The sequence below is a fragment of the Tiliqua scincoides genome, chromosome 3 (assembly GCF_035046505.1).
Source record: "Tiliqua scincoides isolate rTilSci1 chromosome 3, rTilSci1.hap2, whole genome shotgun sequence".
Classification (NCBI taxonomy): domain Eukaryota; kingdom Metazoa; phylum Chordata; class Lepidosauria; order Squamata; family Scincidae; genus Tiliqua; species Tiliqua scincoides.
In genome coordinates, this window is record NC_089823.1 from 34,413,515 (window position 1) to 34,474,462 (window position 60,948).

At 42.9% G+C, this 60,948-nt stretch overlaps 3 protein-coding genes across 6 annotated transcripts; 1 reads left to right on the forward strand and 2 right to left on the reverse strand.

The window, feature by feature from the left end:
- The first annotated feature begins 32,286 nt into the window (after nucleotides 1–32,286).
- On the forward strand, nucleotides 32,287–42,790 carry NEPRO (nucleolus and neural progenitor protein). 3 transcript variants are annotated; one of them, XM_066622053.1, is made up of 9 exons: nucleotides 32,287–32,401; nucleotides 34,353–34,507; nucleotides 34,819–34,895; nucleotides 36,258–36,392; nucleotides 38,010–38,087; nucleotides 38,476–38,825; nucleotides 39,780–39,847; nucleotides 41,146–41,375; nucleotides 42,338–42,790. In XM_066622053.1, the coding sequence occupies exons 1-9, from the start codon at nucleotides 32,299–32,301 to the stop codon at nucleotides 42,750–42,752; spliced, it is 1,611 nt and encodes a 536-aa protein (XP_066478150.1). In that variant the 5' UTR covers nucleotides 32,287–32,298; the 3' UTR covers nucleotides 42,753–42,790. The 3 variants fall into 3 exon arrangements, with proteins under 3 accessions (XP_066478150.1, XP_066478151.1, XP_066478152.1); XM_066622055.1 differs by lacking the exon at nucleotides 34,353–34,507 and having other exon boundaries at nucleotides 32,319–32,401; XM_066622054.1 differs by lacking the exons at nucleotides 36,258–36,392; nucleotides 38,010–38,087.
- Nucleotides 42,791–44,251: 1,461 nt separating this feature from the next.
- Nucleotides 44,252–47,575, reverse strand: TAF13 (TATA-box binding protein associated factor 13). 2 transcript variants are annotated; one of them, XM_066622057.1, is made up of 4 exons: nucleotides 47,444–47,575; nucleotides 46,068–46,146; nucleotides 45,301–45,398; nucleotides 44,252–44,593 (listed from the first exon to the last, which is right to left on the reverse strand). In XM_066622057.1, exons 1-4 carry the CDS (start codon nucleotides 47,468–47,470, stop codon nucleotides 44,423–44,425), a joined length of 375 nt encoding a protein of 124 aa, XP_066478154.1. In that variant the 5' UTR covers nucleotides 47,471–47,575; the 3' UTR covers nucleotides 44,252–44,422. The 2 variants fall into 2 exon arrangements, with proteins under 2 accessions (XP_066478154.1, XP_066478153.1); XM_066622056.1 differs by having other exon boundaries at nucleotides 45,301–45,446.
- Nucleotides 47,576–52,418: 4,843 nt separating this feature from the next.
- Nucleotides 52,419–60,692, reverse strand: GTPBP8 (GTP binding protein 8 (putative)). Its single transcript, XM_066620688.1, has 7 exons — nucleotides 60,571–60,692; nucleotides 58,154–58,586; nucleotides 56,802–56,900; nucleotides 55,970–56,100; nucleotides 54,896–54,995; nucleotides 53,131–53,249; nucleotides 52,419–53,017 (listed from the first exon to the last, which is right to left on the reverse strand). The coding sequence occupies exons 2-7, from the start codon at nucleotides 58,520–58,522 to the stop codon at nucleotides 52,939–52,941; spliced, it is 897 nt and encodes a 298-aa protein (XP_066476785.1). The 5' UTR covers nucleotides 58,523–58,586; nucleotides 60,571–60,692; the 3' UTR covers nucleotides 52,419–52,938.
- Between the last annotated feature and the right edge of the window lie 256 nt (nucleotides 60,693–60,948).

A 60,948-nucleotide genomic window follows, 5' to 3' on the forward strand; every position in this document is an offset into this window, starting at 1 on the left:
AATGGAAGGGATAAGGAAGGCAATACATGGGATGACCCAAGAGAAAAGAGAACAAGGCCAGCTTAGTTAATGGACTGCATCAAAATTAAATGGAGCTTTGCTTTTCTCTGTGATGCTTGAGGTTATGAGGCTTCTGTGCTAAAACAAACAAGACATATCCTGGGACCTAACCTCAAGAGAATCACTTCCTTTTGGTCTCCTAAAAATCAAGTCATTCTCTGACTTCCATTGCCTCATATGTACTGAATACAGAATTCCTTTACATGCTCGATGAGAGAATGCTCCCTTGGCAAGCCAGTTAAAAGTTTTCTTGCCCAAAGTCTTTCTTAAGTGGACACACGAAAGAGTCTTCTGGCACCTGAGAGAGCAACATGGGATAACAATACCGGGGAAAAAAGTCTAAGCTCTCCCCCTCATGTACATTGGCTCAAAGGTACACTGGGCCACCTGCAGCTGCTCTTTAAAAAAAAAGAAAAAAAAAAAGATGACCAAATTGTTCTGGAAGCCAAGAAGGGCAAAGAGTTTATTGTATATGATTGGAAGGTCATTTATTGGTCTGAACACCTTAACCAAATGTTTGTTGGCTGGGCTCCTGGATTTGCTTATTTGGGAGCTGTGAATGCTCTGCTGTGGTGATGGATGTTAACCATTCATCACAAGTTACTGATAGCCACAATTACTACATGATTACTAGAATAGGTGAATTTGCCCTGAATAGACTTGTGAAGAAGGCTAAGGTTAGCATGTGTGCCCCAGGATGAGAACAAGAGTCACTGCAGATGGCAGAGGTACAGAAAGTGCTTCTTCACTCCATGCCTAGTTAATCTATGGAATTCATTGCTGAAACATGTTATGATGGCCACTAGCTTAGGTGGCTTTAAGTCATTTCTGCCCAACATTGCATATATGCAACAGGGACCAAATGTGTACACCTGTGGGTTAGGCAAAAATGGGTTAAGAGAGAACTTAGAACCATTCATGGAAGAGGAGGACTCTTTCACTGGCTCCCAATAATGATGGCTATATGGATCCTCCATGTTCAGAGATAGTATGTCTCTGAATACCAGTTGCAGGGGAACAACAGCAGGAGAAGCTTTCCTTCTAGACCCACTTTGGGCTTCCTGGCAGCATCCTGATAGCCATGTTGGGAAGCCAGATTCTGATCTAGGTAGACCTTTGAGCTGATCCACCAGGGCTTTCTGTACAATCGTGTCTTGATTTGCATAAAGTGTTTTCTGCATGGTTGGGTTTTAATGATAGTATGTTCTGAAGATATGAGAAGAATCAAGGACGAGGTACACCCTATTGTATTCATAGTTCATGCTTCTAGAAATGCCTGCCTTGTTCTTCACTAGGTGGCTGGTTCCTTTCCAGATAGTTTGGATAGGGAAGTTTAATGAATCTGAGTTTGCTTAAGTCCCAGGTGGCAAGAAGAATTTACCCTGAGTGGAATGTTTATTACATTTCAGAAATTAGACCTAGGAAATACCTGCCAGGTCTTATAACAAATTCATGATGTTTGTTCTCCTGCTACATGTATACTTCAGGCAAGATCACTGTAATAGCATTCACTTTTTGTGAAGAAATCTTTGTTTTTAAATTTTTTTTCTCATTTCAAATATGCAAATATTTCCAATGTAGAGAATTCCAAAAAAAGCTCATAGTATTTAAATATAGCTGATGAAATCAATAAGCACACTTAATAAAGACTAGCTTTAGAATAGTCCTTACACTGTCCGCCCGCCCGCCCGTCCCCCCCGAGTCCTGTGGTGGTGCGAACATACTTTATGACACGTTTGCCATAGCAAGGGACTTGTGCAGCTTAAGGGCAACTTGGGATTGCGCTCTAAAACAGCGAATTGTCTACTAACATATGTTTTCCCATAATTTCATCAGTGCTTCCAGCAGCAAGCTATTAAGATCACTGGAAGTCTCTATTTTTAAGGAATTCCGTTGTTGCCGCGGCCATCTGTAAAGCGTCATGCAATATTAACACTTCTCTGTAATAATGAATGGCCCTGCTTCCACTCAAATTCTTGGCTTATGTGGTTTCCCACCATCTAATGATCTCAACTCACATAGCCATACATTCCTCTCTCCATTGGCCAGCTTGATTCTCCTGTCATCCAACACAGTCGCTTGTTGACAAACTCCAAGTGCCTTGTCTGTGTCTTGGAATGAAAGAGACCACTTAGATTTTAGTTTTTGTTTTATTTTTTATTTTTTTTTGTTGCAGAAACTTCCAGCAAGGGTCAAAACTCCCCAAGAATTGTCTGCCACTAATTCACTGGTGTCTCCCCATCATGGAATCCTAGCCATACATGGAGATCTGTGGAAAGAGCTTTGCTTGAGGGAATGAAAGGTCAAAACAAATGCAGGCTCCAGGAACAATTTTCCTCTCTTTTGCTGCTGCTGTTGCAGTTGCAAATTTAATAAACATCTTTCTGCTTGGCTGTTTGCACTGCCTCTGACAGAGTTTCCAAGTTCCAGACTGAGAGCTCAAGAGGATGGAGAAGGGCTGCCTGTTAGGTGATCCCTCCCAATTCTGTGTGTATACATATGTACTGCAGTGTTCTTTTTCCAAAGTGGAATCTTTTTCATCCTCTGCCAGACACTTTCTGGATGGAGATTTCTTTTTTTTCCATTCCTCCCCCACCCCAATGTAAACACAGTGCTGAAAACGATATGTATAAATAGGATTTAATGGGCTTTTTGACATTGTAGGAGACAAGGAAAAAAATGAGAGCATAATCCTGGTGCTTTTATTCAGCTCAGTTCTTGATTAACTGAAGTTAAAAAAAAATCCTAAAAAAATATTATTGCAAAAATTATTTTATTTTCTCGTTGCTTGGGGACCTCGCTTCATAAACTGACTTTTTAAGGCATCATTATCTACACAAACACATATGCACACCATTAAATAGATGCATGCTTACCTCTTTCATTTTTGCGTTTGTTGGAGGCGTTCAGAACTGTGGGAAGGAACAGGTAACTATCAGATTGCAACACCCCCAAGAGAAGAATGCTGACTTCTCCCTCAGTGAGGCCTCTGCCATAAATTCAAATAATCCAGTGAGAACTAATCATAACTACTTCTGTGAACCCTGACAGCCTTTGAGATCTTAGACAAGTTTGCTTTCAAGAATTATGAAGCTTAATGTATGTCGTGAACAAGCAATTTTTTCCTACCAAGACCCCTTCTGTCCCTGATTTTAAGAAGTAAACTTGGACAATACCTTTGGCAAAGGGATGCAGTGCTGACTGCAGGCAGCTAGTAGCACTTGGGCAGCACTGTACTCTGAGACCCTCATGACACCTCTACCCCCTCATGACTCAGTGGGCATTACCACTGCTATGAACACTGAGCATTTGGAGATTGATGTGGCCAGGTATAAGCATGGCCCTTTCCTGATAGGAGCATGGCTCCTCACGTTGATAGGCATAGCTTCTTGGCCTGATCTGGCCAACCATGGAGGCATGTTTTGGAAGCATAAAGTCACATCAGTAGAAAATATATTCTAACATCATTGTTATCCTTGGAAAGACCTGATTTGATAGCATGAGCTCACTGGAGGAGCTTTCATCCCAAACAAACAAACAAACAAACAAAGTCAGATTGCATAGGAGTCTATAGCTTGAGATAAGTGTCTAGACTGTGCCTACATATTTTGTGCCTGAAGTCTGTAGGGAAAGGGGAGGGGGAGTATCTTGTATTTTATGGTTTAAATAAAATACTGTAATAACCTCTGTTGAGGAAAACATGATTTGAACAACAGGAGGCAGCACAGAGTGGCATTGAGGAGCAACTCTTGAATATGTTGAAAATAGATGTTGCAGCTCTCCAGCCCTGAGGGTGCTGGCAGAGCTGTATGGGGTTCTTCTGGGAGAGCTCAAGATCAGCAATGAGACCTCATGTGGGCCTGTGAGATACAGACAGCTGGACTAGATGGGCCTTTGGCCTGATCCAGCAGAGTTCTTCTTATATTCTTAATACTGTGTGGTTATGGCACCTGAGGGGTTGGCTTTACCTCTGGACTTTGTTTTGGTAGTGACACTCTAGTGGTCCTCAACCTGTTACAAACTCATTCTACCAATATGAAATAAAATAAAGCACAAGCCCATCGGTCTGGAGATATTCTTTTTCAATCAGAGATACCTGGTGAAGGAAATATCTGTAGCCAGGGTGACAAATAAGAACTGATGGAACAATATGAGAACTGAGCAGGGGAAGAATGGTCTGATCACATGGCTGAGATGTATGGGGGGGAGGGGAAACCCTGAGTGGAATTCTGGCAATAAGAAAAGTCCCACTGTAAATGGCCAGTGTTGTTGCCTGCTATTCCTCACCCTCTCCAAAGATGGCTTTTGGTAAGATGTGAAACCCTTATCTCTTCCAATGAGTCTTGCCTGACTAGTTCCAGATTCAGATTGAGGATCCAGCCATATCTTGTTTGACCTTTAAATTTGTATCCCAACAGTTTAGGGTTGATTACTATGCAAATATATAAAATATAGAAATGAAAACTCAATGAAATACAAGAATTTTGATCAACTTCAACCAACTCATGACTTTAAAAGACTGGAAACATGAATCATCTTAAATAGAAAGCGGTTGAAGTGGCCCATCACCAGCTTTAAAATATAGTATCTAATTCAATTAATTGCCTGTTTGGTTAGTCAGTTAAATTGCATACATTTGCATATTAAAACAATAGTTTAAGAGAACTGAACATACTGTGTTTTGAGATAATGGATGCATGTGTTACAGCAGGCACCGTCTCGGGGCACGGGTGACATTGGAGGTCAGCTAGATTGGTCACTGGTCAAAGACCACATGTAAGAGAAGGCCTGCTTGCTCAGGATGAACAGTCAGTACTGGTGGTAGTGGTAACGTTCAGTGAGCCTCAGTGGTGGAGGATGAGGACACCATGGGGGTTGCAGTGCAGGGGTTTGCTGTAGCGCCCCCAGTAACCTGGTGCTGCTAAAGACACAACCCAATGTGACAGTCTGAATTTTTGTGTGATGTTAAAGCAGTCATTTTGACTCAGAGCCTTGGTGCTGGGAGAAGATGTAAGAAAACAGAAAAACCCTTTCCCAACTGGAACAGCCACACCTAAATCTTTTGTCTACCATGCCAAGTCAAAAACACATGTTTCCCAATTCTTCAAATTCATCTTTTTAATTGATCAAAAGGTTGTACTTACTTATTTACATGTAATGCAGCCTATGCATATCTGCTCAGACATGAGTTCAATGAGGCTTACTCTTAGGTAAGAGGATTGCAGCCCTGCAGCTCTACTTATAAACATTTCAAAAAGTTAGCTTGACTTTGGAAAGCTAACTCCATAGCTGATGGGCAGCCACCATGAATGTCTCTTTGTGTGCATTCATTGAACATGGTAGCACCAGTAAAATAATCAAAGAGGCTATCTCAGAAGATCTACAAGCCTACGAACTGGACACGGGGAAGCAAGCTCTAAGATAGCAGGATGCAAACTGTTTAGAGCTTTCTAGGTTAAAACTGGCAACTTGAATTATCTGTTTGAGTATATGAGTAGCGAACACCAGTGGGTTATCTAGGGTGTAGCAAGCGGAGACATCTCTCCTTCGCACTACTTGAAAGGGGGCACTGGGTGCAGACTTCTACCAATGGTGTGTCTCCACACCAGCTTCTGGGGACCTTCACAATGAGGTAAATGCCTGCAGTAAAATTCATAGCAAAATCCTAACGTGCTGGAATAGGGAAAGCAGCAGGCATGCGCTGTATCCAGTGCAAGTTTGGCACTGGACGTGGCTCGGTCCAAGGCAAGGGGAAATAATTCCCCTTACTCCAGGTAGATCCACAGCAGCCCCAATGCCACCTGAAGAGATGCCGCATAACCAAGCACCCCAGAGCTGCTCCAGGCTGTCCAGGAATGGGGCTAGGATCCTGCATAAATGCTAGACCGCAGCCCCGCCTCCCACTCCCTGCCCACTGACAGGCCTTCTGCTTACCTTCCCCCTGCCCCAAAACACCTCCGCCACACCTCCTCCCTGCCCTCCCCTCCCCAACCCCCATGCTGGCCAAGCTTGGCTGGCACAGACTTACCGGACTTTGGAACAGTAGAGACTGGATGCAGCTTCCGTGGGCTGGCACACGTCTTCGTACTGGCCCAGCTGACTCCAGAGTGGGTGCGAATGTTTTTGACTCTCCTGGGCTGGCGAAAGGGAGTTGTGCTGACCCAACAAGTGCTAGGATTGTGCTCTCAAGGTATTTCCATATACCTTAAACAGAGGCATTGCAAATGCGCAACACTAGTAGGAAAGAGAATCATTTTTTGCAGTACAGTCCAGAGTGCTGACGTATAGATCCTTCGCTAAATCATAGTCAGAAGCTGACCTCACCTAAGAAAAGCTAAAAACAAAAACAAAAAAAAAAACATATGGTTTTACTAAGCACACAAATTCACTTGGTGGAACAGAACTGGCTTCCTACCCAATGATCTCTCCTTCTTTGTGTAGCCTGCTGAACAAATTCACTTGGTAGGATGGACAGGACTGGCTTCCTACCCCATAATCTCTGTTTGGACAGGGATGCAGTTTCAGTGCCTGCCATAGACGCGACTTTCTCTAGATACGTCACTGGCGAACACAGATGATGGCAGCTGGGCACAACATGGTTCCAGAGACCATCTTGCATATCAGGCAGAGCTTGCTGTGTTTACTAGCTGATGTATACAAATGTTCTTCAAGGACAGCCCCGCAGAGAACCCATTACAGTCCAATAGTCCTATAGACCATTCTTGCCATGCAGCAACATGGCTGTATGGAGTGATGCCCTTTGAGGGCCAGCAAATGGACAAGGCCCTAGCATATCTGTCCACCCTCTCCTACCTGCCACTGGCTACTCTGATTCTCTTTGTACTAGCTGGGAGCTTCTGCTCATTTCAAAGACAAGCATTTGGACCAAGGAGGCTGCTTGTGGCTTGTCATAAATGGAGGGAAGAAAAAGGATGCACCCACCCTCTTCATCCATAGAGGGGTGTGTGTGCACATGGGATGGAATTCAAGGAGCATGGGGCCCATACTGCCCCTCTCCTATAGTACAGAGATTGTGAAGACATTATTGAGATCTGACCTGTGTCTCAAGAATTGTTCAGTGTGGCTAGAAAGTTTCTTTGTACCATCCAGTAAGATGCGTCACTTTCCCTGAGTTGTTTCTTTGACACCATCATGGTAACAACACTTCTGGGGTGTAAACAACATGGTTTACACCTTGTTAAGGATCTGGACTAATAGGTCTAGACAAGTCAAAGCACTTTTGTAACTGAGTGTCTGTTGAGTATACATAGCATAGTCTTACAATTTCCCATTTAGATTTTGGCATAATGAACAGAGGGTTTGCAAACGTATGACAAAATTTGTTGTTTTGGAATCGTGTTGCACTGCGTCAACCAACAGGCATTTCTTCTGTTTTGCAATCTCTCCAGTAAACACATAGATTCACTGAGATGTTGACGAAATCAGTGTGGAGTGATGAATGCTTGCTAAGTGGGCAATGAGGTTCTACTGTACAGAGTCAAAAAGTCATTTCTTGGATATTGTAGCTGCTGGAGATATTGATCTATCTTGCATTTGTCATTGTTAATGATGCTGTATAACAATGTTAGTAACATAATAGCCTTCATATTTGGGTAACTCTTCAAAAACAGGCATACAGTGACCACACAAGGACTGGAAGCTTGTATTTTCTTACACAAGATATGGGTTGGTGAATAGCTGGATGGAAACCAAATTACTTGTTTTGGTACAGTCAACTATCTGAAGAAGGTTTAGCTTCTTCACCCTCACCTTGGAAGAACTGAATAGATGTTGTAGGAGTACAAAAGACATCCAAATTAGGGCATATAGGCCATGGATTTTCTTTTGAGGTGGGAGAAAAGAGAGTACACTAAATTAGGGCCCAATCCTATAAACAAACTTATTTTCCCTTATCTTGAAGAGGCTTCAGTGACTGCCCCATCACCTCAGGATGCAGTGCATGCCCTGTTGGCACAGCTGCATCAGTGCTGGAAAGTTGGATAGGATTGGGCCTACAATTGATCTATTCAAGTTCAGCTGCTACATATCACTTCATGAGAGAGGCTATGGGTTTTTCCAGAGTGCTCTGTTCCTGATCCATTATATTTAACAAAAACAAAGCCCTCACAGGAAAGGAAGTCCTTTTTTACTCAGAATTCTACCTTTGACTATTATGATTATTTTTGAGTTGTTTATCAGGGCCTACGTCCATATCAATTTTTTCTCTTATGTGTACACCTTGCAGTTTAGTGTATAATGTGTACCAGTCTGCTGGTCAGCTACACCTATTTTCACAATCATGCCTAATTTCCTTGGAAATTGGATCTGGCAACCTTGACACTGTGTACTGAATTGTGAAGGTCTGAACATTTTAGGCCTGATATGTCATGTAAACATTAAAGTACAAATGTTGAAAAATTACATTCTGTAGGATGCAGATTTTGAGGTTAATGTTTCAGGGATTCTTTTGCAGGCCAGCTGATCTTGTGGGTTTTGCTTGCTACTATCATACTCTGAATCACATTTCGCTGAATTGATCTACAATTTCATTGATGGCCTCCTGACCCTGGCCTCTTTTCTGAAATGGGCCTCCATCTGTGCATGTGGAAGATGACCAAAAAGCTCTGGTGCACTGCACAAAAGCAGTCCACAAACCTTTCTGCCTCTGTTCCCTTGCAACCCTATATACACTTACCTGGAAGTAAGCCCTATTGAATGCAGTGACTTACATCTTAGTAGGCATGCATAGGATTGCACTGTTAAAGGTGCACAGAGCCACTAATGTTCTCCCCAGATGGTGATGCTCTCGCTGAAGTTTTCTGAGCTCATCATTAATACTTCATGAACCAAAAGGACACTTGTTGAACTCCAGCCTTCCTATTTTAATGCCAAAGATCATTGCTTGAATGCGCCTCTCATAATATTGAAGACTATTCTCCACAGACTTTATCATTTCACATTGTTTGACTCTGCAATAAAGTCTGTCCTGTAGTTATTTCAAAGCAAATTGGTTGTGCTGGTTAAAGATATGTTTTCTAGTGGAACAGTCCAATGGTACCAGCAGTTCACAATAAACCACACCATCTAAAACATGGAAAAGGGCAGCTGATGCGTACTGCATGGTGACTTAGTGTTCATATATGTGTACTGCCATGCATGTGATCTAGAGACAAGACACAGACCTCCTCCTACCCTTAGGAAACTAAATTTCTGAAGATCAGAAGAAAAAGAGGATTGAAACTTGAAGACTAGCACTTGCAATAATTCATACTAAGCTTTAAAGAAAGCATTCCCCAAAAGTCAAAATAAGAACTATCACAGAATGGGAGTGTTACGAAATTCCTCTCGTGCTAAAATTTGAGATGGAAGACATGGTTCCATACCCTTCTGCTACAAGCAGTGCCATGATTTTAAGGGTCCCCCAACAGTGCAGTCCCCCATTTCAATGCATGTCCATGTACCAGTGGAACCACCCCCCCATGTCTTCCAATAAACTTCCCTTTACCAGTGGAAGGGAAGCAGCCTACTGACCATGCAGAGTCTCCGCTCAAAACTCTGTGTTGCAAATAACTGTTGCAGATGGATAATACATTTAGAATTTTTGCCCTAAGAAGCCATTTTCATACACACAGAGCATTTCACTGTCACTGAAATCTTCTTGACTCAGCAGCTTTTAATTGCTCTTCTTCAATGGGTGCTGGTGAAGAAGAAATTGCTTCTTTTCATTGTTTTTGGAAACCCTTCTATGCCTACAGGGTACCCCATATTGCCCTGTCTTCTTTTATAACTTGTCTCAATAAACGGTGGCAGGAGGAAGCCACTCATAGCTTTTAACAGCCAGGTCTGTGTGGGTTTGATTTATCACCCCGGATTAGCTTGACAGATAATGCCTCATAAAACCTCTCGAGAACAAAAGTACCTACTGCCGTTCTAGGAGAGCTTTTTATGAGCTAAATAATTATAAGCACTGCTGGGATGAGAGTGGAATGTGTCCTCAGAAACTCTCCCTGTTATAGAGCTTTTAGCCATCGATGGAGAGAGTTTCAAGGAAATCACTGCTTTGCATGGCACGGGGACCATGCTCTGCAAAAGGAGGGCTTTAGGGTACCATGCATTTAGATATAGTTTGCCTTAGGATGCTGCACTTCTTGCCCCCCTTTGTACTCTTTGGAGTACATTGTGTTTCCTTACAGATGGATAGGGTCCTTTATACTGATGGCATTCATAGCCCCAACAGTCAATAACTACAAGCATGTGTTCATAAGATCAAATCATTACATTGAAACACACACACACACACACCAAATAATGAGATTATTTTTCTCAGAACATCTAACAAGCACAGTTGGCTGCTGCATATTTATTTAAGAAAACCCAACCTCATACAAATACTAGAACTTCTTCAGCTGCAATAGCACTGCCTTCGTTTAGAAAAGCTAATACAGAAGATTTTAAACACTACAGACATGCCAAGAGTTACAAGAAGATCCCTTAGACACAGAGACGTACAATCCTTTTATGTTGATCTTGCCATCTATGGGCCTTTCTAGATTATCACTCATACAGCAATAAATGCACATATGTTATCCAGTTGTAGCCAGTGGCATCACTATGGGGGGTGCGCGGGAAGTGCGGGCTACACCAGGTGACATGCACAGTGCGGGTGACGTGCTAAAATTGAGGTGATTAGGCATAATACTGTCATGTTGTATACCGTTGGATGCGGAACTTCCAGCAGAATGCAATGCAAAAAATCAGAGCGAAATATCTCCTTTCTATTAAAAGTTATGGCCAAAAAACCAGAGAACAAAAAATGCATGGACCCCTATGGAAATTGAAACTGAGCTGTATTGTGTTTACTTGTGAGTAGGCAACCCTGCCTTAGTGCATCAGAAAGAGCAGGCCGAGAGGAATCCAATGACACCAGAATGGTCCTGATCCAATGAATGCAGCCCCCCAAAACACCTGAGAAGGTAGTCCCTCCCTACAAGCAGAGGAATGCATTGAGCCCTTTGGAAAGCGAAACTAAGCCTCATGGTCGCATTTACTCACAAGTAAGCAAATATGCCTTGGCTGGTGGTCAGGCCAGGCAAAAGGGAATGCGAAGCCAACAGAATGGTCCTGATCTGGTGGAATTGGAGCTCAACAATGCTCCAGAAGGCAGCCTCCCCCCCCCCCCCCACTAAAAAGGATCAAAACAGAGGCTTCAGCTGAAAAGGTGAACTTTTTTGAGACTTGCAAAGCCAGGTGGATCCTAACAGTGATCTGGTTTAAAGAAGTTCTTAAATTGAACTTGGCACTGGGTAGGGCTGAAAACCTTACTGATTTTGGAGGGGGGTTGTTATTGCATGCAGGCTACAGAGGAAATTCACTTGGTGGACCAGGGTTGGCTTCTGCTTATTTAATTATTTGTTTTACTTTAATTATTTATTCTTATTTTAATTTGCCTGATGATGTCACTTCCACCATGACATCACTTCTGGTGGGTCTTGGACAGACTGTCATTCTAAAAAGTGGATCCCAGTGCTAAAAGTTTGAGAACTGCTGCTATAAGGTGTTAGTAAGTTGACACCTGGGGGGGGGTGACACCACTAGTGACCAAAATCACAATTTGGAAATACACCATCATGTTATATATCAATCAGTGCATCATTTCATGCAGAATGTGTTCTATCTTTGTTCTATCAAAAGGGACAGCAAAAAAACCAGTGGGGGCGGAGTGATGGTACATCACCACACCCACCACCTGGGGTGTTGCTGTGCCCACTGCATGAGGGGGTGGTGTGCTGGCATCCCGCACGGGGTGACGTGAACCTAGTGATGCCACTGGTTGCAGCAGCCTAATCAGACATCTTCTGTTAAGGTTGTCTTTCTGGGGTGGGCCTATGATTATTTAATTAAAAAAAAAAATCACACCATCCAATTTGCAGTTCTGTCCAAAGGTTACACAGGGCATTTCCTGTAGAAAGTTTGTTGGAAAATTAGTTACAAATTTGCTATTTCTATGCATGCAGGAAGAAGATAAAAACAAACACCACTCAAATCACAGAAAAGGGTTTCCAGTTGTTTATTAACAGGCCTCCAAGCTGCCTTTTGGCTTACTTAGTGCTAACTGGAGAGGGGCCAGACGCCTGTCTGACAGTCGCATCCTGGGCTTTCTTTTCCTCTCCTCCCCAGATGTTTGGGGCTTATTAACTTCATTAGGGCCAGTCCAGGATCTTCTGAGACCTCAGGCAGTACCCATTTGTTGGCCTTGTGAATGCAGCAGTGTACCAGCTGATACCATTCTTCCCTCTGCCCTGGAGGGAATCCCCTTCAGCCTTCTAGAACCCCCCCCCCTTCTATACCAGTGGTTCCCAAACTTTAGGAGCTCAGGGACCACTAAGGCAAAATTTGGAGATGGCAGGGGCCACATGCAACCCCCCACCCTCGCACACAAAAAATACAATTAAATTTGTAATACATAAGAAGATTATTTAATAATTAATGTGATGGTTGTGCTTGCATTTGCTTCACTAGCTGGGAAAGTCTTGGGTTTACATGGAATACATGGAACACAAAACAATTCCCCCCCAACATAGAGGTTTTCACACCCACCCAATTTAATCCAGTCTCTTTTCCCCCACACCAGACCACATTATGCTATAGACAAGTCATGCAAGGTAGTTAAATGAGCCAAAAAAAAAGCACACACATCCTTCCACAGTTCCTTTTGTTACACAGCCCTGACCCTGCTCCCCCCACTTGTGAGTCCAGAGTCCTTAGGAAAGTGTTCAACACAATTTAGGCAGGTGAGTCCTGAAGGAGAAGCACCAGCTCAGAGCAACATCTCAGAATGGCTGCTGCATGTCTCAGGAAGAAAAGTCCTTTTGGTGTGCACTGCAAGGTCTTTAGGGGGGGAAAAGCCTCTCTTCACTTCCTGTTCTAATTGCTGTCATGCTCTAGCTGTGGACTGCTTTGGTTGGAGCTAAGGAAGTGTGAGCAAGCCTATAGGTAGGCTGCAGCCACAAAACAACAGCTACCTACTCTGCCATTAGTCTGTGGATCTCCTTGCCCCAAGTTGTAATGATGGTGTCTAGACTAGATGCCTTTAAAAGGGGATTGGAGAAATTTCTGGAGAAGTTCATCACAGCCACAGTGTGACTAACAGCCCCATTCTAGGCATGTCTACTCAGAAGTAAGTTCCATTATAGTCAATGGGGCTTACTCCAAGGTAAGCATGCATAGGATTGCAATCTGAGGAGATAGGGAACTGGCCAAGTGTGGTGTGGGGGAGGGCTCCCCATAGACAAAGCTTCTGCTGCTGCTCTCTGAGGAGGAAGAGTCAGGGGTTGCACCTGCTGTACTTGGCTACAGTGGTGCCTGTTCTGCAACTTCTGGGATTGCTTCTCCCCAGGTGGGCAGCTTTCAGTAAGACAGCAGAGGTGCTGCCTGTTTCCTTCTCCAAAAGGGGTGCCAAAACCTGGTTGCCTGGATCCCTTGCTCCACCCCTGGGCGTTAGAAGCACATCCAGGGGGCCCAATTCTGCCAACTGGGGAGGGGGTACCAGGGCTGGGGGTTGAGCATACTGTTTCTCCCCTCTCCTGCTGCCACACTGCCTCCAACCCCCTTCCTCTGTGTTCCCTGGCCAGCTGGAGTCCAGACTCCCAGGGAAATCACACCCAGAGAAACCCACTCCCAGGGAAACCCCCCTAGCCAGCCAGCCAGCCAGCCATGCCTTTGGGGGCCTGCTGCTCCTCCTTCTCCTTATTACTCCCATTCCTCCCCCTGCTCAGGTCCCTCCCCCCCTCCCTTCTCCGCCCCCCTCAGTTCCCTCCCCACCTGCCCACAAAAGGGACTTCCCAGGCTGACTGGAGTCCTGATCTGCTTCCTGAGAAACCAGGCTGGCAGGGCTCACCTGAAGGCACCTGGTCAAGTAATGGAGGCAGCAGGCTGGAGGCAGTGGGCGGCATAGCATCTCTCTCTGCATACAGCTGAGCCACGAGGCTGCACAGACATGTGCGCACCTTACAAGGCGCCTGCACTTCACTTTTTCACTTGTCTGGGCACTCACAGACAAGGATGGGAAGGAGGTGGAGGGGGGAGGCAGGAGATGGAGAAAGGCTATGCTCTGATTGACTCTGAGCTGCTCTGATTGGCTGCTGGTGCTCCAGAGGCTTTTTTTCTGCCTGGAAGGGCATTTTTTTCTCTTTTGTCACCAGAGACCTCACAGACCACCTGGGGGGATGCTACAGACCACCAGTAGTCCGCGGACCATGGGTTGGGAACCCTAGTTCTATACCAATTCCTAGTTCTATACCTAGTTCTATACCATTCTTCCATTAGCAAGGCAATAAGAGAAGAAGTGGGGGAGCATAGGGAATGGGCACCACCTGAAAACCTGCTGCTGGAGACAACTGCCTTAGCTGCCTCATGAGGAGACTGGCCCCAAATATACGACACTAATGCGCTTCACAGACTCTAGTACCATAGATCCCAACTTTACAAAGGGGTCTCTTTACAATCAAATCACTGTACAATGGATTCTGCACAGTAAAACAAGGTTCACTATATGATGCTATTCACTTTACAGTGGGTTCATTGTTACTGCCAGCAAGATCTAGTGGGTGATAGCTAAGCCAATCAGCAATGCCCTCACATTCCCCTTTGCCTGGCCTGACCATCAGCCAAGGCACGTCTGCCTACTCACAAGTAAACAGGACCATGAGGCTGCTTTGCTTTCCAGAGGGCTTGCAGCTGGGAGGGAGAGAGGGACCTCCTTTTTGGGTGTTTTTTTTGGGCTGCATTCATTGAATTGGGAACATTCTGACCTTGTTGGATTCCTCTCAGCCTGCCCTTTTCGAAGGACTATGGCAAGTACGCCTACTCATGAGTAAACACGAGATACGGCTCACTTTCACTTTCCATAAGGCTCCATGCATTTTTTCTTTCCAGTTTTTTGGCCATAACTTTTGAAGGAAAGGAGCATTTTCACTCTGGTTTTTTGCATTGCATTCCGCTGGGAATTGCACATCCAATGGTGTATGGCATGACAAGGTAGCTCCTAAAGCCACAATTTTAGCATATCATCCTCCAGGGCGCATCACACTGCATCACCCAGTGTGGCCCCCCCCACACACACACACCTCCCCTAGCCCTCCATTGGGCCCTGGAGGAGCTGCTATCAAATTTACAGAGCATAGAGAACCAACAGTAAGAAAATGTAATAATGTGGCATCTTTATATAAGCTTCCTGGGCAAGCTTGAGCCAGTCACTGATTCTCAGCCTCACCAGGCTGTTGCAAGGAAAAAAGGAGCGAAGGAACTCTGTGTGTCTGTCCCAGAGGGCTGTCTTGGTCAGGACCACGCACAACCTGGAGTTAGCATTGACCATTTTTTAGGGTTGCATTAGCAATCTTGGCAAACAGAAATATTTGATGAAGGAAATATAGTTAGCAGTCTTCCTTACACAGTTCATATTCTTTGGAGGAAAAACCTCAAATGGTCAGACAGGGTGACTAGATGTCATAACCAGAAAGGAGGACAAGGCACCCCAAAAATAGGACATCCAAGAAAAATGCAGGACCTGACAAAATAAAAGCTAAAAAGCTAAAATCATATTGATTTCATGTGGTTAATTTAAACACTATATTATTTATTAAATTTAAAACTATATTACATATAATTTATTAACTACAAGAAGACTATTCGCTGCCTTCAGGGGCCTGCTCACAGAGAAAAGGAGGACATTTAGATTCTTTTCCAAGACACGAGGCTAAAAAAAGAGAACATGTCCTGGAAAAGAGGACATCTGGTCACAGAGCTTTAGAAAGAGTTCCAAAAATTAGTGAAGTACAGGCAAAAGCCCTATATAATACAAAAATGCCATAGGCAAGTGTATGTATTAAAACTAGGTATTTCAGTGGTCATGCAGTTTTTTGCCATTCTTAACAGAAGTGTGCCTCCACTACATCTTTATAAAAAAAGTTTGGAACCTGTATTTTCCTGATAACTGAATCTAATCTACATTTCCTTGATTCAAGAATTGCTGCCTGTCCAGGGTTTTGGAAAAGTACAACAGAATTTTAAGACCTTGAAAGGCTCATATGAATATAACAGTGTTTGCTGCCACCTTGTGGAAAACTCCATCTTGGTTAGATTTAAGAGACTTACTGAAAGGAAATTTCCTTTCTTACTGAAAGGAAAGGCATTCTGTAACTGAAGTTTTGGTAGATGACAACAGTTTATTTATACCATAGAGATGCTGGATTCTGGCTTCTTACCTATGAGAAAAACCAATTATGGTGAGCTTTACCAACCTCTACCCAATAATACCCCTTTCCAAAAAGAAAGTAAACTCAAGTTGTCAATTCTTGAAAAGAAAAAAAAATTCTGGAAGTCAGGGTAGGGCTAAGATAGAGCCCACCAGCTTCCAGTAAGGTCTAAGGGTAGAGAACACCATGAGATCTATTTATCCAGAGTGAGCACCTTAAAATAAATTGTACAGGGAAGAGGCAACCTTGGTCTGTGCTTTTTAGGGAACTGGCTCCAAAGCAATAGTCAGGCAAGTCAGGTGTGATTGTTTTACTTGGTTGTTTGGCAATCTTACTCTAAGACCATTTATAGATGTACTAAAAGCATCCCTTTTTTGTAGCATGGGAGAATTTTGTTATGTAAGACTGTAGCATATAGAAGGGGGTGGGCACACTTTCAACTTTAAGAATCCTGGACCTTTAACAATTGTGCAGGGGAGAGAATTTATTTCAGATGACAAGCTGCAGCTGCTGAAATTCCTTCTTCTATAAAATTGTTAAAGGTCCAGGATCCCTAAAGTTGAAAGTGTGCCCACCCCACTATAGAAGAAAGTCATTTTTAAAATCACTTGTGCATTCTAAGAAATCTTTACATTTCTCTTAAACTTTATGTTCAATAAAAAGTATTCCAGTATCATGCATAAGACTTAATGCTAGGTTTTTGTTTTTTTGAAAGTTTTACTTAAGACTAAGTAATAAAAGAAGCCTTCTTAGACGCCTGGAAGAATGCCTGCCTTTTCTCCACTGCACTGTTCCATGCAGAAACACACTCTTACCAAGAGTGTTCCCTTCAATAAATTTGCAAAAAATATTCCCTTTCCAAGCAGGGCCTCAGAAAGGAATTTTATTAAGGGGTACAAAGTTTCTTTTGAGCCTAAAAGGGAGGAGGAAGGCAAACAGGGTGAAGGAGATTATATTGTGCATATACATTTAAAATCATCTTAATAAATCCTGCTAAGTCACTACCATTTGGCATCATCTCACAACTTGTGAACACACAGATGCCTTACTGGTGACCATGAGGACTGGCACCTTGGCAGGGTTTTGCTCACCCATGCTGGGGGCTGCATAGGGAAAATGAGTGCTGAATGGGCCCACATGCAGCAATGCAACTGTATCAATGTTCTAGTCTAAGTTTTTTCAGCCACTTCAACCACATTTTAACTAACTAACTAAAAAAATAAATATTAAGTTCATGTTTGCGATATAAATGGACTTTAATGCTTAACATAGGGGTAGAAATCTGTTTTAAGGCCAAGAAATAAAAATGCCCAGATAAAATAAGCTTGCCTAGGCTTAGTGATGGAGGTTACCAGCTACTGATTAAAAAACAGTGAAAGACTACGACATTACAAGGCATTACAACATTTACCAATTAGAACTTGATACAGGATGAACTGCTACAGGTCTTCTCTGGTAGCTTGGGTCTCATGGAATGAGCAGAGGACAGTGAGTGTGAGGGTTTACAGTTATCCTTGGGCAAAGGTAATTTGTCTAGTGCCTGTGCACAATTATTCTAAAAGCACATAATAGTGATCACTTGGTGAGCTTAAGATAATGACAAGTTCTGTCTTACAAGTGGCAAAGTGGAAGGACAGAATGTTAGAGGCATGGCTTGTGAAAATGCTTCAATATTTATTCGTGTCATGAAATAAATTAGTGATTTTGTTTTGTGCTGCTTTCCAAATCAAGTATGTAGTGTCTGGCCCTTCAACAGTAGAAAAGAAACAAAGCTAGCAGGGGTTTTTTTCCCCCCTCTCCTATTGAGGCCTTTTAGTTTTTGATTTCCAATTGTTTTGCTTTACTTGGGGATGGGCATTATTCAAGTTCAGTCCATGAAATGGGTCTTTTGTTGCAAGGAGGTGGATGAGAAGATCTCCAGAAGATATTGCTCACATTTGTTACAGATGTCCATGGAGGGCCAATCCATCATGCTTTTTATGCGGCAGGCAAGAGATGATGATAAGCAGTGGGGTTCAAGCACAAGAGGTACTCTGGAATAGACAAGGACCCATTCAAACTTTATTCTTAAACATTCCTAGCTGCCACTCTTTCCTCACCCTTAAGCATTAAGTCTGCTAGGATGAAGCTCAACTATCAAGAATGTATTTCCTTGGGCTTCTTTGAAAATTGCCTTTTTGAACTGCTATGAGGACTTCCACATTGGAAGCACTGATAGTTCACACAGAATAAGCGCTGAACATTCTGCAGAGGACTGCTCTTTGGTCACTCATCAGGTGGTTAGAAATAATGAAAGTACTGCAACAGCTGCACAACAAGCATAGTACATACAATTCTAATTGGGGGGGAGGTATCCTTGAAGCAGAGAGGGAAGACAGATGCTGTGTTTAAAGTCAGAGTGGGGTCTTCACGCATAGTGCAAGCCTGATGCTGCAGCTTGCATTACTCATCTGGAGTCCTCAGTATTGATCTCTCCCTATGAATCAGGTAGGCTATCCACTTTTTAAATTTTAGAAACACTTATCTGATCAACACTTTACAAAAGTTATCAAAGAGTTTTAAGAACATGTTGCAAAACTGCTTTGGTGATTGGAGATGCCATAGGCACTGGCTAATAGATACCCTCCAAGCTAGACCTCCCTCTATTGAAGCTGTATCATACAGAACATGGCTTATTTACACAATTTGTTCCAAAACATGTCTTTGTTCAGTAGCCCTGCAACAGTACCAAACAAATTACTACCCTACCTATGTTATTGGTTGCCTATCAAATTTCTACAAAGTTTCCTCATTTTGGTTGCCTAGACATCATACTTGCCCAGGCAAGTAACTATTTCCAAAGCTGATTTAAAGAGCACAAATAATGCCCCATCCCCAGCACTACATTCATTTTCATCCAGAAATTGGTACTGAACTTCACTCACAAATTTTTGGGGCAAACAGACAAGGCTTTCAACTTTTTACCACAGTAGAAGGCTGTGGATGCATTACTGGGAAATGCTTGCATGCTAAAATGATTGTGATCTTGACATACTTATTGTGGTTCCTTATTGGAACTATCTTTGATAATAAACTATGACTCAAATGTTTGATGGAGTTGATCACCTGAAGAGATTTGGAAGTATGAATTGCTAACCTGAAACTTGGATCATTATGTTGACCTTTTCACCAAAAAGCTGAACTCCTATGAATTAGATAAGTAATCATTTTCAAGAGTTGTTTTAAAAGATACAAAGGAATCCAATGTTGTGATCATGGTTCTTATACAAGAATGTACAAGACAGAAGAGTGAATGAGAATAGAACCTGTAACAAATACTTAAGCCACCCTGTTCTGAAATTACTATGGGTCAGTTCATGGGGGGGGGGGCAGGAAGAAGACAAATGAGAGTGCACATACATTAATACCCTTCCAACTTCTACCACCTGGATGCCTGATGAAATAGTGTTTAGAACCCTTACCTTGAAGAATCCCAGTGTTCTACTTCATATAACAGCTGTGTAGTTTTCTGATCCTGCAGGATTAAGTCATCTTTGCCCAATTTTACTAGCTTAAAGAAGCTAAGTGGAAGACGTACACAGGCTCTGACTGGCATGGACATCTAGACAGGACAAGCAGGACTTTGAAATCATTGGTAGACTCCTTTGCCAGTAAAACAGTGTTGAATATCCCCATTTACATTTGTGAGAAAGAGATCCTTCTACAATGCTTTTTCTTACAGACAGTCAGACTAACAGCCCAACCCTATGGGCTGGGTCTGCTGCTGTAACTAAAGTTCCAGCAGCAGACTGGACCTTATAGCATCAGAAACCATTGTGGAAGTGCATGTAGGTGCATGCTTTTGGGCTGCCAGCAGAAATGGCAGATGCACCCTGTGCATGACAGCAACCAGCAGAAGCTCCTCTGGCCTTAGTGAGGTGGCAGCAGGGGTGCAATAGGGGGAGGGCTGGGGATGTGACAGATGCAGGAGGAGATGGCACCCAGCATGGGTTAACTGCACCAGATGCCATTGCCCCTGGAGTGAGCTGCCAAACCCCCCTTTGTGTTCTTAGGCTTGTGCCAAATAAAGAGCTGGCACAAGACCAGGGGAATCCACTGGTGATCAGGTGGTTTACAAATGAGTAAGGGAAAATAATTTCTCTTTCCTCTCCCAAGCCTTTTGATTGGCCCTCCCACCATAGCGTGCAGCACAGCCTGTTTTGGCAGGGCTGCATGCTATGGTGGGGGAAACCATGGGATTGGGCTCTAAGAAGAGTTTGTAAGTTATTTATAATCAGCTGTACACAGGAACTCGAAAGGTACAAACTGGCAAACCAAATGTAAAGCTGCAATGAGGCAGGCAAAGAAGAACTTGAGAAGTAATCTGCTAGAGCAGTGGTTCCCAAACTTTTCATCACCAGGACCCACTTTTTAAAACCCTCTGTCAGCACTCACCTAGGTTTAACAGACTTTTTTTTTTTATTAGGAGTTCTAGAAAGAAATATTTATGTATAAGTAATAATAACCAGAAAAAATATCCCCAAACTATCTCTCTTTATAGCATATTTATACATGCTTGCAAACTGCAGGAGCTCAGCCACCGTTTGTGAGAGCAGTTAGCAGCTGTCAAACTGAGCTGAGCTCCTTACAGGGTAATTAGCAGATACAGTATCTGATTTTTCAATAACCTCAGGACTTGAGGCAATTAGTTATCTGATCTCTCCATCAACCTTTGTCGACCCACCAAAAATCAGGTTGCAACAGTGTTTGGAAACCACTGTGCTAAAGAAATAAATTTTAAGGATCAGCGAGAAACAATTGAATAGACATTTTATACTTTGTTTTTAAAAAGTCTTTAAAAGTAAAAAGGCTCCAATGTAAGCTTAACACTTATGGAACAAAATGATAGGATTTCTTATAGGTTAGTTACTTGAGTTTTTATGTACACACACACACTTTATGAAGCACTTACCTTGATGCAGCAGTCCTTGCAGATCACACTAAAAACAAACAAACATGTAAGATACCTCAACTGTGACATTTGCATGCCATTTTACTCCAGAGTAAACCCAACACCTCCCTAGATTATGGCAAACAAATCAACTACTTAGCATTTTTTTTGTTGGTCCCTGATAAATTTTGGATGCCCCAAAATGAACATGGAATGAACACCTGTCATTTCAGTTGTGAATCTTGCAGGAAGCAAGGTTCACTTGGAGGAACTGTGAGCATTTTCTCCCTGCATAATGTCCAGACAGCTTTCCTTTTACAGACTATTAGAGAATAATGCACCTGAAAATAAAGTCTTCCAAAGACAATGAAGGTTTTAAGATGGGGATGCAAGCAAAAGCCCTTGGCATACTACTCCTTTGTTTTCTTCACTGCAGCTATTTAGCTACTTCAATTTGGTGAGCACACTGCACTTTTGCTTCAGCAGTAAAAGTGGAGTGTTAGGTAGCCAATTCCTGTTAGCTTTTACTGAAGTATATCATAATGGGATGTATTATGGACCAGACCCACCATGATTTATTTCTCTGAACTGATCATCCCTATATAAGAACTAAGGTCATATGGCTGCTTTAATAGCAGCTAAAGTCCAATTATTCTCAGATAGATTCACAGGATGAGGTCACAACTTCTGCCACAACAAGTTGATTTTTTTTAACTTGGATTAACATTTCAGATTATAGTATAACTCATTAGAAGAAAAAAGACATGAGTTAACATTTCAGTAAATGTTATGTTATAAAGGAAAAAGCAGGCCTAGAAGTCTATCCCAGATGTCAGATTTGATAGTGTAGTCTCCAGTTCACAGTGATTTTTAATACCCTAGCCCACTAACAATAAGGTTCTTGAGTCAGCTTACCTGCTACAGAGATGACACATGTAAGGCCATATAAAATATTGATTATTGCAGGAGACACAAACCTGTAAAGGGAAAGCGAGTTTCCAGTGAGTTAACAAAAGCATTTGGTAACAAAAACATTTGTTAACTTGGAACATGACCAAGTTATAGGATAAATGAAACCAAAGGAATAATTCCATGGAGGAAAAATGGAGACAGAAGATTCTCCATTGGTCCATAGTTGTGCATACCTGGTTCCTTGAAGGTACACCAGAGCCATCTTTTTGGCAGGAATCCTTTGTTTCAGTCATATGCTCAGCATATCTTGTTCTCATCAAATCCACAATAGTTGGTAATGACCATCTAGTAAACATCTTCTGACTGTAGGTAGGCAACGGCTAGGAATTAAATACCAAGGCATTGTTTCAATGGTTATCCTGAAGTATAATTGAACTCCATCCTCAAAATACTGTAACAAGGAGTGACAAGTTTAGAGTAGCTGAAGTGCAGAATCCCTAGCAAGTCACTCTGGAGCATTTATGATTAATGTTGTCTGTAAACCCAGGAGGGAGAGCTCCAGAGATCAACTTCCATATTTCTCTCCTACCATAACCTTAGTGCTATCTTCTGGTTTTGGGGGGGTTTTTGGCCCATGAGGGTAACCCTCCTCTTGAGTGCTCAGTTGCTTGCCTTCTTTCTCTTGGCCCAATCCACAAGGCTATTCCGAGCAAGAGAGGAGAAAATAACTGCTGCACCTGCTCTCTGCTCCCATTACTGCTTGTCTACTTAGAGGGCAGCTGAATAAGAAGCTAAACCAGGAATGGGGGCCAATGGGATTGGCAGAGGGCACTGGTATCACTAGGGTTTGTGTCACCCAGTGGGGAAGTCAGTGAGTTATCCCTATGATGGACCTCCTCTGATGCAGTGGGATGGGCAATGCCCCATTGGTAGCCTTGGTGATATACTGTTGCCTTGTTCCTGCTAGTTTCTTGGCTATAACTTTTGATACAATAGAAATATTTCAACACAGTTTCATTGCATTCTGCATGAAATTATACATCAGTTGATATACAACATGATGGTATTATTCAAAAATACCAAGATTTTAAAGATTTTGGCAAGTAATGATGTCACCCCCCCCCATGCACATCACTCGGTGCAGCCTGCAACCCCCTGGCAACACTGCTGGCAGTGGGCCTTCTGCTGAAATACAGGTCTTGGCAGGTAGCCTATTAATCTGTATGAACAACGGGTGTTAAAAATATCAAAACTGACTAGGTTATGCTCAGATTAATTAACTAGCGAACCAAATGGAGTATTACAAATTTTGCAAGAAGGCAGTGTATCTTCTACAGTTTTCTCACAAGGAGCAGTTATTAGGATCTTCCACTATAACATTAAAAAAATCAATTCAAAGCTATTATTGACATGTAGAGGTATCTGATGACCCAATCCAATGCAGGCTTTCTGCTGACAGAACTTGTGTTCCATTTACAAAAGGTCTGGGCAAGTTGGTGCTGCAGTAATGAGGCCACCAGCACAAATTTCAAAAGTTATATCTTCAGAAGTCACTATATTTAGTCACTTTGTCTTGTGATTTTCTACCTACTTACCTTAACTTCTAGGCTTGACTGGATGCAATTCAACCGTGGCTTTTTTGCTTTTGAAGTGTCCATCAAAACATCAGTATGATCAGAGAAGAAGATACTGTCACATGGAGCATTCCAGGAGAATTGAAAGTCTTCTGATAGGACACACATGCAAAACCAAACAAAATATTAAACTGGTTGTGTTTTCCCAGCAATAATAATACCAAGACACACAGTTACTGGATCCCCAACTTCCTCAAATGTAGAACATGCAAGGTTACATACATGTCTGAATTAAAATTCATTTTCTCTTCCTTAAGCTTCTCCCAAGACACCATGCTGAGGAAATATCACCTCTCATATTTTGGAGCCTAATGTTTGTTCATGTTGGTAGATACCACTGAAGTGCTATAGTATCAACTATTCTTTGTAACTTTCTTTGTCTTCACCAAAATCCCCTTGAACAATGCCTCGGCCATTTTGTTCTGAGGCATTTTTGGCAGTATTGCACATTTGGTTTGTGAATAGGTAAATCACTTTCAGTAATCTTTTTAGATACTAACCCTATGAGATGCATAAAACTCCTCCCAGCTGTGTCTCATCTTCAGGCTTACTGAAAATCATCTTTTGGCACATGCAAGAAGCCAACGTCAGCCACTGCAAGATCACATGTGATACTGGGTTTCACTGAATACCAAGTAGTTTGGGATGGCTCACATATGCATAAACTTCATCTGATTTCTGCCAGAAGAATGAATGGACTGTTGAACAGCACCATATTTCAGGAGAGAAATGTTCTCTGCAGTATGCATATCAGCACTGAATGCTGCCATCAAGTGATGGGCATGCACTTTGTTAAAAGTGCATCAGCAGCCCTTTGGATGCATCATTTCAAGTTGTGGTGATGAAGAAACAAAATACTGGTTCCTTCAACAGCACATCTCCTTGGTATTGAAAGCTTAGGAAACCATTATCACAAGATATTCAACAACTACTGTAAATAGAATTGGTAGGTAGGTGTTGACAGCTTCCTTTGTTCCTCCTCTACAGTCCCTAAGCTGTAAATAACTAGCCAGGACTATGACTGGCCATAATAGATATGCCAGATCTCAGTCCTACATCCTTAAAAACAGATTTCCAGTGTTCCTTTTTGTGCCATCTAACCATGACATTTCAACCGTTGGACGTTTTTCAACCATGGACATTTTGAACCATTAAATTGCCCAAAGCCTATTTAACATCTGGAATACACCTTGGTGTCTGTTCCTACTTTTCTCTACAGAGGTAGGTCGAAGCTTTGGCAGATTTTTCACTTCCATCATAAGCTGCTCATGCAAACTTGGCTCTTGACAGACTCTCTCTTTCAGTTTCCGTGATGAGACCTACCAAGCAAAATGGGATTGATAAGAGAAACAAGACTTAACTCTTCACACCTTTAAGAGTTAATTGCATATCTCAGTACAAGATGAAGCCCTTCACACAACAGCTTATGTGGATCATTTTGAGGTTGGACTGTTTGGGGATTCATGTGAATATTAAAGGAACAGCCTCCACCTTTTGCTTAACTTTCGTATAAAGTGTAGTGCAGTGGTGTTTTCAAACTTTTTAGCGCTGCAACCCACCTAATCCTCTGCATTACGTTGTGATGCAATACTCCCTGGTCATGCCACAAAACATTACTGGGAACATCAGTAGGCTACTTTCAGGTTGCACTGGGCCCACAACACACTCCATTGGCCTCTGCAGGCTCCAGAATTCCCTGCAGAACCAAACCAGAAGTCGCTTCCAGTTGCTTTCACAGGGCATTCTGGGGCCCGGTTCCCCCATACTTAAGAGAATATCTTGAACTCGTTGGTGAACACCACCAATATGACAAGTACAGAAGAGAAAGTGTGGTTGTGAGGAATACAGAAATCCAGTGTTACCATTGGCTATCACATGTCTTATCCTAGCTTATCATTGTGCTCCTGTATTCCTATACGTTAACATTCACATTTTGTACACATAGCAAAGGCCACTAATTCCATCGTCCAGATATTTCCAGTCTTGGTTTTGATCTTCTTAGTTACCATACACCAAAGTTACAAGCTAGGGTCTTCTGGTTGAGGGTGGGACAAAAGAAGAAAGCAGCATAAATCTGAAAAAACTGAATCTGGAGGAAACAAGATGCTAATTAGTTTGGACACAGTCAATATGGTTTGTGTAGAGACACCATCTTTTACGAGGATGCACTGGGAAGTTGCCAAGACACTTACAGCTTCACACAGCAATAGCATATAGGCTATTTCAGAGTATAATGTGCTCAAGGAACAAGAGGAGTGTCAAAAATTATCAGTCCATTGAGTAGACACAGAGTTTAAAACATTGTTGATGAGCAGAGCCTTGATTTAGTTGAGCAGTTGTTCAAAGTTCTGCCAGCTGGTGAACATTCTTACCTTGCGGAGAGTATAGCGCTTGTTTTTAATATCATCCACCACTGTGTTATAAGGGAAGGCAGTACACTCTTCTGGAGTTTTGCGCTGTGGTTGCTCTGTGAGCTTGTGCAGTTTCACACCCTTTTGAAAGTCACCAAGTACCCCCTGCCACAAGCTAGCCTGAAAAACAGAAGCCCAAACTAAATAAAATATTGCATCTTGCAGAAGTATCTTATATTTAATAAGACAGCCACTAAAACCAACATTTTGTCAATTCAGAAAACACCTGCTTACCATTTCCACTTCCCAAATAGACCAAGTTGTTCAGCACTACCATGCATACAAGAATAGGCTTACTGGCTGGTAGAAAGGGGCCCTGATCTGAAATAGGCACTAGGTTTATTTCTTAAGATGTGCCGTGAAATGACACTGCATGCTCCTTCATCCATTATGCACACAACTCCATTGAATTCACTGGAACCTACTGCCAAATGAACATGCATAAGACTGGTCTGCACATCCCATCATATTCTCCCTGGAAACAGATAAGGGAACTTTAAGCCATTTCTGCTCAACATTGCATATACTCAACAGGGACCAAATGTGTACACCTATGGGCCAGGCAAAAATGGGTTAATCGGGCTAACTACTGCATGTAAGAAAGCATACTGATTTCTGTGTTTTATTCAGCTTAAAATCTTGCACATTCCCAGATTTTGGCCAATAAGATACCATCTTTTGCACAGGAAACTAGATCTGAATGGAATAAGCCAAAAAAACTACTCATACCCAGTCATCAGTCTTCTGCCTCGCCAAGCAGTCTTTCACATTCATTCTTCCCAAATACTGAAAGATAGAAAGGAACGGCTTCATCATTTGTCTCCTCCATATAAGTCTATTCCCAACCTCCCCCAATGGGTAAGAATTGAACATTCTTCCCCCCCCCCATACCTCTTTGCAACTCTGAATGGTGAACATGAGTTTCTGAAGCTCAATGTACTCAGTAAAGAGCACTCTGCAGATCACTGTGTAATGGCTGGCAGCTTCAGAAGGCCTAAGGAGGTGATCCTCACAGATCTAAAATTGAGAGAGAGCAATTTGTTCTGATACACTTGAGAGTTTTAATATTGCAACAGAAGACCATTGTCTGTTGGGAAAGGACAGTATAAGGATTGCAGGGAAACAGGTAGGAAGGTAACACCCTACCCAAAACAGACATAAAAGGTACAAATAAAGAAATCAGCCATACCAAGGTCCACCTTGAAGTATTTTCCATGTCATATTCGAAGTGCTATTTTGTGCCTTAAAGATATCAGTTCATAATGATTTAGGACTAAATGAAGGGATCTAGCCATACACAATTTAATTCACCATTCCAGCCACATACAACTGTATCTCCCCCCTTCCCAATCCTTTGTCCAAGTAATACTGAAAAAATTAATTCTACCCTGAATTACCAGATACCCTCTGAATTATCTGTGCCCTCAGATAAGATACTGTATTTAGTACACAAAGAGAAAGGTGGCTGTTGCCAAGGCTACATGGACTATTTAGTTTGAACTGCAGTAGAAAAGTTATCACATTCTGACAATTTTATATTAAACACATTACTTTCCAGGTTACTTTTTTTGGTTCACCAAGTGATCACTTGGCAAACTTGGCATGCAGATTGCAATAAGCATTAACAAGACAGTAGTCTTTGGCAGTGATATAGGTATGGCTGTCATTCCTGGTGAACCTTGAGTGTAGCCCAAATCCCATGATGCTTTACTCACTTCCCCAGCATATAGATTAACATGCTGTTTTTCTTCAGAAAGAACTATTGCAATTCTCCAGCAGAAGCCAGTTTGATTACAGAAGAGCAAAGGGGAAGAACAGGCAGACTGTACAACTATTTTTTCACTTCACCCTCAGAATGCATGGAAATTTCAGCACCATGGCAAGGAATGAGTGTTTCATAGTGTAGGTAGAGTGCAGAAAAAGTTTTAAAAAGGAAACACAAAACCTTGATCACATCCTGGATGGCAACTACTGGCTTTGTGGTCTCGCTGTCCAGTTTTAGCATAAAGGATATTAGCTTCTCCAAGGATTCACTCAGCTCTCTCTCCATATGACTCTCAATTCCCCAATCCAGAGCTGTATAGATCAACTTTCCCAGTAGCGCCATCAGCTACAAAAGACATTCAGGAGATCATTTTAACTCAGAACACCAATATCAGTTTTGTTATAAGCCACAAGCAAGTTGTTGCCTCAGCCATTTCTAAATAGAATGGAACAGAACTAAGTCCTTTATAGTCCTATACAGCCTTGTTCTCATGGATTCCTTTGTGTAAAAAGTTGCATGGAGGCAGCATCAATTGGTAAAACAGGGTAATTTCAAAATTATTTGAAATTAATAAGTAGAGAACTGCTTGTCAGTAAGCGTCCTGCACATTAATTATGCTGTTTATCCCCACATAAAACACTTTCCCACATTTAAATAAGCAACTCCTCTTCCCTCCCCACTCAGGGGTTTCTTCCACACAAACCATCCTTTGTGGATACAATCCTGCTCTCAAGTTACACATACATAGTCTTACTCAAATGAGTGGGCTAGTACATGGTGGACACAGAATTGCAGACAGCAGCCCCTGTTCACTCTTCCCAAGCTATCAGTATGTGACTTTGCTGTCACATACTTTTAGATTATTCCTCCAAGAACAACAAGATTACCATTTGTTGTACTGTCATCAAGCAATCTAAGAAGCAATGTCTATAATGCCTACAGTAGCTCTGCCTACAGTGTCTACCTAGAGGAAGCCAATTTTAAATGTTTATATCCAACTTTTCATACCAGTAGTTGAAAGCTGTTAACAGAATAATAAAAAGCAGCAAATAAGCAGAAGCCATGACCAGTAGTATAGGTGAGGAAGAGCAGAACCCTGGGGTTTCTCCTACAGCAGGAGTGCGCAAGCACTACCCTTGAAATTCTAGTCAACAGACCTGAACTGAGAAGATGCACCATGCTCAGCAGGGGCAAACTAAGAAATTTGCCTAGGGACAGAAGTTAATGTTTTGGCATGCTCTTTTCCAAGGGCTGCCTCTAAGACATAACAGAACTCATGCTATACTAAGGCTACAACCCTAGACAAATTTACCTGGGAGTATATCCTATACAACACATAAACTTGGGGTGAAGCTGGGGGTGGGAGAAGAGATGTCACAACAAGCTCCAGCACGTCACAGTTTTACCACTACAGGACAAGACAGTGCCAAAGTCTTACCTTATCTTCCAACCAATCACTTTGTTGTGGATTTGTGCAACTACCTGAAAGAAGAAGTAAAGTATTAGCTCCTATAGTTTTAAATATTAGTTATAAGATGCCAATGGCCTGGGAAAAATAACTAAAACTCCATTTTCTGGAAGCATAAAGCCAAGGACAATTCCATTTCTTGCTCGGGAACACCAATTTCTCACCAGAATCTGATCATCATTAGTCCCTGGCTACCTTTATAATATGCAAGATGTCATGAAATTCAACAGGCCTCTGAAAAGCTTGTGGTTTTGATGTCAGTATTTGCCACTTATTCCAAAGTAAACATGCCTAGGATTGAGCTGCAGGTACCACTAAAGCCAGTGGATACTATTCCTGCCCATTGATAAAGTTGCAGTCTGAAAGAGTTGTTTGATACTAATTATCTTCCTAAAGATAAGTGACTTACCAATTGTCACAGAAAGCATTGTGTATTTTAGGAAAGGAAACTGAGCATTCCCTGCAACCCTTTAATCCCCTTCTCCTTGCTGTTTCTACACTGAGTTTTCATTCAATCATTCAGTAGTATGTCACCATATCCACACACAAGCAGGCAAAAAATATCTTGTATGAAGAACCTATGGTTCTTCACAAGATACCACAAGAAGTAACTGCAAGCCATCACAATTTTTTGTTTTGTTTTGTAGTTAAACATTACTATTTCCAAAGAAGTGTGATCAGACAAGGTGAAGTGCACTACAAAGACCACACTGTTACTCTCTGTAACAAGAGTGTCATCTGTGACCTTTCATTAAGAGTCTGACAATGCAGTCACATACATGACTACTTGGAAGTAAGTCCAAATGTTCAGTAGGGCTTATTTCTAAGCGTGAATGCCTAGAATTGCAGCCTGATAATTGAGCCATGTTTACTCAGAAATAAGTCTTTGTGAACACAGGAGGACTTACTTCCTCAGAAGCATGCTTAGGATTGCAGCTTAAGACATAGAAGCTTGCAATGATGGTCAATTTCACAATGTCACATTCAGACTAACATCTTAATAATAAAAAAAAAGAAATCTTACAAATTCAGTTAATGTCAATGGGATTTACTTTCTACAAAGTATGTTTAGTCTTAAAGAAAGGAAACAAAGGTATTTGAGGAACAGAACACACACTCATAAACCTGGAAAAAAATGCAAACAAAAAATGCAAGTAGCTGCCATCTTTAACCTTACCAAAATTATGTAGTATGGTGAAGGACACACTACCATCAGAATGAATGTAGAAATTGTCAAGATCTAAGACTATCTGTAATGCAGAGTCAAAGCCTTGAGTTACTATCTGCTTCATCTTACAGCAGCATTGGAAACAAATAGCCCATGCTTGTTCTTCACTTATAGGCTGCTCATAATATCTCAGAAACTCAGCAAGTGAGACTTTATTAAGACCTTTTGTGTTAATCATTGTACAGCACTTGCTAACTTTCTTCCTATAGGCAGCACCTTGAATATTTCATAAATGAATAAGAAATGTGGTCTTTGGAACTGTTTTATATGTGAGTGACTCTTCAGTCTCCTTCAGGTGTGGCTGTTTAAAGGGACTTGGACTGCCTCTTTTTAAGGGGAAAGTAATTCCTTCATCTCATATGGTTACCCAATCCCGTCTTTCAATTTCTTTGCATTAATAAAATATCATTACAATTATCTCTTACTGTACTGATCTGAATTTTGTTTGATTAGCACAATTAATAGAAATGTACTAGTGCAAACATAAGGCAAGTTCTCTGGGAAACAATTGATTTACTTTGCTCCATCTGCAGAGCACAAGGAAATCTATAGTATTTGGGACCAAATTACACATGACATTCAGAGCACAATCTTAACCCCTTATGTCAATGCTTTCCAGGACTGGTATAGCAGTGCCAATGGGACATGTGCTGCATCCTGCAGTTGGGTGTCACTCATGGAGGCCTCCTCAAAGTAAGGGAATGTTTGTTCCCTTACCTCAGAGCTGCATTGTCCTTATGTCAGTGCTGGAAAGGATTGGGCCCTAAAAGGAGAAAAAACCATTCTGTAATGTCTACAGCAGTCTTCTCAAAGTTTTCAGCACTGGGACCCACTTTTTAAAATGACACTCTATCAGAACCCACCTAGGTTTACCAGACTTTAAAAAAGATCTAGAAAGAAATATTTTATTTATTATAAGTAATAATGACCAGAAAAAGACCCTCAAATATTTGTCTCCCTATATTTACACATGCTTACAAACTGCAGGAGCTGAGCTCTTTGCAGGGTAATTAGCAGTTGCAGTATCTGAGCTTTGAATAGCCTCAAGGCTTGAGGCAATTAGTTATCTGATCTTCCCATCACCCTCTGGCAACCCACCAAAAATCAGGTTGTGACCCACCAGTGGGTCCTGACCCACAGTTTGGGAACCACTGGTCGACAACAAATAGTAGATGGAGGACTCACAGCCCCATCCTATGCGTGCCTACTCAGAAGTCAGTGCCATTAGAGTCAATGGGGCTTACTCCCAGGAAAGTGTGGATAGGAAGGCAGCCTCAGAGCCCCATCTACTCAGAGCATGTCTACTCAGAAGTCAGTGCCATTAGAGTCAATGGGGCTTACTCCCAGGAAAGTGTGGATAGGAGTGGGCTGTAAGGCTGCAATCGTGTCCACAATGACTTGGGAGTAAGCTCCATTGACTCTAATGGGCCTGACTTCTGAGAAGACATGCACAGGTGGGGCTGCAGTCCTCATGCACACTTTCCTGGGAGCGGGGCTGCCCTGGCAGGGCCAAGCCGCGCGTGATGCTGGAGAGAAACCAGGAGGCGGCGACGCCGGGCGGCCCAGGGGTGGGAAGCGCCGCCGCTCCGCCCAGCGCAGCCCAGCCCAGCCCTGCTTCCCGGCTGCGTCTCGGAGGGATGATGGCGGCGCCCAGGGCCGGCGAGGCGGCGTGGAACCGGCTGGACGTGCCCCGGCCCGCCTGCAGCGCCACGGTCGCCGTGCCGGCGGAGCATCCCGCAGGTGAGTGCTGGGCAGCCCGAAGGGTCTCTGCAGGGCGCGCAGGCGGGGCTGCCTCCGGCTGGCAGTAAGGCCCGTTGGCTATAATGGGGCTTACTTCTGAGTAGACAGGCTGTAAGGCTGCAGTCCTTGCGCGCACTTTCCTGGGAGAGAGGCCCATTGGCTGTAATGGGGCTTACTTCTCAGTAGACATGCATAGGTTTGTGGTCTAAGGCTACAAGCTTATCCACACTTTTCTGGGAGTAAGCTCCATTAACTACAATGTGACTTGCTTCTGAGTAGACATGCATAGGATGGGCCCGTGAGGCTGTAATCCTAGCCACACTTTTCTGGGAATAAACCCCATTGACTATAATGGAACTTACTTCTGAGCAGGCAGGCATAGGGTTGGGCCTTAGGAGAGAGAACCCTGTTGGTAAATACATGGGTTGGAGAAAAAAGAAAAGATGCAATCCTGTACTTCCTGAAGCCTTTAGCAAAGCTTCACGTCTGCAGAACTAGTTGCAGGATTTACTTTTGAGTAAATATGCATAGAACTATGCAGTAATTTATCAAGATATCTAGATTAGTGTTTCTCAACCAGTGGTGTGGGTACCACCAGCGGTACTTGAGATGGTGTCTGGTGGTTCTTGCAGGATCCCTGGACACCTACCGCATGGCAGGGAGACCAGAAATGTGACACAACCGTGTTAGGAGGCTTCAAAGCAGGCTTTTCTGCTCTCAAAACCTCCCTTCCACCCTGAGCCTCTTACTGGTTTTTGTTGCTTTGCATCTGGTCTCCCAACCCAAAAGTAACTGGTAATGATGACATTGCCAGTTACTTCCAGTGGTGCTTTGAAAAGATAAACCATGTGAAGTGGTATGGCAGAGGACAAACATTGAGAAACACTGGTCTAGACAACATGTCATCCTGATAACTAACTTGTGCAATTAAATACTGTAACTTGCTGAAGTCCCCATAAACCATTCCCCCCCCCCCCCAGAAAACTGCATGGTTGAGAGGAGGAGTGGTTTTAGCAGCCCCTGCAGCTATGAATGCCTCCTACTTTGTGAGGTTTTGCTGCCGGGTGCAGTTTGATTTGCTAACCTCATGGTGGCTGGGACCTGTTGAAATATTTGTCCTTCCCATGCGGTTGCCTGGAGAAGCTTGACAGGAGGCCATAGTGGTCAATGTAGACCTAGCATATTGCTGGGATTTTCTGGGGCTGAGGAAGCCAGGTGTGAAAAGGGAGTTGGGGGTTGTGCAACAAAGTTGTGAGGTGAACCTCAAATTCTGAATGGTGGTTTGAGAATATGTACAATTAATATTTTTCTTCCTTTTTCCACTGCCCAAACCTTTATAGTCTAGCAGTTTTATGCTACTTGGGAAGCACACAAGGCTTAGGGCCTTGTTGCTTGAGGGAGTGCAGAGAGCACTGAAGGGTTGAAAGTTAGAACTGGAGCAGCAGGAAGTCAGAGCAATGAATGAGACGCAGACAGGGATTCAAATGGTAGATGCAGGGGGAGAGCTGGAACTGAAGAAGCTCCTGCTTAGCTCCCAACAAGCCCTTTTTATTGAGTCTCAAAACACATGAAGCAATATAGATAAAACTTCTAGTTACAACTAACTGGAACTGACTGACTCTAGCTAACCGCAATACACATTCCTAGATATGAACACTTCTTCATAACATCCTGTTGTTTACAGGCACTGGGATCAGACTCAGCATATTACCAAGGCCAGCTGAGTGTGCTCCGTGCAGGTGTGCCTGCGGTTGCCACATACTAAAACTAAGCCCAGCACCTGTGCATAATTACTACAATAGTCTTCATCTTGGAAGTCAGCACACCTTCCTCCAATTCTATAACAACCTTTGGGAGAACCAACCAGGAATATAGGATCTGAGGAGGCACAACTCTTTTGCTACAGATTTGTTGAAATGAACGGTTTCATATACTGTAAATTTTCTTCCAGTGAGCTGCCTGTCAACTGTTATGAAGGGGTGTCAAGCCGTCAGTAACATGTTAACAAGCACCACTGTGCTCACAGAACAGAGACTCCTGCATTCAATCATTTATAGTTTCCACCACCAGATGAGTCACCACAGGCCCTATGGAACTCTCAAACAGGTCAGAACACATGAAATGTATCCTGAAAAAGTCCAGTATGTTTCAGTAATATCACGCTTCTTCTCTCCTTCCCACCTCCTTCATAATGATGGCATTTAATTGTAGGAGGGAAATGTTCTGAAATGTTTGTTTGTTTATGCTGATTGTTTTGCTGTTGAACAGAAAGGTTTCACACAGACATTATATGTATGTGTTGGATTGCCGGTTATTAAGGTGAATAGTTCACCACACAGGGTTACAGGTTTTTATGTGAAACTACTACTTGAGTAGTAGTGCTCATCAAGTACTATTGTATGTGTATTTCCTTGCAGGTGGAACAGTGTTTGAAGCGTTTAAATGTAATGAACCTGAAGAAATCAATTGAAGACCTTGTTCATGTGGACCCCATGTAAGTAGCATAAGCCAGAATATCTTACCATGTTTATAGCTATATTGTTCTATATTTTGCAGCTTTTCTAAAATCTTAGGAGATTGAACATACTTTGATTTAAACTGTTCTAGTCATTTTGGAATCCAGAGGACTAACAGCCCAATTCTGAGCTGCACTGAAAATGGCTACTGTGGCATCCTGAGCATGCTGGGCAGCCCGCAGCAGCTCCTTGGGAGAGGGGAAATAGACCTGCAATGGGGCCACTCAATTCTGCACCGGCTCAAGAGCCAGTGCAGAATCAAGGAGTCCCAAGTCAAGCTATGCAGCCTGACACAGGGCTCAAGATCCAGTGGAGCTGACCTCTGCCGGTTCTGCTCCCTCACCTCCCCCCACTCCGGAATGCCTCTCCCCATGCCATCACTCACCTCTCTGCTGCTTGGCGGTTTGGGAGGGCCGCTGGGCAACAGAGGGCCCAGCACCAGAGCTGGCTCAGCGTGATCTCATGCTGGGCTAGGTCTGGCGCAGGGCCCGAGGTAAGGCTTGCAAACGGGCCTTATGTCTCTACATGCCAGGCTCTAGATCGGGCCCTAAATCAGCAGAAATTCAGGCATTTTGGGGACAATAATCCATCTGTGCTGATGTAAGGCTATGAAACTTTCATCTCCTGAATGCTGAATTGTTCAGTATTGTATAATTTAAAATCTTGCATTAATGGAATAGAACAGTGTTTCTCAAACTGTGGGTTGTGACCCTATAGGTGGGTCACAAGCCAATTTCAGGTGGGTCCCCATTCAATATTTTATTTTTAGTATGTTAGACTTGATGCTACCATAGCACCTGACTGCATTTGGGAAATGTTACAGACCTGTACTTTTAACAGACTACTATGTATATGCTTTTAACACTGATAGTAAATAGGACTTACTCCTGGGTAGGTGTAGGTAGAATTGCAGCCTAGGATTGTTAAAAATTTCCCTGTTCGTTGATGTCACTTCCGGTGGGTCCCGACAAGATTCTTTTTCTAAAAACTGGGTCCCTTGCTAAATGTGTGAGAACCACTGGAATAGAAGGTATGACTTGTCTCATTTGTTTTCTTCTATCTGATCAACATCCAACACTATCAGCAACTACTAATAACAGATCGCAAGATGCAGGCATTTTTGAAACACACTCAAAATTCAAAAGCAAAATCTTCAAGTAAATCTGAGTTAACAAACCATAAAATGGTTAATATTTATTACAGGAACAGTCCCTGGCAAATCATTCTGTGAGTGAACCAGAGATACCATGAGATTCTGTCAGGTCCAAGACATACCAGCATTAAATGTGGCAAGATGCCATCGTGTATCTATATGTTCAACATTGTTCTCTTCATTTTAGTCAGAAACAGAAACCTGAAAACCCTAAGGAGTCCTTAGTTCCCAGCCAACCCGTGATTGAAGTGGTGCTGGTGAAGATTTTGGGTGGCTGCAAACTCTTGCTGCGTTTACTTGACTGTTGCTGCAATGCATTTCTGTATCCTTCCAAAACCAAGTTTGGAACCTAATCTGTAATTTCTTGCAGTTCTTGTTTCAAAATGCAAAATGACACCACCTTATTAGGGAGAACTAATGTAGGATAAATTTTGGTGCACATACATTTAGCCAATTGTTAGAGAACAAGCATCTTATAAGTTCTTTTTCCTTGTCCAGTTTCCAGAAACTCAGTGACTCATTCCTCTTTTTTATTAATACTGAAGCCTGCTTAATTTCATCCTGCTTATTATTTCAAGACATAGTGGAAATGGAAAAGGTGCAAAAGAGAGCAACTAAGATGATTACGGGGCTGGGGCACCTTCCTTATGAGGAAAGGCTACGGCGTTTGGGCCTCTTCAGCCTAGAAAAGAGACGCTTGAGGGGGGACATGATTGAGACATACAAAATTATGCAGGGGATGGACAGAGTGGATAGGGAGATGCTCTTTACACTCTCACATAATACCAGAACCAGGAGACATCCACTAAAATTGAGTGTTGGGCGGGTTAGGACAGACAAAAGAAAATATTTCTTTACTCAGCGCGTGGTCGGTCTGTGGAACTCCTTGCCACAGGATGTGGTGCTGGCGTCTAGCCTAGACGCCTTTAAAAGGGGATTGGACGAGTTTCTGGAGGAAAAATCCATTATGGGATACAAGCGATGATGTGTATGCGCAACCTCCTGATTTTAGGAATGGGTTAAGTCAGAATGCCAGATGTAGGGGAGAGCACCAGGATGAGGTCTCTTGTTATCTGGTGTGCTCCCTGGGGCATTTGGTGGGCCGCTGTGAGATACAGGAAGCTGGACTAGATGGGCCTATGGCCTGATCCAGTGGGGCTGTTCTTATGTTCTTATGTTCTTATCCTCCCAGTTGAGATCCACACTCTAATTTGTGATTTTGTGGCATCTTGTTTTCACCAAATGTCAGCTTTATTTGTTTTCTTGAGAGTATCATACAAAATATTCTTACAGTGCAATCCTATGCATGTTGACTCAGAAGTATGTCCCACTGAGTTCAGTGGGGCTTACTTCTAGGGAATTGTGTAAAGGAGTGCAGGCTCAGAGTCTAACAAATATTCCTACAATTTTGCCTGACTCAAAGTCAGAAGACGACTGATAAAGTGAGTGCAAACTGTCTCCCATCCTATGTCTGTTACTAGTTCAAACTATTATGATTTAACATTAGAACATCTTTCAGTAGATTTGATAGTGTATTTATCAAAGAAGCATCCTATTGTATATGTCAGGGCGCAATCCTAACCCGTTATGTCAGTGCTTTCCAGCACTGACATAAGGGCAATGCAGCTATGAGGTAAGGGAACAAACAATCCCTTACTTTATGGAGGCCTCCGTGAGTGACACCCAACTGCAGGATGCAGCACATGTCCCATTGGCACCGCTATGCCAGTGCTGGAAAGCACTGACATAACGGGTTAGGATTGCGCCCTCAGTTTTCTAGTCATAACTTACAGCTTTATGTAGCTTCAAAATAATGTTAGGGATATTTGCTGTCTTAAGAATCTCTGTCATTGAATTCCAGCATGTTTTCATGCCATAGTTTTTTATCTTGGCATTCTTAGATCAATTGTTGTCTGCCCTTAATCAACTTCCTCTTCAGTTTGACTGTTAAACATCTGTGTTTGGAAGAGTACATACTGTTTAATACTCTTGTTTCAGGATTGCTGAGCCGATTATGGTGTGTATATTTGGAAAATATTTTTGTTCTTTTGTTGCCACTTGGTTTTCTCTAGCAGATTCTCTGTCCCAGCTAACAGCAGTATACTGAGTACACTGGTCAAGACTTCCATCATTTTCTCTGGAAGTGGGTCAGATAGCCAGCATGTGCCACTTCTGTACTACAAAGCAGTGGCACATGCTGTAATGTTTGTCACAGTGCGTTCCTAGACTTACCCAGGCAGTGATCAGGCAAGTTTTTTAGGAGAAGATGGTTTAGAACATATTGTGCAAGACCAATCTAGTGATGGTGGAAATAGTTTTGGAAGGTTTTAGTTGGGAAAACAGGTTGCTGTTTCACAGATACAAGCATTTCATCTTTTTTCTTTGCTTCTTTTAAATCATTTTAGGATTCTTTATAGAGGCCTGCTAAAAAGTCTCAGTGTTTTATATGGGAGCCTGTTTGCATTACACCAGGAGGTTTCAAAGATTGAACTAAAGCCTTATATTAAAGGATTTGTCTTTCCTGCTGCAATAAATGAATTTCTGGGAACCTCTTATTCAGGGATTGGAAAGAAAATCCCCAAAGCATTTGCTAAAAAAAAGGACAGAATTGGATGGATGAATAAGCGATTCCAAGCAAGCAAGGCTGCATCTTGCACTCAGGCCTCAGTTCCTTCTACAGTCAGAAAGCAAGCGATGGATGCTGATGACGGTGTTGATATTGGGAAGCCAGTTGTGTTCAGAAGAACTATCCAAGGTAAGAGATTGCAGTAACTTAGAGTGCAATCCTATGCATGTCTACTCAGAAGTTCATCTAATTAGAAGTTATGTGGAACTTACTCCCACATAAGCTTGTATAGAATTGCAGCCTAAACTTGGTGGGATGAGGAATGTGATTCCTCTGGGAATCAGTTCCTCCATTTGCATTATGCATCTTCTCACATTCATGACTTGAAGAAACTCCAGTTCCAAGACACAAATATCAAAATACATCAAAGTATCAAAATACTCTGCTCAGGAAATGTATTTCTGAAAGATGCATACCGAATAAAAATATGTGTAATATAAGATGCAATACTTTTCTTTCAGGAGAATATTTTTTCAGTTGGTGCAAGCTCACCTGCCAGAAGTGTGTTGCATATGTGGGTTGCCACTGCTGACAGAACCTGGTCTGCACTCACCTAACTTTGGATGATGGGGGCACCAGGAAGCGGGCCCCTGAAAGACCACTTCAAATAATATAAGCTTTCCTGTGAACCCCTCATGCTTCATCCTAAGCCAGTGATTCTCACACTTTTAGCACTGGGACCCACTTTTTTAGAAGGAGAATCTGTTGGGACCCACCGGAAGTGATGTCATGACTAGAAGTGACATCATCAAGCAGGAAAATTTTTAACAATCCTAGGCTGCAATCCTACCCACACTTATCCACACTTATCCCACTGACTGTCATTGTTAAAAGCATATACATAGTAGCCTTTTTCAAAGTACATGTCTGTAACATTTCCCCAAATGCAGTCACATACCATGGTGGCATCAAGTCTAATATATTTAAAATAAGATATTGAAATGGATGGGGACCTACCTGAAATTGGCTTGCAACCCACCTAGTGGGTTCAACCCACAGTTTGAGAAACACTGTCCTAAGCCATTTAGGACATTATTGGTAATGGCTGGGCCTCTCAAATTGACTTCTGTACCCCTCTTCTAGGTCGTGGAAAGGAGTTGGAGTTTGATGTCAAAAGCTTATGTAGGCATCCTAATCCTGTAGCAGAAGAGGTTTGTACTGCTCTCTGTCTGTGTGTGTGTGGTAGAGCTTTTTCTTCTGATCAGAAAGTGCTGCTGTTGGACTTCTGTCGCTGCATTAATAGGTTGCAATAGTAATGCTTTTCACTATAACTTTTCAAGTTGTTAGATATGCTTAAGCATAAATAATTTTACATTGCAAGCTTGCAAACGGGCAAGTCTTCATTTTTGTTAGGGCCAATTAGTGTGATTTTTTTTTTGCTTTAGAGATATTAACTAATTCTGTGTTGTGCTTTGGAATGCTTCATAAACAAACAACTTCGTTCCTCCCATCTCCTCTAACTGCACATGTAGTGGCAATTGAAACACTAGAGCTCTCATGGAGTTTGAAAACCGCAGTAAGCCCTCGTGGGGGCGGGGGGAGACAGTAGGGGCAGGGGGAAGGCAGCGACGCGATCCCCAGGATCGCACTGCTCAGGGGGGCTTCAGGGACTGGGGTGCACTCACCAGTCCCTGCGGCAGCGTCCTGGAGGTTTGGGGAGCCCTGCACGAGCATCTGCAGGGCTCCCCAGGTCAGCAGCAGTGAAAGTGAGCGATCACACTCTGCCTCCGCAAAACCGGAAGTGGAGCGTGATCGCTCTACTTTCACTGCTGCTGACCAGGGAGCCCTGCAGATGCTCGCGCAGGGCTCCCTGCACCCCCAGGATGCTCCTGCAGGGACTGGTGAGTGCACCTCAGCCCCTGAAGCCCCATCAGAAGTGAAAGTGGAACCATCGTGCTCCGCTTCCGGTTTAGCGGAGGCGTGGTGCAGTCACCCCACTTTGGAAGCCCCTGGGAGGCTGCAGGAGGCTGTGATAAGTGCAGCCCCCTGAGCAGCATGATTCTGGGGATCATGCCACTGCCTCTTCCCTGCCTCCTGGCTGTCCCCACCCCTTAAGGGCAAAGAGGCCAGGGCCCTCAGGCTGGGGCATCGCAATGTCCCAGTCTGAAAACCTCTGCACTAGAGCTTTGTGTCACCTTGTATAACCCATTTGTGGCATAGGTTTTTGTTGACAAGCACTCATTTTATCAGATGCATGAAGCTGATTTATAAAATACATGTATACCTATATAAATGGTTCCACATTACTTTTTTCCCTACAACTAATGTGTTTAGGATCAGAGTGTAAGTTTCAACGATTGTGTGCATTTTCAAGCCACAGGTAAAACTGATTAGAGACCTACCTGCCTTCTGTCATCTTAAGCACTTGAGCATCTTTGCCACAGAGGATAACTTCATCTGTTTGGGTTTTCTGGTACTAATTTCCTTGTTGCTTTTGTTTTAATTACAGGGTACCAAATTCACAGTAAAGCTTCCTGCATCTAAGTCACTGAAGTCTGATCATCTTGCATCTTTTGTGTCCAACTTTCGAGAAGCACATTCCTTTGAAGAACTGTCTGACACACTCAGATCAACAATTAGCTGGTGCAAAAGCAATAAACTTGGATCCAAGGCTTTTTTCCTGGGCATGAAGCTCTTGAAAAGTAGGCATTTGCAGCATGTGGAAGCACAGGGTTGCAGGTTCGTATATTAAGACACCAGTTTACAGTTTGGGCTACCGATAATTTACATAACTATGCTTAACTGCGAAAGATTACAACCTTACCAAATAAGGAAGAAGTAGGGCATAAAAATGCAGTCTTGTATTATGTCTCGTATTTAGAAAATCACATTGGCTTAGCTTTTCTGCCCTTTGGCTCCTTGTCTTCTATCTTCTTGGTCTCTACCTCACCTTCCATAGTATACATAGAACTATATGGGACTATACATAGAATATTATAGAACTATAATAGAACTATAATAGAACTATAATAGAACTATAGGGACTATACATAGAATATTTTCATCTTTCACTAAGTTTGTCAACAGTGCCTTCCTGCTTAAGCCAACAAGTGGTGCAGGAGGGAAAAGACAGATGAACTCTTGACTGTGAAGCAGTATTTAACTGAGAGGAGCTTCTACAAGAATTGTAGAATAGTTACGTCAGTACCCTCTATGACTTGTTATTGGTAGAAGTCCTGTATCCCTGTGTACTGCTTGCACTCAATCTTGCTTGTGTAGATATGCTTACTAAACATGTGACAAAGTAGGCGATTAGGGTCAACCAGGGAACAGTTAAACAGGTCAACAGGGAAAGTCTTCATTCAGCCATTTCTGTCCAGTGTTGCATATACACAACAGGGACCAAATGTGTGCACCTGTGGGCTGGGCAAAAATGGGTTAAAACCAACCAGTGTTCACAATGGAGCATTTAAACACAGCTCTTCCTCAGTGTTGATGTCTCTTCCTTCACAAATACAGGATATATTTCTAATGGAGGGTATGGTGTTAAGCTCTGTATGAAGCTTCCCTTTTATGCTCCCTAGAACTGTCTTATGCATAGCATCCCTAGTTGCACAGAAGACTCACCAGTGGTCAAGCTATGTCAATATATCCCTCTATTACCTTTTGTGTCAACAGCTGAACTTTTTTTCCCTTTACAGCTTGCAGAGAAAACTGGGCTGTGTTAAAGCCACTATCTGCAAATACCTCATGGTCTCAAGGTGCAGACAGAGACCAACCCAAATACTTAGAGCAGGCTCCTGTCTACAGAGGCACATCAGACGCTCAAGGAAGCCAAGATGTAGTTCACGGCGAACACTGTTTTACACCCATCCTTATCAGAGAGGCACTCATGCTACCAAAGACATGAATGGCAGCTTTGCCCTTTCTCTTGCACGATTCTTTGAACACCTGCCTCAAGTGGGAAATGCTGAGTCCAGCAGAGATATTGAAGAACAAGCCCCTGGAAATGCTTCTGCACTTCTGGGGCTGGAAACAACTTCTGCCCTCATACAGCAAGAAGTGAGTGAGAGTAAAGATGACATAGATGATATTTTTGGAGCAATAGGTTTGTAATGCTATATTTCATTAAACTTGATTTAAATCATGTCAAAGTGTTTCCATTAAGAAAATTCCCTCTCCCCATCTTCTCTAAGAAGTTATCTATTCTAGCAAGAGCAAGTGCTACATATGGTGCTGCATTGCAGCATATATGGTGATGTAAGAACATTTTCAAGCAAAACAGGATATGGCTTAGTGCAGGGGTGCTCAATAGGTGGATCGCGATCTACCGGTAGATCACGAGGCAAAATGAGTAGATCACGAGCCCTGTCTCTCCAAACTGTTAATATGTCAGTTTCATCTAGTGACTAGACGAAACTGACATATTTAGCTGACACTAAACTGACACTTTAGCTGTTCTTCAGGCATGCAGCAAAAAACTGACGAAACTGACTAGTCTCCAGCAGGGGCTCCATACATTAAAGGGGGTGTCTGTCAGACGCTTCCTTCCCCCCTGGTAGATCTCTGGGCCTTGTTGGGTTTCAAAGCAGCTCTCGAGCCAAAAAAGTGTGAGCACCCCTGCCTTAGTGGTACTGAAGCTTGAGCTGACTTCCTTAAACACCAGGTACCTTTTAGCAAGGTGAGAAAAGAATATCAGACAGCCATTGTTTTAAGTACAAAGTTTATCACTCCTGTGTCTTGGGGATATTGAGTAGAATGAAACTCAAGAGATTGAGTAAATGACACAGGCCTAGGCAGGTTAACTTCAAAAATTTTATGTCTCATTAGGTCACCAGTCCTGCAAGTATTTAAGTTACCAATTAATTCCCCTACGTATGTATTAAATATTGTCTATCAAAGACCATGGCTGCAAGGAAAAGCAGAAGTTCTGCTGGAGAATAGGTAACAAGTGCTAAGATGTCCTTGACCATAGTGATAGGTTAAACTGCAGATCCAGATAAGAATGTATTTCCCACTGTTCAGAGGCAAGGATTACCAAAGTATCAATTAAGCTGTATTTCTATTACTTGTCCAAACATAATGACACCAGGTATCTTCATATCTACCCTCTGACTGTAGTGAGTTACTTCTAGTAGTACTTTTATTGAAGTACTGTCTATAGTACACTATGGTGAGATGTAAACGGCTCTTGATTGTTTCAGTACATCTGCTTCTGCTAAGGCTTGAATACTTTACAGTAGAACTTACTGCTGCTATTAGTATCAGCTGTATTCACACCTGCCCTCCGCTGTAAACACCAAAATGTTTGGCCTGAAACATCACACAAACTTTTAAATACAGAATATATAGACAGCCTATTTTGCAATAACTTATTACATAAAGTTGGTATATAAAATAATCCAAGAAGAATAAGCTTTCTGTCAAGGACACATCAACAAATGAACTTGAGTGGAAAAGTTAAGTTCTTGTTTGGCGTTTCAGATAGCTATGTAACACAAACTATAGGTCAAGTTGTCAGTCCTTTGATATAACCAACGGGAGAAAGTTAGCCCTGACCTTTTCTTCTAAAGTTACTTGTTTTAACCTTTTTACATTTTCAAGTGTAACAAATATAGTGATAGTGATATATTTTAATGAAAAGAAACAAGAGTTATATTTGAGCAAAGTCTCAAATTTGAGGTCCACATTGCAGAATTCAGCAGTATAGATTCATTAAGGCCAGTACATCAGAAAAATGATACATGTAGTCCTGTACATATCAACTGTCTGCATCACAAGAGACCTCAAGATCCATAGTTGGCTTCATCAAATGCCTTCCTGGCCCGCTTCAGCTCTTCATTCATCGTTAGCAAGTCTTTGACCCGAGCAAACTTCCGTGGGTCCTTGCGGATCAAGAAGACAATATCTTCAACCTGCACTCGACCTTGCCGTCCAATTGACATTGCTTTGTGAGTCTATTAGAAGCATCAAACAAAATCAATTTGAATTGGGATAGGAGAAAAAAAGTTCAATCCAACAGAGAAGTCAACAATTCTCTATTTCTAGATAGGATGATAAAAACCATGATACAAAATTATTGGTGAGCTGTACACAGTGTGTATCTGTCTCACTGAAAGTGTCACCTGCCTTGGCCGGTTTCTACCAGTTCATGAATTCCAAGGTTTACCACCACCCTATGCAACTACTTAATTATCAAGTAAAATCCCTTTTCTGATACATGCTTCTTTTCTAGATGTACTTTTCCCATCAAAAATCATTTCCCACTGCCTCAGAACTGAGGAAAATATGCAGAGTCAGCTTATGTTACTTCTCTCACTAAGCGATCTGTTATATATTGAACACAAATTAATGACTAGTATCAAGAAAAAAAAGATAACATTTAGGAAAGGCTCACATAGCAAATGGCCTCTAGTGGAAGACTGCTAGAGTATACAGTAGATGCAATTCTTCCTGCCAAGCATTCTTCGAAAGAAAGAAACCACATTGTCAGCACAGTCTCCACCATGCTTGCTGCACAAAGTGGCCCGATCAACAGTTGCATTTTGTGCACTCCTTTAGAACTCTAAGAATCAAGGAACACAAACTACATCACAAAAAGAGAGTCTCCAGATCTCACCCAGTTTGGGATAATGTAAAAGCATGCCGGTAGAGTAGGACCTACCATTTCTGTGATAAACTCTATGACCAGGTCTTCAAGAATATCCACTGACTCTGTGTAGGGGTTCTGATCATCTCCAAATCCATACATCATGCATCTCACTGCGGAATCAAAAGACCTGCAGAGTGAAAGGGAATCTTCCGCTGTGTCTGAAAGATTTATAAACTATTCACTGATCTCTTAGTAAGAGCAACTAAGCAGCAACTTTTTAAATTATATATAACTCTCAGTGCTAAGAGAGGCATGGCATCTGCAACCTCCTATTTATTTACTAATGTAAAATGATACACTAGCCATTCCAGAAGATATCTAATAAAATGCCTTTTTGCCACACACCTATTTCTCAAGGCATTTAGATAACCTGTGGTGGGGGAACAGAAAAGTGCTCCCTGGTCCTGCCCCCAGACTGCATTCAGCAGAAGGTTCAAAACAGGACTCTAATGTAGCCTTAGCTATGTAATCGGGAACCCTAACTGCACAAGGTTCCAATTGCATAGAGACACCCAAGTGCAAGAAGGTTCCCATCTCAGACCTTCTAACCAACACACAGGGGTCAAGTGGTGAATGTGCAGGAGCACTGCTGCTGGAGGCAGTTCTGGCAGCTACAGTCCACTTGCCCCACAATGTTTGCTGAACACATGCGGAATCCAGAAGGGCTACAGAGACACTAGCATTTAAAAAAACAAAAAAACCTTATGATGGGGAAAGAGAAAATTCTTTGAAAGGGAAGAAGGAGTGTGGAGGGTACAAACCTCACAGCAGAAACTTACATTCTTTGGAGAATAGCCTCTTCCTTTTGCCCTGCCCACCATCTGGGCCTCCTCCAGCCTCCTCAGTGTCCTCTTCAAACTAAAAAGAGAACAAAAATCAAGAAAAAGAATGGAATGGAAATGCAGTCCAAGCAAGCCTAAACTTAACAGCCCAATCCTATGCATGTTGACCCATAGGCAAGTCCCACTGAATTCAATATGACTCACTACCAGCTAAGTACAGATTTGACACTGTGTTGGGGAGTGTCATGTGTGCATTCCTTGGCCCAGTGCATATGACTTCCGGCAGCAGCCACTACCATGCCACTAGTGCATAGGCAGCGAGTCCAGATGAGATTGGAAAATGTAAGATCCCAGGAAATTTCTGGGCCCCTCCTTTGGCTCCTGGGTCCCCTTTATGATACTGCCCCCCCCATGGGCCCTGCCTGTGGTTGACTGATAAGTAACTTCCATGGTGGTCATTGGGGCTTTCTCCCCCACCAAGTGTGTTTGGGGCTGCAGTCTTAAAGCCATTTCTGCCCAACATTGCATATATGCAACAGGGATCAATGTGTACATTTGTGGGCTGGGCAAAAATGGGTTAATCTACCTATATATAAGAACAGCCTCACAGGATCAAACCAAAGGTCCATCTAGTCCCAGCTTCCATACCTCACAGTGACCCACCAGATGCCTCAGGGAGCACACAAAACAAGAGATGTGCATCCTGGTGCCCTCCCTTTCATCTGGCATTCAGGGATAGCCTAAAATCAGGAGGTTGCACATACCCATCACAGCTTGTAACCCATGATGGACTTTTCCTCCAGAAATCTGTCCAATCCCCTTTTAAAGGCATCAAAGCCATCACCACATCCTGTGGCAAGGAGTCCCACAGACTTGTAACCCGTGATGGACTTTTCCTCCAGAACTCTGTCCAGTCCCCTTTTAAAGGCATATGGGCCAGGTGCCATCACCACATCCTGTGGCAGGGGGTTCCACAGACTTGTAACCCGTGATGGACTTTTCCTCCAGAAATCTGTCCAATCCCCTTTTAAAGGCATCTAAGGCATCAACACATCCTGCGGCAAGGAGTCCCACAGACTTGCAACCCGTGATGGACTTTTCCTCCAGAACTCTGTCCAGTCCCCTTTTAAAGGCATCTGGGCCAGGTGCCACCCCCACATTCTGTGGCAAGGAGTTCCACAGACTAACCACATGCTGGGTAAAGAACCAATATGTTAATCTCTCTTGCACAGCCTGGGCACTCCTCAGCCCGATTCTCCCCTTAGCCCCCAGGGCGGGGGCTCCAGATTCCCCCAGAGCCTCCCACAGGAGCCTCCTTCCTCCCGCAAAGCCCCACAGCGGCCGCCCCTCAGCGCTCTGCCAGGTTCACTCACAGGAGGGTCCTCCTCTTCGTCCGCCATGCCGGCAGCGACCACCACTGCCTCTCCTCGGCTTCCCGGTCCAGGCACGCCCGTCCGACTGCCCCCGGCCACCTTCCCCCTCTAGTGGTAGTTTCACTAAGTGGCACTGAGCATGCGCAGCTCGCCGTGCGCATGCTCCCTAACTGCGGATGTAACCACAGTGCCCTTACCCGCCTTTCGGACGGAAGTATCTGCGCATGCTCAGAAGGGTGGCTGAAGCATTGTGCCATTACTTAGGGACCATCCCAGCCACCCTGTTCCAATGGAGATGCGCTTTGGAGGCTCGCACTGCCTGCTTAAGCTGCGCTGTTCACGGTGAACATTAGCAGCTGACCCTTACAGAGGCTGCCTTGGAGATTCCTGTGGTTTAGGCAGTAGAATAAGGCTGCAGTCCTGTCCACACTTTCCTGGGAGTAAGCCCCATTCACTACTACGGGGCTTACTTCTGAGTAGACAGGCATAGGATGGGGCTCTCATTCCCCTAATGGTCACTGCTGTTTATTCGCTATTAGAGTTTGTTATTTTAAGTATTTTTATTGATTTTAACTGCATGCTACATCCCATTATTCTATCCCATCATTTTTTTCAATGTTTGTTGCAATTTTTAAATGAAAGACTTTCCCTAATATCCAGAAAGCAATACATCATTCCAGATTTTTTTTTTTTAAGTAGGTATAGCATACAGAAGTCAGGTACTTTAAGTATTCAGAGGAAACTGCAGGTCCATTATATACATTGCTTGTTTCTAAGTGCACCTCAGTTCTCTGGAAGACACACTGCTGGGGTAACACCATGATCAGGGTGACCAGATGTCATAACCGCAAAAGAGGACCAGGCACCCCAAAACTTAGGACATCCAAGAAAAATGTAGAACATGACAAAATAAAAGAAAAAAAACACACATATATTGATTTTATGTGGTTAAACACTATATTCCTTATTACTAAATTTAAAACTGTATTACATATTACATATAATTTATTCAGTGCTACTGTATACTGTACAGTGCTACTGTATTACATATAATTTATTCAGTGCATATTACATATAATTTATTCAGTGCTGCCTGTGACACTGACCACTCCCTGGTGTGCAGCAGAGTGAAACTGCAAACAAAGCGACTGTATCACACGAAAAAGAAAGGAAGACCTCGCATTGATACCAGCAAGACCCGGGATCAGAGAAAAGTGGAGGAATTTGCACGAGCGCTTGAGGAATCTCTTCCAGGCCCGGTCGATGCAAACGCATCCAACAGATGGGAACATTCAAGAATGCCGTTTACAACACCGCCTTGTCCATATTTGGCAAGAAGACCAACAAAAAGGCAGACTGGTTTGAAGCCCACTCTGAGGAGTTGACACCAGTCATTGAGGAAAAGAGGAGAGCTCAAGCAGCACACAAGGCCTGTACCAGTGAGCGTAACCTGCAGGTCCTCCGAGCTGCTCACAGCAAAGTCCAGCAGACTGCCAGGAGATGTGCTAATGACTACTGGCTCCAGCTCTGTTCCGAGATACAGATAGCAGCTGACACGGGCAACATCAAGGGGATGTATGACGGTATCAAGCAGGCCCTAGGTCCAACACAGAAGAAAATTGCCCCTCTGAAGTCCGCCGCAGGCGAGGTCATCCAGGATCAGGCGCAGCAGATGGAACGCTGGGTGCAGCACTACTCTGAGCTATATTCCAGAGAAAATGTAGTCACCGAAGAAGCGCTGAACAACATTGAGTGCCTGCCTGTGCTGGAGGAGCTTGACAGTGAACCAACCCTAGAAGAACTTCACGTGGCTCTGGACTCCCTTGCCTTTGGCAAGGCACCTGGAAAAGACAGCATCCCTGCTGAAGTCCTAAAGTGCTGCAAAGAGATCATCGCTACTGAGCTGCATGAAATCCTCTGTCTCTGCTGGAGAGAAGGTGAAGTTCCTCAAGACATGAGGGATGCAAACATCATCATGCTGTACAAGAACAAAGGTGACAGGGGTGACTGCAACAACTACCGTGGCATCTCTCTCCTTAGCGTTGTAGGAAAGCTGTTTGCCCGAGTTGCACTAAAGAGGCTCCAGGTACTTGCAGAGAGCGTTTATCCAGAATCACAGTGCGGATTCCGAGCCAGCAGGTCCACCACTGATATGGTATTCTCCCTTAGACAACTGCAGGAGAAATGCAGGAAACAACGACAGCCACTCTTTATAGCCTTCATAGATCTCACGAAGGCTTTCGACCTGGTCAGCAGGGACGGCCTCTACAAGATTCTCCCCAAGATCGGATGTCCACCCAGGCTCCTCAGCATCATCAGATCCTTCCACAAGGACATGAAGGGCACTGTTGTCTTCGATGGCTCCACATCAGACCCCTTTGACATCCGAAGCGGAGTGAAGCAAGGCTGTGTTCTTGCACCAACCTTGTTTGGGATCTTCTTCGCTGTCCTGCTGAAGCAGGCCTTTGGAACTGCAACAGAAGGCATCTATCTCTGGACCAGATCAGATGGAAAGCTCTTCAACCTCTCCAGACTGAGAGCAAAGTCCAAAGTCCAGCTGAAATGTCTGCGTGACTTCCTCTTTGCCGACGATGCAGCTGTCACTACCCACTCTGCCAAAGATCTCCAGCAGCTCATGGATCGTTTTAGCAAGGCCTGCCAAGATTTTGGACTGACGATCAGCCTAAAGAAAACACAGGTCATGGTTCAGGATGTGGACCCACCTCCCTGCATTACAATCTCTGCGCATGAACTGGAGGTTGTCCATGACTTTGTGTACCTTGGCTCAACGATCTCCGACACTCTTTCTCTCGATACTGAGCTAAACAAACGCATCGGTAAAGCAGCTACCACGTTTTCCAGACTCACAAAGAGAGTCTGGTCCAACAAGAAGCTGACAGAACATACCAAGATCCAGGTCTACAGAACTTGCGTCCTGAGTACACTTCTGTACTGCAGCGAGTCATGGACTCTTCGCTCACAACAGGAAACTGAACACTTTCCACATGCGCTGCCTCCGGTGCATTCTCGGCATCACCTGGCAGGACAAAGTTCCTAACAACACAGTCCTGGAAGGTGCTGGAATCCCTAGCATGTATGCACTGCTGAAACACAGCCGCCTGCGTTGGCTCGGGCATGTCGTGAGAATGGATGATGGCCGGATCCCAAAGGATCTCCTCTATGGTGAACTCGTGCAAGGAAAGCGCCCTACAGGTAGACCACAGCTGCGATACAAGGACATCTGTAAGAGGCATCTGAAGGCCTTAGGGATGGACCTCAACAAGTGGGAAACCCTGGCCTCTGAGCGGCCTGCTCGGAGGCAGGCTGTGCAGCATGGCCTTTCCCAGTTTGAAGAGACACTTGGCCAACAGTCTGAGGCAAAGAGGCAAAGAAGGAAGGCCCGTAGCCAGGGAGACAGACCAGGGTCAGACTGCACTTGCTCCCGGTGTGGAAGGGACTGTCACTCCCGGATTGGCCTTTTCAGCCACACTAGACGCTGTGCCAGAACCACCTTTCAGAGCGCGATACCATAGTCTTTCGAGACTGAAGGTTGCCAATGATGATAATTTATTCATTACTAGAGGGCTATGTGCTGCCTGCAGGAACCTGCTCACAGGGAAAAGGAGGACCTTTAAGTTCTTTTCCAGGACATGAGGCAAAAAAGAGGACATGACCTGGAAAAAGAGGACATCTGGTCGCCCTGATCATGATAGCAATTGTATGCAATTTCAGATACATATAGAAACAGGCTGCTTGATGGAGGTTAGAGTCCTATATATGCACTTGGCTAGGAATAAGTCCCACTGGACTCCAAAGCGGTTTATTTCTGAGTAGACCATACATAGGATTGCACTGTGAGTCTAAAAAAGGCATGAGAGCTTCTAGGAGACAGCAGAGACACAAAACAGCTACTGGGATACTTGCTGATAACACCTTTTGCTAACAAAAGGCCCAATCCTATCCAACTTTCCTGCTCTGGTGTAACCACAATACAGCCCCATGGTAAGGGAACACATGTTCCCATACCTTGAGAAGGCCCCAGTGACTGCCCCTCCACCATAGGATGCAGCACACAACTTGATGGCACGACTGCACCAGCACTGGAAAATTGGATAGGACTGGGCCCTAAGATAGAACTGAGTTGGTGGTCGGTTCTTCAAGAGCAGGCCCCTTCTATCTGAAGAGTCATCATTAAGGGGTTCTGGGGAATCCCTGGGAAAGTAGAGGGGAACCATATTGCTGACATCCAGGTTCATCTAACCCAAGTATTTTCATCAACCAGACCTACTGCTCTCGAAGATGGAAAGATTTCCTGGCCCTGCTACCTGAGATTTTGGAGATTAGGGAGTGATCTTTACATATGCAAACTCAATGCTGTTTCACTGAGTTACTATAATGCCAGTGGATGTATTTCTTGATCTTTCCAAGTAGTTATCAAAACATTTTTTTTATAATTATTTACTTTTGTACAGCAGCTGATAGGAGCAAATTATTCTTTGTCATCCCCAAAGAGATCCAGGCTGTATCATACCTGAAACTCTAAAAAGTGATAGTTGCATCTCTTTGATACCGGAACCTGAAATACCATAAATTGCACACCCTTCATACTTTGATAGCATTGTATGATACAATTCCTTTATTATGGGTGAGACTCTCTTTTCAACTTTATATTCTCCATCCAGACCTACAGCTCAGATGAACTAGAATCTATGAAAGAGAAAGCGGAATTACCACACTATAAACTGTACCTTTTAGTTTAGAGATGATGTAAGCACATAAAGATAGGAATGCTGTGGGTTTTATAATTCAGCAATGGCTCCATCACATAGCATGAGATGAGCTGAAGCCACCAAGATGCATGAAGGGAGACTGCAACGGAAGTGTGAAAGTTGGCCAGATTTTCAACTGACCTCTGTAGGTGTGCCTTTAACAGCAACTTGACCTTAGAAATTAAAGGTAAAGCATCAACAACACATGCTACTAGCTATCAGTTTATTAAGTCACAAGTACAGTTTGGTTGAGAAGTTGGCAATCTGACCAACTGCTGAATAGAAATTGCAGCTCAGTTGTGCATCAATGGGTATTCAAAGTTAAGCCAAGCATTGATTCAAGACTGCACAGGTACAGTCTAAGGTTTCAATTAATCTAACCATCTAGGTTAGAAAGAAGCATATGTTTAACCCATTTCTGCCCAGCCCACAGGTGTACACATTTGATCCCTATTGCATATATGCAACATTGGCAGAAATGGCTTAAAACACATACTTCTGGGGTTACATCTCAGATCTGATAAATTGACTCAAATTATTATACTGTAAAACAACACTGAATTTGAAGTTACTGTATATGAATAGTTTAAATGGCATTTATTTTACACAAATTATTTACAAAGAAAAAATATCAAAGTAGAAAAGTGTGCAGAGCAGTACTTCTTGCTTCTAGTAGTAGAGAAACATACAATATGAAGTTATGATCATGTGGAGCATAAGTTGTTATCAAGAGGATAATTGAAAATGTCCAGTAACATGTGCTATAAAGCATCTTAGCACATGGATTCCAGAATAGTACAAAGAACTGTGGAAACAAAGAAAAGTTTTATTTCTTAATGTGATGAGAAAATGATAATTCCAGTATTTTTTCCCAACTCTACTTGTTCTACTTGAATAAGATTTTTTTATATACTTTACCTGACTGGAAAGATCTGAGGAAAGCACCCTTGTGTATTCTTCTTTATGAAGTCTTGCATCTGTAGTACATTTTTTGCCATCACACCTTTGGGTGCTGTATCAATTTTTGTTAATACAATCTGTGGGGGAAAAAAGTCACAGGCAGTCTCCCAGAGCAACTTTTTAATTACTGATTATTATTATTACTATTTTTTTTTAAACTACCTTTAGAGGAACATATCTTGTACTCAACGCTCAACTCTTATATCTCCCCCAACTATTTCTCACTCCAGTTTCATGCTTTTGTCATAGGTAAAGCCCAACATTTCTTGTCCTCCCTCAAAAGAGTATTATGCCTAAGTATTAAGCATGTAGTTGTGAACAACCTAAATGGGCCAGACCAACAATCCCTCTAATTCCGTGGCTGAGTTATCATAAAATGAAAAACCACAGTCTGTGCTAAACAGTAAGAACTGACCTCCCCTTTTAAACTTTCAGACATACTGTACATACCATAGCTTCTTGCCTGCTTTCCCCCATTACATGTGCTCAGGACTTAGCTTCATAAATTCACCCCCATCTCCATTGTGCAGTAGTTTCTTGAGGAGGGGCAATGGCCCCAAGCTGTGATTTGCAGACCAGCCGCAAACTGTTGCTTCAGGGCCTTGTTAGTTAGCCCAAAACAAACCACAGTCTGCAGACAACCTTGGGTTTAGATAGAATGCAAAATCAAGGTTTAACTCATTTCTGCCCAGCCCACAGGTGTACACATTTGGTCCCTGTTGCATATATGCAACATTGGGCAAAAATGGCTTAAGCTAAACAGACCATGGTTAGTTCTTGGTTGTTCAAACCCAGCCAGTATGATTTCCAAGGCAGTAGACACTACATGCAATATTTTATTATTAATAAGAATATTTATATACTGCTTTTCAACAAACATGTTCACCATGTGGTTTACAGAGCAAATCACATAACTGAGTACAGAACATGAATAGGTTTCTTCATTTCTTGTCAATCATGTCCCATATTCTTTGTTTTTCCATATTTGTGTTGGCACCAAGGGCAATTTTGGATAGATGTACTTCACATGTTTTCCAATTCACCTCTCCAAACATGATGATTGAAAAAATAAAAGCTGGATCAATCAATATACTATTCCAGTGGTTCCCAAAGTTCCCTGAGTCATGATGACCTCACATCCTCTTCTTCCCAGCTCAGCCAGGTGCCACCATCTTGGATCTCACAAAATTTTACAAGATCCAAGATGTCTGTGCCCAAGTCTTGCAAGATTTGGGCACCACCATCTTGGATCTCATGAGATTTCATGGCTGTGTCTGGCAGCGCCCGTGGTGACACTGTGAATGTGCTGGGACACCCTCAGGTATTGCTATGCACACTTTGAGAACCCCTGCACTATTCTGTAAAACTCTGGAAGCTGACAGCAGCATAATTATAGTATATGATAAAGAGTTGGGTTTTTTTGTTGTTGTTATTTTTGCTGCTTCTTCAAAGGCTTCTAAAGACTCCTAGCAACAGATATATAACACAAGTTCAATAGTTTCCTTTTGCAAGTAATTCATTATTCCCTTATGTAAGGGAAGTAACTGCAATTTTAGCAAAAATAAAACACAAGATGCATAATAATTCCACTGAGATCAACAAAACAAAGCATAACCTTGGGTAGAATTAATGCATATGTCTTAAGTTTCGCTATATTTGGAGACTAACCAATTTCATATTCTATTTTCACTTTCTCAAATTTTTTAAACAGATTGTGACTCACAACATAAGGGATCCCAAATTCTTCCAACATTTCAATAGCAATATTGTCCTCTTTCTGAATTCCTGTTTTGCCATCAACCAATAAGAATGTCCGTTTCAAGCTAGAGAAAATAAACACAAGGTTTAGCAGCAGCAGGAACAAAAAATAATAATCGAGATTACTGCAAGAGGGATACATATTCTCCATTTTCAAATCTTAAACTGTAGCCAAGAGATGACTTTACTTAAGATGACTATTTTACCAAAAATGTCTCCCCAATGGTTGAGTTCAGACATCACACAAAGCCATGGTTTGGGCTAACTATAGTTAAAAATCCAAACCATGGTATGAGGTTCCACACATTCAACAGGCAAAGAGTGGTTAAGAACTGCTTAACTTTTTTTCTTATCTGCTCAAGACTGAGCAGCCTCTTGAAGGTGGAGCAATTTCTATTTCCATGTTGCAGCTGCCCTCTTGAGGTGCACAAATAGCCCTGTCAATGTGAATTCAGACAAAACAGCAAACCACAGTTAGAACATAGTGTGGTTTACAAATCTGCTTCAAACTGTAGTTTAAGATCCTGGTTTGTTAGCCCCCAACAAACTAGGTTTATGGACTGGCTTGGTTCAGATGTTAAAACATATCATGTTTGTTAGCTCAGCCTTATAAGTGAGGTCAGAAAACATACTCATCTGCAAAAAAAAAGAAAAAAGTTAAACCATGGTTTTGCCTTATGTTTGAACCAAGCCAATGCATAGTAAAATCTTATTGTCAGAATAGTATAGATAACCAAGGTCCCTCTTGGGGCAGTTTCATTATTTGTATGGGCTCCGGTTCACCCTTTCAAGAATGGTGCAAGATTATTTATAAAACTATAGTTACAAATAGTGTTGCTGGCCCAAGATCATACAGACAATGTATATAAAAACTATTTAATGTTATCTATTATGTCTTCCTACTGAAGATAACATATTACTACCACTGCTACAAAATGGAATGGTAAATACAATTTGTTTAACCCACTTCCATCATCCAACAGATAAGATTTCGATGCAACTGCAATAGTATACTGTACAGTCAAAATAGCTCTCTTACTTTTGACGTTGATTTAAATAAGGCTCAACCATCTCTGCAAAATCTTCGGGTGCTCTGTAACCATAGCCTGGCATATCCACCAAAGTAAAGAGTTTTCCCACATGGAAGAAATTCATCTTCTTAGTGTGACCCTAGAGAAAGACTGAGAGATTTTTGTCTTATCCTAGTTAGCAGCTAGAATAATAAATAAAGCAACAAGAGGTTGTGGGCTCATCAGAAATGTGTTTTTCATTTCTACGTATCTGAGTGGAGATAAGAACCAAAATTATGACAGAATGGAGAGATAAAACAAGGCTATACTCTTTGAATTTTCTGTAAAGTCTGACTGATTTTTGCTTTTTTCTCTGGAAATAAACCATGGTTTATTCTGGTTTGGAGGGATTGCTCAATGCACAGTTTGCAAGTTCAGCCATCACAGCCAACAGTGGTTTTACGAAACCAGGATATACTATTTACAGCACCAGAGAGGAGTGCTCAAGCTTGCTGTTGGTTCCCGGTTTGGAACCGTGATGGGAATTATCTGAATGTGACCGTTATGTCAAAGGTGATATGAACACTCTCTCTCTCTCTCTGTTTCATCTGTGATAGTTCACTCATACATGAAAACAATCAATTGATGCTTAAGTCATCTTATTGTGAACATGTATATGTGAACCAGGCCTCAGTTTCCATCGCCTGTACTGAGTTTCCCTCCCAGCTGAATTTCCCTTATCAGTAAAAAATCTGTTGATTTTAGAATATGTGACGCAGAACAGAATAATCTTGCTCTCAATTATTGTCAATTAACATGGACTTCCAAAGCAACTGTAAGAAGTCTGCCAAAGCCACTTACTGGACGTTTCGAAACTCGGACTTCAACATCAGGGGCCAGTGAAAACAAGGCTCTGAGTAAGGAGGATTTTCCAACATTGCTTCTTCCTAAAAAGCAAACCTGGCAAAAAAAAAAAGCAGGTTATTGCACAAGTATCTTTCTCAGTTACTGGCAAGTGTTAAATAAAGGAAGGAGCCATTCATCTGTGATCTCCTTTGTCATCCTGACAATTGCACAGTCCCAATTACACTGCAAAATCAGTCAAGTGTCAGCAAAGAATGCATGCCTCCAAAGGATATAGAAGTCCTGGAGAAGCTCTTTTCTCCGCAGTGAACACTCAAGGTCACTAGGAAACCTCAAGGTCTCCAAAATTTCAGAACACCTAGGAGGCCTCTCAAATTCTGTTGTTAGAATGAATTATGAAAATTGGACAACTCTGTACATATTTATTCAGTTTGCCTACATTACAATTCTAAAGAACAGGGGCCTCTACTGAGGCTGCAATTGTATGCACACTTACCTCGGAGTAAGCCCCACTGAACGCAATGCGGACTCAACTTCTGAGTAGACATGCATAGGATTGGGGTGTAAGTGAAGTAGGGTTATTCCCTAATTAGAAGACTGCTCTGATCCCCCTAATTCTAAAATTGGTCTTTGTAGTATGCATTTCAAGGACAGTTGCTAACATTCACTCCTGATCCCACATAGTGTCTCCTATTAGGAATTTATTATGTTGCAGGAATTTATAATGTTGCAAGAACATTACTTACTGTTTACTATGCCTGGGTAGATATCTGAAAGCTAGAGGTGTCTGAAAACTGTGTTTTGTTTTTTTTATTTTCCTTAGCCCACTGTGTTCAGTAAGACTCACCAGAAACAAATACCTCTACTGAAAGCACATTGCCCCTGCAAGCTTTATGTTTGGGGCATAAAGTTGCACATGTGGTATTCTCAATGACGAGGACCAGAAGATTATTTTGATCAGCTGTATTAAAATCCATATTCTACAATCAAAGCCATGTGCATTTCTACAATCCATGCCTCTTGCTAATCCCTTCCCTTTGACCCACTACCAAATTTCAAACTGTAAAAATTTAGCTACACTGGGTTCTTCTTCCACATTAGCACACAAATAATTGTTAACAACCCAATTCTAACTAAACTTTCCAGCACTGATGCAGCTGTGTCAACAGGGGACACTCCGCATCCTGGGGGAGGGGGGCACTCATAGAGACCTTTTCAAGGTAAGGAAACATTTGTCTCTTATCATAGGGTTGCATTGTAGCTGCATCGGTGCTGGAAAGTTGGTTAAGATTGGGCTGCTAGAGAGTTGTCTAAGAGTAAGAAATAAACTACACTTCCAATGATCTCACCTCAGGTTTTGATATCTGTGGGACATGACCCATCCGGACAGCCGAAGTGAAATAATCAATTACATGTTCGCGTGATGGGACGAAAAACATTTCTGCTCTGTCGATGTCATCACGGTTAGGATTGAAAATCTGAAAGCATGATGTGTCCACATTAGGGGCGAGATATCTGGCCAGATCTTGAAGAGGGAAGGTGATGCTTGTGAATTGCTTTTCATGTAACTGCAGAACTTCAGAAAATGAAGCATATTTGGTAGGGATTCTGGTTGCAATGTGTCTCTGCAGCAGGCACCTGCCCATCAGAAGCCTTCTTGCTTTTTGTAACTGGACCATCCTCATCCATGACCTTTCAAAAGCCATGAGACCCTTCATCAGCTAGCTCAGCACGTTCATATCTTTTCAATTTCTTTTGTGCAGCGTTCTCAAGTTCAGAGAGCTGAGCAAAGAGGAGAAAGAGGGTGGGTTATAGCTAGTAAGACAGGCCCATCTGTAAGGTTGATTGAGACAGTTAGGGCGCAATCCTAACCAACTTTCCAGCACCGGTATAAGGGCAGTGCAGCTCTGAGGTAAGGGAACAAAAATTCCCTTACTTTGAGGAGGGCTCTGTGAGTGCCACTCAACTGCAAGATGCAGCACACGTCCCATTGGCACTGCTATGCCAATGCTGGAAAGTCGGTTAGGATTTGGGCCTTAGTTGCCATAGGTACCCAGTTGGTGGGGAGCACCCACCTCTGACAACCAATCGCCTCCACTGCTGCTGCTGCTTCCTAGATTGGGAAAGGAAGAGCGGGACAGTGCAGAAGAGGAAGTATGAAGGAGAGGACAGTGGTGACCTTAAGTACTTTCTTTTCTTTCTCCAAGGAGCTGGAGAAGCAGAGACTGGTACGTCACTAGGTAAAGCAGGGCACCATTTGGCATGTTATTTCACATGTAAGCCCTGCAAATACAGCCCTTATTGCATTAATATGTCATATCAAAACTTTTAGATAACTGTCACAGAATACTAAAGCATGCAGAACTAAAACTGGAGAGAACAAGAGATAACATTTTAAAATACAAGAAATCAGTCAATACAAGACTTGAGAAATTAGGACAATTGTTTTTTCAAACAGAAAAATAAATAATTAAAGGTAAACCTTTTTAAGGAGCTCATGAAAATCTAAGGGATATTTTGAAAAGGCAGGCTTCTTGAAATGGCAAGCTAAACTCCCAGAAACTCTGTATTGCATAATAACCACTTATTTACATCAGATAAATCTGCAGCTATGGCCATCTCATCACTCTGTCCTTACAATCACTTATGTCAATTCAAATTCCCGTTTCACTCATTAGAACAAATTGAGAAGACAAAAAAAACTATCTTTAACCAAACTGATTTTTCAAAAAAGCACAGGTGGTTAAAGTTTGTTATTGTTTCTTTTATTTATACCCCACTCATCCTCCAAAGAATGCAAGAGAAGCACTTTAATCTGCAATACTAAAGCTGTGATCCTATAAAGTCTTATCTGGGAGTAAGTCCCATTGCACTAAACAGAACCTATATAATTGCCCATGCTGTGCAATCCTATGCACACTTACCTGGGAATGAGCCCCACTGAAAACAGTTGAGATTTACTTCTGATCGAGACTACAATCCTATCCACACTTACCTGGGAGTAAGCCCCATTGACTATAATGGTACTTACTTCTGAGCAGACATGAATAGGATTGGGCTCTAAGGCTGCAATCCTATCCACACTTACCTGGGAGTAAGCTCCATTGACTATAATGGGACTTCAGAGTAGACTTCTGCATAGTAGATGTAGATGGGGTAGAGTAGATGGGGCTCTAAACCTGCCTAGTACTGCACTGTCTGCTATGGCACTTCTTAGCAGTAAAGACCATGGCTTACTTTTCAGTTAACATGCATAGAACCACTTTGTCAGCCCTATACCACCACCACCCCTCTATAGCCTAAAATAGGGCAGCTGCTAGACAGTGACTTGCTTAAGGACATCTCATTGAGTAGCCCTATTAGGGGTCCATATTTTCCTCGTGCAAACTGACTACTACACCATTCTGCTAGGCCGATCTTAGGTGAGATAGCTAAGCATGCTTGGGAGAAGGTGGAAAAGGAGATTTCAGTACAATTATTTTGCAGGAGAGTTTAAGGCTGCGTCGGTCATTTGGGGGGTGGATCATTTATGGAGAAGTTACGTGAATGACTGGGTGTAACCAGTTCACACATGCATGCAGCCAAAGCCACCTTGTGCACGTCAAGCAAGCTTCCAGGGGATGGTGAGCGGGTGCGTAGGAGCCTTGACACGTGTCAAGTGAGTGATACGTGTAGAGAGAACGTGTGGATGCCGGTCGGGAAAGCAAGGCAGGTGGAGGGAGAAAGAAGGGTCGGATGGGTGCAACCCACTGGTCCGCACGCTTACTGGGGTCAGTGGATGATGCTCGCGAGGTTCTGCTCCACGTCGCGCACGCAGAAGCGCCGCCACTGAGCGCAGCGCAGCCGGGGAACGCGCGCTTCGCTCTCCGGCCGAGGCTGGGAGCTCTGCAGCCCGGAAGCTCTGCGGCATCCTGGCCGCGCCCCCTTCCTGGCTAAGTCCCCGGGAGAAGGACCATAGAGAGCGGGCGAGGCTTTCAGCTGGAGTCGGGTGCAGGGGCAGGGCGGAGAGCAAAGGGCTGAGCAAAGCCCAGTCCAGCCGCAGCGGGATGAGATCAGTGGCGTAGCTAAAGGGGGGTGCAAACTAGCAGTAAGTTTTGCGGGGAGCCTGCCCGCGCTGTGCAAGGGGTCCCTCCCCTTCGGAGCC

Coding starts and splice junctions, on each gene's coding strand:
- TAF13 (XM_066622056.1), bottom strand. CDS start 47,470: ATGGCGGACGAAGAGGAGGACCCTCCT. Junction 46,147..47,443: donor ACGAAGAGGAGGACCCTCCT/GTGAGTGAACCT, acceptor TTCTCTTTTTAG/TTTGAAGAGGACACTGAGGA. Junction 44,594..45,300: donor TAGAGTTTATCACAGAAATG/GTAGGTCCTACT, acceptor TGCTTCTAATAG/ACTCACAAAGCAATGTCAAT.
- GTPBP8 (XM_066620688.1), bottom strand. CDS start 58,522: ATGAAGGGTCTCATGGCTTTTGAAAGGTCATGGATGAGGATGGTCCAG. Junction 53,250..54,895: donor AATTTGGGATCCCTTATGTT/GTGAGTCACAAT, acceptor TTTCCCCCACAG/ATTGTATTAACAAAAATTGA. Junction 53,018..53,130: donor CCTCAGATCTTTCCAGTCAG/GTAAAGTATATA, acceptor TTGTTTCCACAG/TTCTTTGTACTATTCTGGAA.
- NEPRO (XM_066622053.1), top strand. CDS start 32,299: ATGATGGCGGCGCCCAGGGCCGGCGAGGCGGCGTGGAACCGGCTGGAC. Junction 36,393..38,009: donor TGTTGCTGCAATGCATTTCT/GTATCCTTCCAA, acceptor CTTCCTCTTCAG/TTTGACTGTTAAACATCTGT. Junction 38,088..38,475: donor GGATTGCTGAGCCGATTATG/GTGTGTATATTT, acceptor AAATCATTTTAG/GATTCTTTATAGAGGCCTGC.